This window comes from Catharus ustulatus, chromosome 8 (genome assembly GCF_009819885.2).
Source record: "Catharus ustulatus isolate bCatUst1 chromosome 8, bCatUst1.pri.v2, whole genome shotgun sequence".
NCBI classification, from domain to species: Eukaryota; Metazoa; Chordata; class Aves; order Passeriformes; family Turdidae; genus Catharus; species Catharus ustulatus.
The window spans coordinates 5,015,158-5,087,246 of record NC_046228.1 but is presented as its reverse complement, the minus strand read 5'-3'; the positions used below and the strand labels follow the sequence as shown (position 1 = coordinate 5,087,246).

At 40.3% G+C, this 72,089-nt stretch overlaps 1 protein-coding gene across 1 annotated transcript; it reads left to right on the top strand.

Moving 5' to 3' along the window:
- The first annotated feature begins 18,407 nt into the window (after positions 1-18,407).
- WDR11 (WD repeat domain 11) lies at positions 18,408-53,081 on the top strand. The gene is given in 30 exon segments (XM_042779527.1): positions 18,408-18,544; positions 19,413-19,524; positions 22,733-22,886; positions 23,743-23,916; positions 24,962-25,148; positions 25,616-25,781; positions 26,833-26,947; positions 27,872-28,067; positions 29,088-29,191; positions 29,656-29,832; positions 31,099-31,183; positions 35,510-35,616; positions 37,661-37,736; positions 39,161-39,269; positions 39,570-39,694; positions 40,125-40,272; positions 40,587-40,693; positions 41,154-41,268; positions 42,458-42,629; positions 44,296-44,404; positions 45,193-45,255; positions 46,266-46,331; positions 47,038-47,206; positions 47,444-47,539; positions 47,872-48,037; positions 48,883-48,980; positions 49,913-50,058; positions 50,426-50,505; positions 51,032-51,158; positions 51,160-53,081. Coding segments are annotated over 30 exon segments (3,663 nt in total). The 5' UTR covers positions 18,408-18,458; the 3' UTR covers positions 51,188-53,081.
- Positions 53,082-72,089: the final 19,008 nt, after the last annotated feature.

The window sequence follows — 72,089 nt, the reverse complement described above, 5'->3', positions numbered from 1 at the left end:
TCAGTGCAGCATCTTCAGAAGGAACAGACTGCAAAAAAAAACTTCAACCAAGCAGTTTAATAAAGAACTGTGTGCTGCTTGGGGATGTACAACTGTTCTTTTCATGGAGGTTATGAAGCATTTCTAGGGAATGTACAAATCTGCTTGGACATCGTTGCTCATCCCATACAGAACAAAATTTGAGGTTTTGGAGCTGTCAGTTGAGAGAGCTGCTCCTTGAGCTGTTTGCAGGAGAGGAAATGGAGATGAGGGCTTCATATACCACCCCTGTGCAGAGTGTACATTATCATCCATGAATAATTCATCAGCATCATCTCTCTCTTCTGTTCCCTGTTTGCACAGGGACTGTCTGCAGTCACTGTTCCCTGGACCTTTCCAGTGCCTCCTGCCCTCAGTGCAGGAGACAAATCATGTCCTGAGACTTTTAGCAGCTCATCTCAGAAACAAAAAGAGAGGATGTTTATTGACAGTATTATTATGAGTAAATAAATTTTATTCCTAGTGTTCTTCCTAATTTAAGTTGTTGGATTTTATTACTTTGTTGAGATGCTTGCCACACAGCCAGGACTACTGAATCTCCAGACTGGCAGATGTTTCTCCTCATTAACCCAGCTTTCAGCAAGGAAGGAAGCCAATGTTTTTCAGGCTTGTATATTGAAGATCTATAAATGGCCAGTGTGTGTATTTAGACAGGACAGTCTTTCCCAAAGACATTAAGCAAATCAGCATCTTCTAGTTGGTGGGAAAAACCAGGTCATTTGAACTGGGCAATCAGGTGTGGATTCCAGCACTTAGCTGCTCTGAATTGGTAGCAAAAGGTGGAGGAAAAGATAACAGAGAAACAAACTCACCTGGGTGCACCCTCTGCCAGCACAAGCACCAGGGGATCCTGGTCAGCCTCACCTGCAAGGTTTGCTTGGGCTGAAATCCCTGCCTGGGCTGACAGCTCTGAGTTGGACAAAGTCATGGTCCTGCAGGTTCCTGTGTTGCAATGAAAAGCAGCAGTTCTGAATAGTTCCATCCTCCCCTTTTTAAGTTCAGAAAATTACATGGACTAGAAATTAATATGCTGTTAACAAACTTTATGCCTGAATTTGCTTGAAAATCACAACAAGAGCATTGTGCACCAGCTGAATTTCTATTAGCATATTAAAGCAACCTCAGTGAGCTGTACAGCAATGTACTGAAATTAAGGTCAACTTAGCTGCTTAACCAAAATTTTGTATTCTACCAACAATGTGTCTGACTGGATTTCTATTGAGGGCAACTTGGGAGCAACTACTCCTCAGGTATAGTAATAAATGTAAATGCAGTGCAAAACTTCTCTTGGAATCTTGAAACTGAGTCAGTTTTCCAAGAAGTTTAAAAATCTGCAGTGAGAATTCTAGTTTTATTTATTGTTTTAAGACCATCAGTAAGAGTCTTGAAAGATTTTGGTACTGTCTGTTGGTAGTTCTTAGCACCTTCTGTAATTTATTCCTCAGTGTAATCCAGTGTCATCATTCTGAGGAGAGAAGCAGGCTTTTGGAAGAAAACTGGGATGTTTCAACTAAATTTGCCAGCTCTGTAGTGAAATTAAAAACCTTTTACACAACGTGAGGGAAGGCAAGGGCAGTGTTTGCACTGGTGAGCACACCTATATCCCTAAAAAAGCCAGTAAGGAAGGAAAATTCAGCAAACTAATCTGTAATTTAGAGAAAACATCAGGGTTTAAGCGAGGCTCATCTAAAAAGATAATCCTGTGCTCACTGCAGGTGCTTAAGAAATGACAAGACAAGCCTGAGTGCTCAGGGGATTCTTCTAGGGAAATAAGGATTTTGAGAACACTTGGAAAACAAAAGGAGAGTTTTTATTCTGGTCCAGTCAAGGACTGAATGGCACTGTGCCTCACAACAGTGGAAATTCAGGTTTTTATTTAAAGGAGGTTGGAGGATTGGCTGTAATCTTCAGTGGCACCTTGAGCTCTGCCCGCAGGGAGAAAATGTCTCATTGAGCAAATGCCCTTGAAAAGGGTTTGCTTTCCAGGTAAAAAAGATTTGTGTTTTTAAAGATAGACAAGCTTAGGAAGCTCAGGATTTCTTGCAGTTCTCCAGTGGTGTAACTGGAGTAAGAGAGAAGGCTAAAAACACTCCTTAAAGTCTGTCTCCATCCCAAAAGGATGCCTGGCAAAGTGAGGCATTTGCAGCCCTTCCTAAACGAAAATGTGCTGGGGAAATCCATTTTAAAGGATATTGGAGTCTGGGGGTTCTCTGCTTCCTGCTCCAGGAAATGTTTAATGGGGTTTGCCAAGTGTGGCAGACATCACTCAAGCCCACAAGGGGCTGTGGTTGGGAAAGGCTGGGTTTCACTTTTTGCCCATTCTGGAATCTTAAAGCTGGCATCCCCAAAACCTGAGCAGATTCTGCCTGCTGAAATGCCACCATGGTTTCTCCTCTCCACTTTCACAACAATTTATCCCTCACATACCAGCAGAGCTGCTTTCCTTTCAGTAGAGGAGCATCATTTCCCACTATGGAAGTATCATTTCATCAAATGCTGTCTGGCTGAAAACAGCCATGATGTGCATTATTATTACAGGAGTAATATTAATAAAGATTTTCAGGGTACTGTTACAGGGAGCTGCTGTTTTCTTCCTCTGCCTGACCATTTTGGTGAGAGGACATGCCTTTCTTTCTGCAATTTTATTTCTTGCACACTTCAGGGTCTGCAGAATTAGGTGCTTGGGACAATATTAGAATGAGACTGCCTGAGATAATTCATGCCCTGAAGCCTTTGCTGGATATTTTTCCATCATTTCCAAGAAAACTCTCTTCTGATTTGCTGAGAGATGTTTATTTTGCATTCAGAATGAAATCTGGAGTCTCTGTTTTTCTGATTTGAGCCTATTTGATCTCCAGCCTGAGGGAGCTGAGTCCCTGTGACTTGGGAAGGAGACAGAGCAGATCCCACCATCCCTCTTGGACTTCAAACCTGTGGGAGGAACAGGAGCAATTCCATGAAACTGCTGCTTGCCTTTTAAAAAAGCAGCTATTTTAAAACCTAAGTTGAAAGGCTTAACAAAAGTTAAAGGCTTAACAAAAAAAAAGTTACCTATGCAACAGAGAAAATGAATTAAAACTCATTAATATAAAATTAATATGTGAAGCATGTGCTGTGACATATGGCAGAACATGGATTGAAACTCAACAAAAGGAAGAGACTTCTAGTAAGCAGAAGTTTCAAATCTAAGATATAAGAAAAATAGAGCAGGGAAAAACAGGAGACATATTCACCCTAGGTTTTTCGAAATCTTTGATTTATCACTTCTAGATGGGGCTGAAATTCCATTCTCTAGTCCTTTCTTCTTTTTCTTTCCATTTCTGCTTTGCTCCTAGTTTCTGATATTTTTTTCATTATTCTTTGACTTTTAGAAGACCTACCATAAAAACCCAAGAGCAATAAAACACAGCAAAACCCAAGTCAAGCTAATTTTGAAATACTTTTTTTCTCAACCATGAAATTGTGGGAATACATTTTTAATATACTCAGAGCTGTTTGTTAATTATGAGATGTCATTGCCTCTGAGGACTGCAGGAAGTACAATCCAAAGTCTTTGTGTGCTTTGAGGCAGCTTTGAAAACACATCCCTACAGTGACCAAATGGATCAAAATATGTAAAAATAGAAAAGCTACAAGGGGGCTCAATTGTTTAATCAAAGAGATGGAGAGGAATAACAAATGTGTGAGAAACTGCCTCTGGGAAAGGCTTCAGTAAATATGGCAGAGCACTGCATGCAAATATGCTGAGAAAATCCCCTTCTCTGTCAGAGACAGGTCAGCTCACTGGTGCCATCTGCAATCTTTGTAAGGGCTCTGGAGCTGATTTTTATTTATTTTGTTCTTTCCCAAAATTAAATCTACATTTTAAATCTTAACTCATGTCATCTTAGTAATTAGTTTTAGCATCTATCTGTGCCAATCATTGCCACTGTAATTTTTGTTAATTAAAATCAGTCATGGCAAGGGGAAATTAAAAATGCAAATGCCTCAAGTATTACACCAGTGGCTGTTGTGAAAATTTGGAAGCTTTGTTTGAAAAGGCAACAATTTTTCACTGGAATAATTGATCTGCTGCTGTTCTACTTTTGTAGCAGAGTATTGATGTTAATTAACATGATAAATATTAACATGTAAGCTGTGTTTTGGTTAGCCAGGAGCAAATAAATCAAATTCTGCTCCCAGGAACCATCCTTTTCACTGAGAAAGGGATGGCCAGAGCATCCACATCCCAGTCTGACCAGAGCACCAGATGTGCAAACACCAGCAGACCTGGAACAGCTGCTCTGCTCTCACAGCTTTGCCACTATTTCTTCTCACTGCACCTGTTTTTTTCACTGCTGTTAAGAGAGAAAAGGCAGGACCAAATTCCTCCATGCAGTAACTGCACTGATGTGAGCCCATGTTACAAATCTTCATTCTTCTCAAAGGCAAAATTATCATGAGCAGAGAGAAGGGTTTGGTGCCACATTAAGGCTTTGTAGGAGAGCCAGAATTCTCATCCTTTATTAACGAGGATTTTCTTTTGACAGATGTGCTTTGTATCCCACAGCTGTGGGTGGTTTCAGTGTTACAAGCACTTTTATGGGAAACACTGGTTACTCACAGCTAAACACGGATTTTCAAACAAGGGCTGATGTGAGATCCACAATGTCTCAGTTAATGAGGAGGTTTTGCTATGAAGCCTGCTGCTGTTTGTGAATCCTTTTATTTGAGGATCACAGGCCAGCAGACTGGGACATAACAAACTCATATTTTTCCTAGCTGTGCCACCAGTTTCTTGGGTGACCTGGATGAGCTTCTTCATCTTCCTGTGAGAGAGATTTTCCTACAGCAAAATAAGCATGTGGTCATTTTATCTTTGAGAAGTTGCATGGCAAGGAATGTTCAGTGTTACAACACATAAGCATTGTTATTTCAGTTATAACAAGATAAACTTTCCCTTTTCAAAGCAGCTGTCCATGGTGGATCCCTTGCTGTGAAAGCCTTTGCCAGGGTATCAGCAGCAACACTCAATCAGATTAATTACCACTGCAGACACATCTTGTGAGGAACCTTCATTAATCAGAGGAAAAACTTCTTGTTATTGAAGGTACCACTGAGTTTGGACCAGTCAAGGCTTTCTTTATACAACTGAAAAGCAAAATGTTTGGGTAGCACAGTTCAGCTATTCCTAATTCAGGACTACTTGTGACCAAACCCATCATTTCCCAGCTCTACAGACTCACCAGGATTTTGTGATCTGTCAGTGCTGCCCAGTGCTGAGCACGAAGGGGTCTCACACAGTGACTCACTGGGCTGAACAGAGATGGAAACATCACAAATCAGATTGTTTTCAACCTAATCAAAGATGCAGGAACTCATTTTGCCCCAAAACCCTTCTGAGGACTGAGGAGATAAAAATGGAAATTGGAATTAAAAAAAAAAAAAAAGGTTGCTTACTGAAAAATAATGCAGTTATACTTCTCATTGAATTTTGTAATGAATTGAGGAATGCAGTTAATTATACAATCCCAATGGTAATACCTGAAGTAATCAGGTTTATATTTGAGTCTCTTCTTTTTCCTCTCTGCCACTTTCCTTGTGTAATTTCTAATCTTGCTACAATATTTTATAAATTACAGTCCAACAATCACTGCATAAATAAGAATACAAGGAGGCAAGAACAGTGCAAGTATTCACAGTGCCAACACTGTCTTACCTGTTGCAAAAATACTTTCCTGAAAGTCACATAACTAGTCCTTCAAAAGTTTTAAAACATGGAAAATAAAACAAAAACTGAAGAAAGGTGATCTCTTTTAAAGTGGAAAAAGTACTAATTGTTTTTGGTGTGTTTTGGTGTTGTTGTTTTGGGTTTGTTTTTTCTTTAATCTCTGCAAAGGAGCACTCATCCCTCAGTAAATTGTGGCACAATGAATAGTCATGTTTGAAACAAGCCCTTAAGATTATTTGTATTTAAATTACTTTACAAAGGACTACAACATATTATGAACTACAAGTTTACACTTTTTTTCCTTAAAAGTATCCAAGAAATAATGACTGTTGGTCAGGTAAATCACCTGCACCTATCACATTTGTTGACTTTTACAGGCCAAACAGCATTTCTAATCCCTGGAAATTTAGGGGACTTAAAATCCTCTGGAAAACAATTTTGCCAAAGAGAAAACCTTATGGATTTATGTCTAATTCCTACAGCTCACTTTGTGCACCAAACAATTTTACATTTGTGCACAAGGTTCTTGTATTCAGGCCAGGTAAGAGGAGGATTAATTGAGGTCCCTCATCCTCTGTTTCTCCTCCTTTCCTGCAGAGAGAAGGAAATTGCTGGGGACAGAAGGACTGGGGCTCCCACTAAAAAAAACCAGCCCTGCAAGGGCTGTCACATGTTTTACTTGGTTTAAAAAAAGCTTTATTTAAAAATACCAGTCAGAAGTTTTCAGTAGTATGTGTTAATATTTTAAAGCTACATTTACAAAAAGTTGGGAATTTAGGTCCAGGAACTTGTGGTTTTATTTGAGGAATGCTTTTGTTAATAGGTTAAACATTTTTCTTGTGTCAAAATCAAGAATGCTTTGTAAATATCATTCCTCTGACTCTGAGTCTCCTTTGCTTTTAATATTGTATAACTCATGCTAAATATTTAATTCTTTTTTAATGTTTTCTGCTCTGAAGCTTTCATGTCTGGGATCTGATTCGGATTGATCATTCTGTCTTCAAATCGAGGATATTTTATTTAGAATTCTGTGGAGAATAGCAGGCTTGAGAACTGTTTTATTATGGAAAACTCATCTACAATAATCCACTATATGAAAAGCTTCTCTGTTCCCCACTATGAGCAAAATGCAGCAAAGAGAGACAAAGAGAAGGAACACGAAAATATAAGGGTGAAGATGGAACAGAATGGATAAGCAGGGGAAAGGTGCTTTTGGCTCAGCATTTTAGATCTGCTGCCCTTGTCAGTCAAAAAGTGGCTGTTTAATTTGTGTTAAAAGTGAATATCAGCTCCTTCTCATAGCAAAACTTCCAGACTTGCTGAGGAAACAGTCTGCAGGGGAATGGGAAATAAAAGGAAGGAAGCCTTTAAAGAATAGCTGAACACTTAGCCTGTGAGAATTGTGTTTATCACAGATAATCTGCCCTGGTTGGCAGCAGCTGAGCCCTGAGCTGTGCTCATCATGGGGATCTTCATTGTTGGCTTGAGCTCCTTCACCTCCAGTTTCTCTCCATTGTTACCAGAAGCAGCCACTGCTTTCACCTGCTGGAGTTCTGGAGATGGGAGCTTTGGTGACAGCAGATCCTGTGCTTTTAACACTGATATATAACCCTGAAAACCACTCTTCTTTTCCCAAAGACACTCCAAGAAATATTCTTCTCCCAGCGTCCATCAAAAGCACTGACAGGCTTAGAAAAGTGTTTTCTCCAATTCTGAAGGCCTTAAGTATGCTGCAACCACATGGTCATCAATACAGACACTCATGGAATTATATCCATTGAGAATTAATGAATAAATAGTCCTTAAATCATGCAAATTTTAAAGTAGAAATTTTTTTCCAATTAATTCATTGTCAAGGGAAGATGTCCCCAGTAAGAAAATATTCTTGCTCCCCATTACAGGAGATATTGTGGAAATCCTGTCATCAGGGATCTGGGAGCTTTTAGCACAATGAAGAACAGAAATATCATATCTGAACTTGCCAGGTCTGGTAAAGTTTGCAGACAAATGCATCACAAAGGGAACTTTGCATTGGTTGAAGCAGAGAATTTGTCCCCTTGCTCCACAGAGGAAGATAAGCAGATTTGGTTTTTATTCAGCCCACGGTCAGCATGGTGATAATTCAGGAAAACAACCTGGAAGCTTGGCAGGATTCAGAGCAAGGGAGCTCAGCCCAAGTGTGCAGCACAAAAAGCATTTCCTCTGGGATGGAGGTACAGAAATCACCAACTCAGAGGCAAAAGTTCAGATGTAGTTTGATGAAAATAAGGATTTTTATCAGAATTTAAGATCTGGCTTAGGGTGAAATTTGTTTTATTGTTTTATAAGAAAAGGGACATGGTTAGACATGACAATGGAAATATTCTCACAATTTATGTCCCATTAGGAATGCCAGTCATGAGTATATTACTTTAAATACATCCTGAGTGAGCTGGCTTCCAACTGAATGTATTTCATCCTTCCTGCTCTCCCAGGAGTCCTGTTCTGGAGAGCAGAAAAAATGAAATACTGAAACCATCCCCAGATTTTGCAGCACAGGAATACAGCCACTCCCTTAGGGCTGAGCTTCAAGGCAACAACCTCAAAATGTTCTCCAAAAAAGAGACAGAGGTAACATTTCCTTATGTAAGAAAATCTAACAGAGATTTTAAATTCCCCAGCCAAATTGCACTCTGGAAAAATCTGATTTCTTAGATTACCTCATACAGTGGTGCTTTTAAAGGTTATTTCCATGTAAATTTGTTGTGACAAAGCTGATGCTTCCAAATACTATTTGTGTGAAAAAACCAGCACACATTTGTGCATTCCTGTACAAACTGCCCTGTTGTAAATTTAAGTTCACAGATGCATTTCTTACAGCTCTGCTTTATAACCCCACAATGAGTGAAGTTATAAAAATACAAATTCTTTATTGTTTTTTATTTTTTTTTCAGCAGTGATTGCTCATTTCAGGCAATCTTAATGAGGTTTGGAAGAATGCTGTAGAAGAATCATGGATTTCAGGGATGTTTCAGTTTGCTGCATTTCATCATAATTCCCACTTGAACTCCCACCTCTCAGGCATGAGATGTCTGGCACTGCTCAAATTCCTAAAAACATTTTCATGCCAACTCCTGAAGGCCCCTTTGGGTTTTGGTGAGATTTGTACACGTGTCTCTGAGTGGGTTTTGGTGATTTTTTTTAATTGCCTTTGCTTTTCTTGTGCTGAAGAAAGAAAAGTTAGAACTGGAAAGGTAAATAAAAATAACATTGCCACAGTGTGGAGGGCCTTAAAGTCAACTTATCACGACTGGAGCCAGTCAAAATCTCTCTTGCACATATGAGAATGGACTAAACCAGCAGATATGATTTTTCTGGCATTCACTGCATGCTGGAAGAACAATTTCACATTTTAAGGAATTATCTTTAAAGAAGAGGATGTGAACATTGCAGAAAATCAGCAGTAAAGCAGAGCCATAACCTCTCTGTTCACTGCTCTCACTAAAGGGAAAAACAGATGGATACTGCTAATGCCACAGAACATAAAGCAACATTTACAGCTCAAAGAGTGCTGTAAAGAAATTCATTTTATTCATGGCTGGTGAGGCAGGGCTCTGATTTTTACTAGAAAATCTTTTTTTTTGACTGACTCTTCTGAGGATGATTTTCATATACATGGGTACATTGTATTTGTCTCTTAATAGATTCAGTATTTCAGCCAAGTCATTTCCTACCCTGCAGACACTTTTAAGGACAGGACACTTAATATGTCAAAAGTGATGGGTCTTATGAGGATTTTTACCTCTACACTGCCTTTATCAGTGATCATAAAACTTGCTTTTTCAGCACTATTTCAAAGTCAGATCAAATATTTATTGTACTTATGGGAAATATTTACATAAGCTCTTTAAAACCTGAAATCTGAAAAAGCATTAGGACCCATTTGATTCCTTTCTATGACTCAATGGCCCCTGAGAAAAGTTTAAAGTGTAGAAAGCAGCACTGGCAGGAAGCAGCCTGGAAGAAGCAGCTCCTGAGTTCTACCTTCATTGCACTGACCACAGATTTTTCTCTTTCCTGTGGTTCCCAGACTTTAATTGCTGTCAGCAAGAGCCACAACCTTTGAAACATCATCAGTGAACCAGCTCCAGAAGCTGATTTTTAAAATATTTTTATTTAATGCTTTGATTCCAACAGCAGTGAAATTGCCCTCTGACACAAATCTGTGAATTTTTTTCTGCTGCCACCACACAGTTTGCAATAGATGATAATTTTGTTCTGCCAGACTGATGCATGATATTTTGCTTCTTAAAGACTGATTCCTCAGTGACCACTTTTTATTTTATTTAAGCTGGAAAAGTGGAAAATCCCAAATCAGATTGTCTGGGAATTGTGAAGCACTTAAACCTTGTGCATCTTTTCCTCCTGCCTGTGATCAATTTATAATAACTCCAGAGGGAAAAGAAACCATGCACAGCTAGAGGGAAGTCACAGGTCACCAGTGTGCTGAGATGGAAAGCAAGATTTGTGCACCATAATTATGGAATTTTCCTGGAACTTCTATTTCTTGCTCCTGCTAGACTCAGACCCTCCTAATATATGTAAATATATCAAAGAGATCAGAGCATTTTCAGGATACTTCACCAAAAAGAGCAGCAAAATCCACCAAAGAACCCAAATCCTACAGCAAAAACATTGCATAACGCTCCTAAAATGTATTTTATTAGGGAAAAGGAGGATTATAAAGCTTCTTTAAACAGTGAATATGTGATGTCTTCTCAGAAACAAGCACCTGCAGGGACTGTGGGAATGCATTCATCATCTGGGCAGCCACAGGAATGACGGCCAGCCCAAGAAAAGTGGTGAACAAAACCTTGCTCTAATGTCACTGTCAGCCTGCTAATGCCCCTTGTGTTTACAGGGGGATTTTGTCTTTCACAGGTCATCCCAGCATTTGATTTGATACTTTATATTGTTTTATCAAACAGGATTTAAGTATCCTCAGTGTCCCTTGAGCTCATAAGAGACTCAGAGTTCCACTGCATCATAAACCAGAAGAGCACAGAATTCCCAGTCCTTTCTGTGGAGGAATTGGTGTGGTCCAAGTGGCTGATGAGGTTTTTTACTTCCCACATGCAGACTATACTGCTAAACACTGAATTTTACACATTTATTTTCCATGTGTGTCTTCCTTCCAGAGCCCTGAAGCCACACTTTGACTCCCAAACTCCATTGGACATTGGACACAAACAAGTCCTAACATGGATTTTCCCCAAGAATGTGAAAACCATGTAATGAAAATATTACACATCATGAAATAATTAAGGTTTATTGCATCCAGCCTTAAATATTAATATGTAGATTATATAATGTGCAGAAATTAATAACACTTTCCTGGATATATATGGTTACCATGGTTTCTGGACATTTGAATTTTTAAATTTAGTTTATAAAACCCTGCAGAGCCCAAAACATTAATAACATGGATTAAATTTTTTCCATCCATTTAATATGCATTTAATACATTAGGACATTTCTATTTCTCAGTAAGTACTTTATCAAACTCAGTAAATTACTGTGTTCACATTTTCATTAGCTGTAGCCATGGAGCTGCTGATGGCTCTTAAAATCAGTTTTTGCTTCATTTGCCATTATTTTTTCAGAAAGCCTGCCTTCATAGAGACTTCTTCCTCTTTAAAAATTTATGTCATGGAGCCCCATGTTGTCAGGAACACTGATTGATTCATCAGTGTTGAGCATCCTGCATTGTTTCACACAGATTTCAGATCCCAGCTTCACACCACTGTTGCTCTCACCCTGTATCTCACAGCGTAATGCACTGATGCTGATAAATTACTTATTAGCTACCAAAGAAAAAAAAAATATTTTATTGGTACCTAGTAAAATAATAATCAAATGCTCTTGCAGGTTGCTAGGATGTTTCCAAAACCCTGAAAATAATTCAAGCTTCTCCCCTTTAACCCATTTGTTGGATCACAGTGCCTGGCACCCCTCCATGCTTTCCTAAAGCAAAGTCTGAACTCCAGGAATACTCAGCACTAAGAAAACCTCAGGGTTCTGCTAGTGGAAATTCTGATTTCTCCTCTTAGGCAAACCTGCAGTTTTTGAGGTCCAAATCAATCAAATTGGTCCTGGATGCTGATATCTGGGATTGGCATTCTCGTTCCCTCCTTGTTGTGAGGGATCACACACCTTTCAGCCCTCTTTTTTTTTTTTTTTTTTTTTCTGTTATTTCTCCAGAGACTTTTCACTAATTTATTGTATTTTAGAGAGTTATGGATAATTGTGGCTAGGATGAAATTAGAAAGAAATGGCACAAAACTGGCACCATTATTTAATTCACACATTTCATCATCTTTTTGGACCCTTAGAAAAAGAGAAATATATATGGGGAAGGAAAATATTTTCAGAAAAAAAACCCCCAACAGCACTTGAGAAATTTTTCCTTTGGTGAAATTTGGTCAAAACAAAATAAGGCTGCAAGCAGTCATTAGAGTCTCTTCATAGGTCACTCCAGAACCTCTGGGAATTTACATTTACAAGTCCAGCAGGTTCAGTGGAACTGGATTAGACCATGCTCACTTGGAGGGAAGTTTCTGGATAATTTTAAACTTTTCAGTTGAAAGCATTTGGAAAGGGAGCCAAGTGTTTGAGTCTTTGATTAAAGCCATCTGGTTTTGCATCAGTCTGACAGAGTTCTAGAAGCTAAATATTTCACACTCTGAAATTCATATATTGGTTTTATTTTTGTGTTAAATTTAGCGGAACTCTGGAGCCCCAGAAATAGAATCTCCTTCATCAATACTTTTTATTTAATCTTTTTCTGAAAATACAACATGAAATAAAAAGATCCCTACTGGGATTATGAAGTTAGACTGTGATGAAATGAATCTTGACTTTTGATATATTCCTTTTGCAAAAAAACTGAGGCAGAACTCAACTGTGCAAGCCTCTTGCTCTGTGCAAAACCTCTAAGAGAGGATGGCAGCAGTTTTCAGTCAGCTCTCTTTCAACCAGGGACAATTAACCAGCAGAAAACTCAAGGAGGAGAAATGACACCACCAAGGTAATTTGTAATGCAAATAGAACCTGCCCCATAGCATGTGTGGGTTGGTCCCACACCCCCATCTCAAACTGGGGTTTCTATAAAGGAATGCAAAGTGGATCTAAAGTTCATCAGTGGACCCCTGGAGCTCTAACTTAAGGCCATGGAAATCAAAGAGGTCCCAGAAGCTTTCACAGGAATATTCCTGCAATAATTACTAAGGAAAGGAGAAACCTAAAAGGGAGACTGCACACATCTCTACTTCAGTCCCACTTTCTCTTGTTCAAACTCACAGAAAAATCATGTACAGTCATGAGCTAAAAGCTGTGTAGAATCATACTTCTCATTATTTATGTAGCCATTAATTTATTAAACTGGTTTTTATGATCACCAAGAACTTTATTCTCCATATGTCCTTAGTGAGGACTATTGGAGCTGTCTGGAATGAAGTCTCTTGCACTGGGTATCACATCTTGGATACTTGAGAAGTTTTGGTGGGTTTAATGGCATTACTGACCATGCACTAGAACAGCTGAAAGCTTGGTACAGTAGTTTCACGAATACAAGCTGCACGGATTATAAGCCGCACCCCCGGTGCCTCGACAATGTTGCTGTCTTTGTCAATAGATAAGCCGCACCCCGAATATTAGCCGCACTTTCGTTCGTCGCGAGAATCCGTGCGCAGCTTTCACAAATTGGCCAATTAGTAAGAGGATCGCGGCATAGCGGGCTTTACTGGCTCGGGGCGGGGCCAGGCAGGCTCGGCCCGCTCATGGTTGCCGACGGGGCCGGGTGGCCCAGCTCAGCGCCACGGCTCGGCGGGGCTGGTCGGGTGCTGCTGCCGCCGCCGCCGGGCTCGCTGGCCCCCCTCTCCCGTCAGCACCGCCCCGCTGCCGCGTTCGCTCGCCCGGCTGGCAGGGCTGCCGCCGCCGGGCTCGCCGTCCGCCCCGCTGCCGCTTTCGCTCGCCCCGCTGCCGCTTTCGCTCGCCCCGCGCCGCGCCTCGCGAGCGCCGCGCCCGCCCCGCGCTGCGCCCGCCCCGCGGTGGCGCTTTCGCGGCTCGCGGCTCGCGGCTCGCGGCGGCGCTCTCGCGGCTCGCAGCTCGCGGCTCGCGGCTCGCGGCTCGCGGCTCGCGGCGGCGCTCTCGCGGCTCGCGGCTCGCGGCGGCGCTCTCGCGGCTCGCGGCTCGCGGCTCGCGGCTCGCGGCGGCGCTTTCGCGAGCGGCGGCGCTTTCGCTCGCCGGGCGGCAGGGCTGCCGCCGCCGCCACCAGGCTCGCCGGCCGCCCCCTCCCGTCTGCACCGCCGCCGCGTTTCCTCGCCCTGGCCGGCACTGCAGGCCCCCGCACCGCCGGGCTCCCCCACGCTGCTGGCCCCGATTCTGCTGGGCTTCCCCCGCTGCCAGGCAGCCCCACCCGCCGGCCTTCCTGCTTCTGCCATGCTCCCCTGCACTGCTAGCCCCAGTTCTCCCGGGCTCCCCCGCCCTGCTGGCTCAGGCTCTGCCGCCCTCCCTGCCCCACCCTGCTGGCTCAGGCTCTGCCGCCCGCCCCCACACTGCTGGCCCCGCCTCTGCCAGGCTTTCCCACCTCTGCCGGGGCCGGCCGGGCTCCAGCTTGGCTTGGGGCTGCCGCGGGCTCTCACTTCCGTGTTGGCAGCTTTTAGAATTTTGTTAATAGATTAGCCGCCCCGGAATATTAGCCGCACTTCCGGGTTTCCACCAAAATTTTGGTCAAATTGGTGCGGCTTGTATTCGTGAAATTACTGTAATTGCTTTTTCTATAGCAGCCCAAAGTGTATCATTTTATTTACAGAACAGTGAGAGAACAAAGTGCCTTGATGCATTTTGCATTCTTGCTTGGCAGTGGTTTAAATTCACACTAAGATGTGAAAGAGGACATGCAGTTAACCACCCAAAAAGAGAAGCTAACATCTCTGAACATCTTTAGTTCACATCCATTTGCTGTGCACCAGTCCTGAGCACTCAGTGCTGGTGAGCAGCTGTGGATCAGAAGTGGAACCAGTTCACCCAGTGCACACTCTGCTTTTCCTCTGATAACTCACAGTTCTATTCCTTTCAGCTCTTCCAAAGATCCTTATCATTCTTCAAAAGCCTTTTCCTCATCTCCTCCCCATCCCTCTGATGAATCTTCAGAATGTATTCACCTGGCTCATGCACCCTGATTTTCAACCTATCCGACCCTGAAGAACACTCAGATTTTTTTCTTTTTTTCAACCAACTGGTGGCACAGCCCTCATTTCCTCCTTTGCTACTCTTTTTCTGGTATCTGTCCTTATCTTCAATTACCTTAAAGTATCTATTTCCTTTAGGCATTTCATTTATTGCTTGGTTTTCTGATGTCAAGAGAACGGATGGAAAACTGTCAAGAAGAGCTCCTGTTTCTACTGTGCAATAAAAGTTCCAAAAGACCCTTCTCACAAAGCCCAAATCCAACAAAGCAAGAAAATAACCAAATTCCTCCAAGAAACATGAGCAGCAGCAGGTTGCCCAAGGACACAGAGTGAAAACCCACCATTAGCAAAAATAACTAAAATTAATGAAGCTGGTAGCTGCTCAGGCTATTAAAAATTGATCTCCAGAGGTTCAGATCCTGTAGTCCTCAAACAACGACAAAGAAAAGGGAACAAAAAATCTCTTTACTTCTCCAAACAGGTATTTTTCAGTTTTAAGAGCAGAGAGAGATCTTTTGGGACAAGACAGTTTCAAGAAATAAGTTCCAATGTTACGGTGACCTGGAAGTGGCAGTGAGTGACGTACAGCGCTTCAAGAGCAGATTTCTTCAGAAGAAAGTTGGAAAAGGCATCAGCTACAGGTTGTTTCTTGAGTTCCCACTTGCACAAATTCAATTGTGATTAGAATGAAAAGAGGGGAAAAGAGGATCAGCATTATTGCACCTTCTGTGGCAAAGTGACACTGCAGCAATGCAAGAGCACAAAGCTGGCATTACATTCTGGCCATCCCTGGCCATCTAGTGGCATCTTTCCCTCCACAAAATATAACAAATAAACAATTACTATTATTATTTCAAAGAGAAGCAAACACCCCCAAAGCCCTTATGTGGTAAATAACAAGCTTGCAAGCATATAATTCTTGTCATCTTCTTAATGCTGTGGCACAGAAAATCGGTTTAGAAGCTTCACAGAATCACACAGCAAGGTTGGAAAATTGAGGTTATTGAGTCCAACCTCAATGCTCTGCAGCCTGGTGTGCTCCAGTGCAAACATCCAGTGCTCCTGCACAGGGATGTCATTCCAGGTGGCTTTGTCTAGTGTGAGTGACAGCTTGGGGACAGTGGGAGGATGGCTTGTGGTGCAACATGTGCCACTGCTGCTATTAAGCGTACCAAAGAGTGGCTAATTCTTATTTTTTTGGTTTTGTTTATATTTAGAATTTGGATTGAAAGTATGAGAGAGGAATTTGTGTTTGGACTTAGTTGTTTATTAATTTTTATCTGTAGTACAGTGAGTTTTATAGTATTTTTAGTTAACAAGTTAAAAGTAAGAAAATGTTGCTGTATTTTGTTAACTACAAGGTTTTTTAAGGCTTAACTATTTAATTAAAAATTAACATTTATATTATTTATATTTTTTACTTAATGACCAAACACTCATGGCTTATAGAGTGGTACCTTTTATTCAACTAAAAATTATTCATTAAAACTAAGAAGAAGGAACAAGAAGGAAGAAAAATGCAACATTTTAGAGTGTTTTGTTTCATACTTATTGTTATATTTTAAAACTTTAAATTTCAAATTCTTTACTAGGTGAAAATACATACTTTTATTTAAACTACACACTAGTGATTTTAATTTTATTATTTAATTTTGGAAGATTTTTCTAAGGCCTCAAGTCAAAAGCAGCATTCTTTTGAGGGTCAGTGTTAGAAAGCACAAGAAAGTTTAAAACTCCTTGGCTTTTGGGTTCTAACAGTCTGGCACTGTTTTGGCACTGAAGAGATACTTTGGAGCAGAAATCACTACGGTGAAAAAAAATGTTCTGGGGGTCCCTTCTGGGGCAACTCCTGGGCTCCTCAGTGCAAGCCACTGTTATAAATGAGAAACAAAAAATCTCGATATTCAGCAAAATTTAGATTGCTTTATTTTACATAGACAGAGCAAAGCAGTGCTGGGGAAGGTGAGGGGTCACTGTTCACTCCATGCTCTGTTAAACCTTGATTTTCAGCTTCTTCTGAGAGTGTGGTCCCTCGTTGTAATCAATAATTTTGGTTTTTTGCTGTCATAATTTTGCCAGGCAAGCAATGGTGGCCAAAATAAACATCCATGTGAAGTCTCTGGGAGTCAGTCCCGTAGCAAAGAGCAATGGCATAAAAGCAATGGCATAAAGCACCAATTCTCCCTAACCCATAATCTTATATAGGATTTTTCTAACAAGCTAACACGTAAACTCAAACCACTCATTCTCAACCTATGCGAATTCTAATTCCTTAACACGTTAGGATACGCACAAACTACGTGTACGATCGATCTTGTTCTATCTGAAAAATGTAAGCAATATTCTCACTGGAGTTCTATCTTGTCTAAGCATGGTCCTGCAACGAGCTTCTGGGGCCTCTACTGAAAACATTACTGTGTTTGTTAACCTTCACTAGAACTTGTTCTTCTACTCTGGCATCTTAAACCTTTTACTCACTAAAAGCACTGCAGCTCACACTGAAACTTACTGACTTATGCTAAAACTCAAAGTTACACTTCTACTTCATGTGTGAGTAACTTAACATACTTCAATCCATCCAAAAACTTTAATTCAACCCCTGCACTCTGATTTCTCTCTGAAGGATTCAGACACCTGGCTCACTGAGTGCAGCACACACGGAAGGTGGCAGAGCTGACAGCCGGACAGGGCGGCCGCGCAGTCTCCCTCTGTGGGGGCATTCCAAACCCGCCCGGGCGCGTTCCTGCCCCGGCTGCTGTGGGGGATCACCCTGCTGGGGGGAATCACCCTGCTGTGGGGGATCACCCTGCTGTGGGGGATCAGCTGTGGGGGATCACCCTGCTGTGGGGGGATCACCGTGCTGTGGGGGATCTGCTGTGGGGGATCACCCTGCTGTGGGGAATCACCCTGCTGTGGGGGATCTGCTATGGGTGATCACCCTGCTGTGCGGGATCTGCTGTGGGGGATCATCCTGCTGAGGGTGACCACCCTGCTGTGGGGGATCATCCTGCTGTGGGGAATCTGCTGTGGGTGATCACCCTGCTGTGCGGGATCACCCTGCTGTGGGGGATCCGCTGTGGGGGATCACCCTGCTGTGGAGGATCCGCTGTGGGGAATCACCCTGCTGTGGGGGATCTGCTATGGGTGATCACCCTGCTGTGCGGGATCTGCTGTGGGGGATCATCCTGCTGAGGGTGACCACCCTGCTGTGGGTGATCACCCTGCTGTGGGGGATCCCCAGAGCTCTCCAACCCTCGGACGGCTCTGAGACCCGCCTGAGCCCCGCACACCGGGGCAGGGCCGGAACCGCCGTTCCCGGGCCGCGGGGCCCCGGCCGAGCCGCGAGCGGCGGCGGCGCCGAGGCGGCGCTTCCTGCGGGGCGGTGCCGGCAGGGCCGCGGGCTCGGCTGCGGTGCCGGGGCTGGAGCGGCCCCGCCGGGCTCCGCTCCCCGCCGGGCTCCGCTCCCCGCCGGCCTCGCCATGCAGCGCTTCACCGTCAACATCAAGCTGCCGGCGCGGACCCTGACGGGCGCCCTGAGCGCGCCCAACCGCGGCGCGGCGGATTGGTGAGGGCCGGGCCGCGGGCGGGGGTCCCGGCTCCCGCAGCTCGGGCTTGGCTCTGCCCCCGGAGCCCCTGGAGAGGCTGGCAGAGCACAGACAGGAGCCTGGAGCTGCTGCTGAACGGGGCAGGGACGGAGCCGTGCCCAGGGAGCCCCGGGGCCCAGCCCCTCCGGCAGTGACATGCGGGGTGCCCGTGGGAGCAGGCTGAGATTCGATGTCGGGAGGAAATTGGAAGCTGTGAGGGTGGTGAGGCCATGGCACGGGGTGCCAGAGAAGCTGTGGCTGTCCCTGGATCCCTGGAGGTGTCCAAGGCCAGGCTGGACATTGGAGCTTGGAGCAGCCTGGGACAGTGGAAGTTGTCCCTGCCATGGCAGGGGTGGCACTGGATGGCTCTGAGCTCCCTTCCAACCCAAACCATTCCTAAATTCTGTGGTTAACTTCTCTTCAAGTCAGACCGGCCTCAGCAGATTGTCGCTGTTACTCTAATAAATGCTACTTTTTTGTCTATAAATAAGTAAACTAATAAATAAGAAGAGATGCAATTCATTATATGATTGCAAGTATATTTCTTACCTGTGTTCTTACATGTAAAATTTGGGAACAGTCTTCATAAATTCCTATGTGATCTTTTAAATTTAAAGAAGAGGATTCTGAGATGGACACAAAGATCTGCTTTGTGTTGGCTTAGGGTTCCAGCAGACAGTGCAATATTATTTTATAATGCTTTTATGTTACTGAATAGCATTTACCATCTGATAAACATCAAATACAGTGTCTAGTAGCATGCATTCAACTTACCAAAGAACCCCTCATTCCTGATGTGAAGAGCTTTTGTTCTGTTTTACTTGGTGATGATGCTCTGTGCTCTTGCAGGGGCTGGCAAGGTTTGATTGCCTATGGATGCCATTCCCTCGTGCTCGTGGTGGATGCCAACTCTGCTCAGACCTTGCAGGTTTTGGAAAGACACAAAGCCAGTGTTGTCAAGGTGAGATGTTCCTGGTTTATGGTATGTTGTTTGGTTCAGGGGTTTATGTTATCCTTCTAAATCACTGCACATACTTGACAGGATGTTCCACGTGATTTTCACTTGAAATCTGACGTAAAATACATGTGTTTTACATGATCTCTTTTGCAGCTAAGTCACATCATGCATGCTGAAATTTGAGTTGAGGTTGATGGTTTATCTTTCTAGAAAACATAGAATATAAAAGATAGAATATCTGGAAACATTTGTTAGTGTTACAGAACACAGATGCTGTTAACATAAGAGGATTACAAATGAACATGACAAAATATCAAATGAAGCTCTTTGCTGCTGCCCTTTCTGATCCTCCCTGGTGTGAGAAGTGCACCATTTGTATAGGAAGTTACTTTTAAGCTTTTCCTTCTTTTCCTACCTATAGAAAAGGAACAATAGCAGACAAAACTGAACATCTATTTTGTGATATAAAATGGCTAAAATTTTAGTTTAAGTGGTGGGTACCTGTAGTTTCCTTTGAAGGTTCTTGTCTTGAAATTGCAGAGTTTGACTTTGGGTGGAGGGTGGAACAGGATGTATTTCTTTGATTCATTATTTCTTTGATTGTGGACTGTGACAGATTCACTTAGGGTTTGAGGGTTTTTTGGCTGGCAGATGTGTTTGATGGTCCTTGGCACAAGTGCTGTATTTATTAGAAGGCAGTCAGTAATTTTTGAAGAGTAATGGGGTCTTAGGTAGGAGGGTTTTAGTGGGATCCTTTTGTATAAGAAAAGGTTCAATGTGCCTTCTTCACTTAGCTTAAGTAACAAGTTGTAGCAAAAGTAACTTTTTTATCTATGCAGTGATAGCATTTTAATAAGTTTTGGTTACATTCAATAGGAAACCAAGCGCTGAAGTCCAGTAATTTAGAACATAATTTTTCCAAAGCCACTGAAGCTTTATGAACAGAAGTAGACTGCAAGAAAAATGGCTAATTTATGAGGTGGAAGAATGACCAAAAAAAAATCCCTTGTATGTTAAGAAATAGGCAGTATACAAGAAATTATTCAGAGGCCACGATCATTGCAGATAACTTTACCTCTCTTAAGAAATTTTCTTCAATTCTCAGATGAGTTTTTTAGAGGGTTTGCAAATGCTAAGAGCATAATAAGGTGGAGTGGCTGTGTAAGTCTGACTTAAACTCCTTGTAGTAGGGGCTCACACCAGCAAACTCAGTCCACTGGGGATCCTCTCCCCAAAAACCTGTGCCTCACTTCTGAAAATTTCCAAAACATCTGTTGTGAAGAAAATAAACAAAAAAACAATTGTTCCATAATACTTTTGCAGTTTTTCTTTAAATGCATCCTCCCCTTTGGCTGTTGTAACTGTGTCTGGAATAAGTAATAACTTCCCTTCTTAGTTGTCCGTCTGTCCAAAAGGTGGGGGGCTGATGACTTTGTATGGAGCAGATTATATCTGATTTTACCTTTACAGAGAGTATTGAAAGCATGCTTTTATGGGAGAACATCTAATGAACTGAGAAGTTTTTTGATCCATCACAAGAATGAGAGGATTGAAATGACCTTTGTGTCATTTTTGATGCATTGATAAACAGTGATAATAAAGCTTTAGCAATGAGATGGTATGGATTGTGAAAATTAAAAAAAGTCACTTCTGGTTCCTGTTTCTGACTGATGTTGTATTTTGAAGTCAAGTGTGTAGTACTGTTAGAAAATAATCTTTTAGTTTAGCAGAAGATCAGGTCCTGTGTGGGGACTTGTTGGATCAGTGGGACTGCAGAGACGAAAGAGGTTCACGGTGTGGGAGCACCACATGGGGTCTGGTTAGGGCTGGTCATGTAAAGATCTCCTTTTTTGTTGTTTTGAACTTGGTGACAGCTCCTCCCTTGAGAAAAGATGTTTTTCTGACTTGGAATTTGCTTTGGAGTAGTATGCATTTAACTGAGGAATAAATAGCTTTGTAGATTTTTACAATTGCAGTTACACAGCCACCTGCAGATTTCCTCAGGGGCAGTTCTTTCTTGAACAGCAGGGAAGCAGGAATTGCAAAAATCAAATTTGTAGGTAGAGTCTCTCAAGAATTCCTTGTGATTCTGGTAGAAACATGCTTTGAGTTTATAGCTAGAGCTAGAGATTGTGTGGCTGTGCATGTGTCACATTTGTTTAATTTATTCAGCTGGTTTGTGAGACACATCCTGCTCAGAGCTCTGAGAGGGGCAGCACAAATGTGCCAGCAGGGCTCTGAATGCTGCTGTAAATGTGGTTCATGGTGCAAAGTTAATGATAATCCTGTCTCAGTTTTTAAATGTCACGTTTTCAGTATCTGCACTGTGTTTACCTCACCCTTTCTGTGACAGGCAGTGACAGCAAACAGAGTGGAATTTTTGTAGCAGGTGAATTCCCATTAGCTTAGCAATAGAGTTTCTTTATTCTGCCAGTTTCTGCAGTCTCTCCTGGGGCAGAAGTTCACCTTAAAAGCAGATAGCAAAAAACAGCTGCATGTAGGATAGATAAGGAAGAAGTCAGTGTTATCCATCCCCTTGTAATCTGGGAGTTGGAGACAGAGTGTTTCAGATTTCAAGATACAGATTTCTCATAACTATTGCCAATTTACAAGCCTGTGCAGCTTGAAATCCCAAACTGGAAAGTGGCACCTGGAAATCAGTGTGGCAATGTGTTGAAAATAACCAAAAAGGTAGGAAATGTCAGCAATAACTTGTTTTTATTTTATTATGAGACAATGCATAAATTAAAGACTAACCTTCCTTCCTCACCAGTACCACAGTATATTTGTCAGATTAGGAAAATTGCATGCTTTAGGATGTGTATAAAAATGGAATGATAATTTTTCAGCTTTCATTTGTTTGAAAGTCAGTGGGTTTAGGTTTGTGGGTGCCCACAGAATCTTAAACATTGCCATTTGTTTTCCTCTAAATACTCGAGTGAATTCTCTATATACATGGTGTATATTCTTGTAGTTACCTTCAGGAACAAGGGTTGGTTTATATAATTGGGATATCAGCCATGCAGTCATGCAGCACAGTGCTGACCTGCCTTACATTTACACAATGAGGGTGGCTCAGAGGTATGTCAAGGTGCTGTTGGCATTAACTATTACCATGCTTTTTTATTGAGTTCATTATCTGAAAAATACGAACTCTAGTTCATGTGCCATGTAGTTATCTCCTTTAACCAATTCCCATCTGTATTTTCAGGTGAAGTGGGCTAAGGAAAATTACCACCACAATGTTGGCTCTCCATATTCCTTACGTTTGGCTTCTGCTGATGCCACAGGGAAAATCATTGTGTGGGATGTGGCAACAGGAGCAGCTCGCTGTGAAATCCAGGAGCACTCAAAGCCCATCCAGGGTAATGATAGTGCCTGATGTTTATCTGGGATTATTTTATGGAGCATTGTGTGCAAATCCATCACCTACCTTTTATAAACTGTGCTCAGTTCTGACAGGGAATTTTCCTGTTGGGATTTCCAGCCCTCTCTATGTTTCATTTTATGAGTAAATGTGAGATTTATGTCCCCCAGAGGAATGCTGTTAGATTTAATTCATTATGGTGATGCTTTCCAGGACCCTGTGACAAAAAGGTAGAATGTGTATTTATGAATGTTATTGATTGAAATAATAACATTTACTATGTCAAGTACATCTTCCTGCTCTTCAGCTGGGGTTGGGGTCTTTTGGGGCATTTCAGATATTTTAAAAACTTGTGATGGTGCTTATGTTATACCTGGTGGGCTTTTAAAATATATTATATAAAAGTCCTCTTACGAAATTAGGTTGTTTAGTTTTTGTTATTATTCTGTTTTATAAGTCCTCTGAAAGAAAATGCAACATTTAAAATCTAGTACTGCACCATTGAAAATTTGTTTATTGACTACAGCTCATTTTAGTTTTACTACTTTTTTATGTGTGCATTATAAATTCGATTTTATTTACTCCTGATATCGATTCACTGAAGGTTTAGAGAACTTCTGACCCTGTCATTTAAAGATTTTTACAGTTTTTCAGACCAAATGAAGCCTTTTATTTTCTGTCAAACCAGGTAAAGCTTTTACAGCTCTGAAAAAGCTGAGTGTTATATTCAGTTTCATTTTACTCTTGAGCTTAAGGCTGATGATGAAAAGGTTTTAGAGTGGAGAAGACATTTGTGTCCAGTCCAAATGGATACTATCCCAAATATTCATTTTCTTCCCTATTTCTTTTGACAGACATGCAATGGCTGTGGAATCAAGATGCTTCCAGAGATTTACTGCTTGCAATTCACCCACCAAATTATATTGTACTGTGGAATGCTGACACAGGCACCAAACTTTGGAAGAAAAGTTATGCTGAAAATATCCTGTCTTTTTCATTTGACCCCTTTGATCCCTCACATTTAGCATGTAAGTTTATATGTATAAAACAGCGGGGCCTGGGTATGTGTGACCAGGAAAATTGTTAAACCGGAGTGGAAATGTTGAAATTAAAAATAATGGATTGGAGAGAATAATGTCAGAAACGCCAGTAAGAAATCAGAAAGCAAAGACAAGGAGCCTTTGGCCAGTGTGGAATCTTATTTCAGAAGGTGCTGTTGGGTGGGAAGGGGGAAAGCAGGCACGAGTGGAGAAGTTAGAGATGTAGAGATCTGAAAAGAAATGTTTGAGGCTTTACAAAATGTGTAGAGGGAGCTGGAGAAAGCCAAGGATACAGAGCCCTGTGAAATGTAAAAGGCTGTAAAGGGATGGGTGCTGAGGGAGAAGAAACCAGTGAGATAAGACCAAGAATAAATGTTATTTTCAACAGAAAGTATATTGGAGGACTCAGTGTGAGATCAGTACCAGAAGCAATTCAGAACTCAAGAGGGATGTAGTGCAGATTTATTGATTTTAGCAGAAAGAAACTGAGAAAAATAGGAGAGTCACCATTTTATTCTTGAATTTAGCTTCATCACTCCTGGTCTGTAATGAGACAGTGCAGTTGCCAGCCTTTGTCGTTTGGGAATTTTTTTATCTGCCATATAATTCAACCTTCTGTGAACACTTCAGCTGTACAACTGAGCTTTGTGCTGCAACATAAATAAGTGAATTAATGATTATTTGAGCAGTTCTCTGCATGAGAACAAAAAATGGTGATACAGACAGTGTGTATTCTGTCTTCTGTTTGCATTGTGAATCTTAAAGAAAACAGTTGGTGAGAGAGAATAACTGAGCTGCTGCCAGTAAAACAGTAATTTTTAATAGAAACTTAATTTTGAAAAGTTGAGATTTTTGGATATTAATTGATTTTAATGGACCATCTGCTGCTCTTTGTGTTGTCTAGAATTAGGATTTTCTATCTGATACAGTACTATCAAAGTTATTAGCATTTCTCCTCACCAAAATGTCATGAAAATGAAATGCCACAATCAAATTGCAGACTGAATTGTGCTATTTCTCTTTCTTGGTCCAGTGCTCACCAGTGAAGGAATAGTGTTCATCTCTGACTTCTCCCCTTCCAAAGCTCCTGCCAGCTCAGGGAAGAAAGTTTACATCTCCAGTCCCCATTCCAGTCCTTCTCACAACAAGCTGGCTGCTGCTACAGGGGCCAAAAAGGCCCTTGATAAAGTAAAAATCCTAATCAGTAATGAAAAACCAAGGTAGGTTGCAAATATTTCTTCTCAGATAGTGCTTTATATACCTGATTTTATCAAAGTACTGAGGTTAAAGCCTGTAAGGTGTATACACAGCAGTATAAAAATTGAAGTAAGCTGTGTGTCTAAGGGTAATTTCCCATGAATGCCAGTAAATATCAGGGCAGCCAGCACTGTTCCTATGAGAATTGCTTTGGATTTGAGATGTGCAAGAATTGCACTTGTTCCATTTGAATGAAATGCAATTTTAAAAATTACTCTGTAATCTTATTTAGACAAAATTCAACAGAATGTGTTTTTGGAAGTCAGTGATGCTTTGCACTGCTCTGACAGATAAATGGAAATACGCAGCTGCCTTGTGATCAAAATAGAGGTTACTTTAAAAATGCAGTTGCAGGAAAAATGAAACTGTTAATTTTATTTAGATCTGTTTGTTGACACAACCTGATAAAAGTTCATGTCTAATTTCACAGTGCTGAATCTGTAACACTCAACGACTGTCTTCAGTTGTCTTATTTGCCTTCCAAAAGAAACTACATGCTCTTACTGTATCCCAGGGAAATTCTGATTCTTGACTTGGAAGTGAATCAGACAGTGGGTGTGATTGCCATTGAAAGGACAGGGGTGCCTTTCATACAGGTGAGGAAGATTTCAGTTATTTTTACAAATTACAGTAATTTGACGATTATAAGCTGCACCATTTTGACTAAAATTTTGGTCTGAATCCAAAGTGCGGCTTGTAATCAGGCTTATATATGGACAAAGAATGAAAAGTTGCTGTTTTAGTTTGGAGGACAGGTGTCTGCTGAGAAAGGCAGGAGCTTCTCTTTGAAATGGAGAATGTAAACCCCCTCCCTCCAAATTATTATAATTTTGAAATCAAGGGGCTCTCAGGCAAAGATATGGGAATTAGGAATAACAGTTCTTTTCTAGGGAAATTAAAATAGAAATACAGCACTACAAAGAAACAAACCCCAAACCCTGACACAGTCAGAGTACAACCTGACACCCGTCAGGCAGGGTGTTGGCAGCAGTCCCATTCCATGGTGGCTGCATCCTCCTGCAGTGACAGATGTGGCTCAGTTGGAGCAGTGCTCCTGTACAAGGTGCAGTTTCCCTCCGGAGCTCCAGTGGTGATGTGGAGAAATCCGGTTTTCCTCTGGAATCCAGTGGAGAAAGGGGCTCCCTTAGTGTCCCAAACCCTCTGTTTTTATCTTGGTAAGAAATGTTGGGCTCTTCCCCCTGGCTGGAGCAACTCCCAATGGGATGCAGTAATTTTATCAGTCCCACAGTGGGACTCAATGGCCATTAGGAGAAAATGACTGGCTGGAGGAAGGATGGGTTGTGAAAAGATAAAGAACAATGCCCTGCCTGGTTTCAGTGGATGGCCCATTAGCAGAATATCTCCCATGGAGATAAGGATCACTGCCCCCACCCTCAACAGATGGTGATAGAACAGATACCTTTTATCACACTCTGTATTGTAACGTGCGGCTTATAATCATGAAATTACTGTAACTGACTTCCTTAGTCACAAATCCTGTAGCTGTAGAAGTTCATGGAAGTGTTGCCTTAATAGTAACATTTTTAATGATTATTTAAACATCAGGAGTTGTAGGCTCCTTTGCAAGTGTCCTTTACAAAGGGGAGGATTTTGAATGTGCAATCTAACAGCCGTCTCTTTGCCCAGGTAATCCCTTGTTTTCAGAGGGATGGGTTGTTTTGCCTACATGAAAATGGTTGTATCACATTAAGGGTTCGTAGATCCAACTGCGGCATCACTGCAACTCCAAATGAGGAGCCAGGTGAGTTTTGTATCAAAAATGTCCAGAAGTGAGCTTTGATGCATTTTAATTAATAATTTAACCCCAATAATGACCCCATGCCTTATACAGGACAGTGAATCTAGTGCTCTTCTGGTGTTTTGTCTCTCGGATGTTGAATTTAAATTTAAATTTATGCTGTGCTTTCCCAAAATAAAGTCAAAAAGGTTTTGAATTCCCTGATATTAAGTGTGAAAGAGATTGTATTAATATCCTGAATATCCTTTTATTGCTAAATAATACTTAAATTAGCAGGTGGATTAACAGTCAAATATACAATAATGTTTTAAATAAAATATGAGTGTGTTCTTTTTATCTTTAAGAAAAAAACGTTTATTAGGCAAACACAGGATTTTGGAGGTAATTTGTTCAATTGGAAAAATTGATTTTAGACCTAAGATATGGGCTTAAATTTACATTATAATCTGAATTATTAAACTTTTGTCTCATGAAATGTTACTAAGAATGGTCTTTTAAATCTAATGGTGGAGACTGAAAAAAAGGGGAAACATCATGAGTTTTGTTTGGTCATTTTGGTTTGGACAGCTTGCTGATTTCTAGTGAGCTACATTACTGGCTTCCAAGTTACCAATAAACCTGGAGTTTTGGATTGTGGAGAGCAGATTCAGGTTCTGCCCAGCTATGAAGAGTTACTGTTTTAGGTTTTACGAGATTCATATGGAATAATATATTACAAAGGCAAAGTTTCATTTTGGAGAACATTCCAGAGCTTTGTTGTGTACAGCAAGATCAAGAGTGAGTTGTATTTGATTGCTTTTCCTAATTGCTGCACAGGAAGCACATGGATTTCCATCAAAGTGCTCAGCCATGCTTCACATTTCCCTCTGCTGGTTGCTCACATTCCACGTTTTTCACTCTGTTTCTTCTCTGGGCTCTTGGTTCCAGATCCAGAGCCAGTTCAGGAGCTGGTTTATGATTTAAGAAGTCAGTGTGATGCCATCAGGGTGACCAAAACAGTTCGACCCTTCAGCATGGTGTGCTGCCCAGTGAATGAGAATGCTGCAGCTCTGATAGTCAGTGATGGCAGGGTGATGATCTGGGAGTTAAAATCCAGCATTTCTGGCAGGAATGTGCGCAACAGGTAACAGCATTTACTATTCTTACCAAAGTTCCTTTTTTTCCAAGTGGTTTCAATATTTTATTGTATTTTAAGGCAGCAGTGATCCCTCTGTGTATGGAAGTGTTCCATGTGCTCTACACGTGTGTGGGTGAAGGAAGAGGAACAAACTGTGCCATCCAGATAGATCAGTTCCCTTTTTTTGGGGAAGTGCAGGAAATGTATTCACTCTTTTTTTTTTAAAGGCAGTTCCATCCTGACTGTCTGCACTAAGAAAATAAAAGATAGAATGACTATTCACTTTATTTTGGGGGAGCATTTTCCTCTCATTTGGCTTTCTTCAGACCATATAATTTTCTTTAAGGATAGATCCCTCACTTACAGCTGTATGTAAGGACCAAGTGAGTCTGTAAAGAATTACACTTTCAGTAGGAGAATGGCTTTCTGCTGGATTTGTGTGAATTTGACACTGAGCAATAGGAGTTGCACAGCAGGTGAATGGAATATGGTGGTATAAACAATGTTTTTATATACAGAGCCTATGGAATTTTAGATTCACTGTGTGAAGTGATACAGTGCTTTGAACAGTCAATGGATTAAGGTTGTTCTGCTGCAATAACCCTTTAAAGTACTATGGAATAAAATAACATACTGCAATAAAAGAAATAAAATTCTTTTAAATGTCAGTAGTACCAGATTTTCAGCACAGATCCTCTTGTTGCTCATCAGAGATTTAGTATTTTTATTTTTAGTCTTCCCAAAAATAGTGCTGGATGGATTCCTTGTGCTGCATATCAAGGAAAGCTGTTCAGAATCCAAATGTTCTTGGTTTTTACTTCTTGTGTTCTTAAGAGGTATTTCTAAACCACTGATCTTTGTCAGGAAAGATGTAATATTGTAAGAGCCAGGTAGGTGTCTGCTCTTTTCTGATGCCACAGAGCTGCCCCAGGCAGCAGGACACAGCTGCCAGGGCTGCAGGGGCTGTTGGAGTCCCCTGGGGTGGAGATTGTCCTTACATGAGCATTGTTCCCATTTCCTTTGCAGCAGTTCAAGTGCATCACCTCTGTATTCTCCAGTCTCCTTCTGTGGAATCCCTGTAGGAGCATTCCAGAATAAACTTCCAGACCTCTCATTAGACAACATGATTGGTAAGAATTTCATTAACTGGTACTGCTGCTAGTAATTCCTCATGCTTTTGAATCATTGTACATCTTACCTTACTTAAGAACTTAAGGTATTTGTTAAAATTATTTTCTAATAGGAACTCTGAAAAGGAATTCCTGTTTGCTAAAGAAATTGTCAAATGAATCCTGTTGAGGACCAATGTTCCAACTTCATTTTCTTTGAGGAAAAAATTATTTTAAAATGGAATTTGGGCAAAACACTTTGATTTGTTGTTGCCAATCTTAGAAGCCAATTTATTTGACACATCCCCTCTTGGTGAAATCTAGACAGCAACCAGTCTTCAAAAAAGTTTCATCATACAAAGCTGAAGAGGAAGAGATGTGTTTTATGCATTGTTTGTAATTTTTATTATATCAGTTTCTGTCTGAAAACTTTCTGGAACATCTCCAATTAAAATTTCATGCTAACAAGAGCTTTCATTTTTAAGCAGGGCAAGGTGCAAGTGCTGGAGAAGAGTTCAGGAACTCATTTCTGCAGGAAGTGCACCTGAAGTTCCTGCTGACAGGACTCCTGTCCGGGCTGCCTCTGCCTCCCTTCGCCATCCGCATGTGCCCGCCCCTCACCACCAAAAACATCAAACAGTATGAGCCCATCCTTGCTGTTGGTGGGTGCCTTGAGCAGGTTATTCATTGCTCTGAAAACAACAGATCCTCTGTTAAATACAAGTAGAGTTGCTGGTACACACACAAAAAAAATCAATCTGTGGATCCTGTGTAATTTATTGCAGATAGTGACTCTTGTATTGATTTGGTTCTGAGTCTTTGGGTTCTTCCTTCCTGCCTTGGGTTTAAGCAATGCTACCTGAAAAATGCAATATAATAGCAAGTTTTTATTTATCTTATTATTTACTGTGATGTTGGTCTGCTGATACACTCAGCATTTTGCATTCAGAATGTCAGGAAATAGAGACTTCTGCAGCCCTGCATTTCTAAACCAAATGAACTTTACAGAAACTTTATTTTTGCTCTGATATGAATTTCTAAAGTTACTCTTGCAGCACGGTATTTTTTCTGGATTCATCTATTTTGTCTTACCACAAATGTAGTTAAACTCATCTAGCTATTAGAATAGTTGCCAGTGAGCACCTGATGTATTTATTAACTTGAGATTTTCCCTATTTAAAGCTGATTATTGTGGCATCCTCTTCCAGAGCTGTGCTCTAAACCATAGGCAGTCCATCATGACATGATGTGATGCTTCTAAAATGGAACTTGTGGTTTTCCGTGAGCTTCAACTGTTAAAAAAGGTGAAATATAAAAATTAGAAAACAAATAGGTGTAGGTCTTTTTAAACTTAATATATCTGAATGGCACACTGTTGGATTTCATAAAGCTTATATGAATATAAAAAAGGGACTAATGGAAAATTACAAGTTTCAGTATTTCAGAAGGTTTTTGATGTAATTGAGGCTCAAAGCTACTAAGTTACTGATTTCTCATTTGAAAGAAGTCATTATTTCAGGATGAGAAAGCAGAATTGCTTTAATGATTCCATAAAATCTACCCAGGATTCTCCCCTGGCATTACTGGGGGATAACAGTTCAAATATTTCCTTGCGGCATTTACTCATCTCCAGTAATCAAAGCAGAAAGGAACATTCCTTTCTTCTTCAGCTGGGTGGGTGTGCTGTGGAAATGCAAGAAGAATAATCAGGTTTTTTACAGCCTCTACAAAAAGGTTTGGGAAAATGTCTTGATTCAAATGGGTGTCAATGGCTGCAGAGGGTTTAATATTTAGGATTTAAGTGCTAGAAATTAACATAGTTTTTGTAAAATTGTAAGATATAATTGTTGCAGGTATCTAAAAATAGGAGAGAGAGAGAGAAATAGCTATAATTCCTGCATTTTCACTAAATTAATCAATTTTTTTAGGTACAAGCAATGGCTCTGTCCTGGTGTTTCATCTCACAAATGGACTCCTCCACAAAGAGTTAAGCATCCATTCCTGTGAAGTCAAGTAAGATTTTCCTTTTCATTCCTGCTATAATCCTTCTAGGAAACAAATGCTGAAACACCTGAGTGATGTTAGCCAGCAGTGTGGGTGTCTTGCCTTGCTGGTAATGAAATCAGGAAAATTGCCTGTTGAGTGCTCTACTGTGCCTTTGCTGTGTAAGAGCTGTAACACCCTGACAAAACTGTAATGAGAATTACATGGAAAGAAATATTGGAATTGCTTCTGTGCCAGCTCATCTGGGATGCATATCAACTAATTCCAGTCTCTTCAGAGCACTGCAGGACAAAGGAGTCTTTTAAGGACAAGAAACTTTATTTATTTTATAATTATTGGGATTGAGTCCTTTGAAATAATGCTGGTTGGTATGGCAGGGTTTATTTACTTTATCCCTTTGGGGCTGAAATTGCTGTTGAGACAGTTCTAGTCCTAAGGAAAGTAAAGATCATTTTTTAAAGACTGAATATAGAAATCAATATTCATCCTAAGAAGGAGCAGAGTAAGTTTCAAAGCTTTTGTGCTGTGTTTGTGTGCACACAGTGGCAGAACTTTTTGGAAAACTGATGGCACAGATATTTCCAGGGAAATTTGAGCATGAAAATAAAATACTGATTTCTGGTACAAATATTAGTAAAAGTTTGTATCAGAATTGTGAGAGGTTTTTTTATTACAGTGATTATAGGACTCAAAATAAAAACCCCCACTCGCATTTCACATGTCAAAAAAAAAAAGTAAGATGGAGAGGGAGGAGGAAATAAACACAATTTTGAAAAAAAACTTTGTGCATTGTTGGAAGTATTGTTAGTTTGGGTTTTTCAGTTTTGTAAAGGGTTTGCAACTTTTGAGAAACTTTAAGAATATATTGTCTTTCTAGCAAATGCCCTCAACAAATCTTTTTAATTCATATAAAATGTTTGTGGATTCTATTTAGCCATAAGTTATTATCTGGGTAAATCTTTTAAATATTTGTTCCAGTCTTCTCAATTGCCTGAGTGATTTTCTATATGAGTTTTACAAGTTCAAGGGAATGCCTCAAGCAATTTAGATTAAGGCATGGAGATTCTTTTCTTTTTTTTAATTGATTTTCATGGAGTGCAAAAGCTTTTCTTTCACTGGGAATTCTTACTTTACTTCTAAAATGCAGATGGATTGAATAATGCCTCTGTTTCCATTTTATCTGAAAGAAATCCTTCAGGGACCATCATTATTTTAGTATGTAATTGAGAATTCCCTGAAATTATAACTCAAGGCCAGCAGAGTTCTCAGTGCTCTGTATTTAGGAAGAGAATGTAATAAAAATATGGCAATTTTTCTTTACAAATCAAGTGTTCTAAATTAATGGCCCTGAGTTTGAATGTTAACAATTACGATTTTTTTAAAGTATTCTACATATGTAGTCACATGATGATTTTTTTGTTTGTTTCTATTTAAACTTTGAATCTGTGTTGTGACTAGAAGGGAGAATTGCCTTTCTGTCCTTCATTTTAAGAGAATTTGTGCTTGTGGGTAACCTTGAATATTCTTTTTATTTATGATTATTACTTTCACTATTTGTTTAGAGTTAAGAAAGTAAATATTCTTCTGTTGAGTTTAATTTTATTTTATAAGGAGATTGAGGCAAGAAGCAGCAGAAATGCTTAAAGCACACAAAGAAGGAAAATCAATCAGGCACTGCCAGGAGTGAAATGAGGGAAAAAATCAATAAGGGGATTTTGGCCTGGCAGAAACTGGGAGCAGGAGGTCAGGATTCCTTCAGGACAGAGAGAAGCACAAATCATTCCTAAGAGAAACTGCAAGAACCATGAAATAACCAAATCTGATACCTGTGGACACTAGGCAATAAACCATAATAATAAATCATCCTCAGTGCAGAGAAGAATATATCTGAGACATGCAAATAAAATGCCTGCAGTGCAGCTTTCAGTTCAGTGGCACATTTGCATCTCAGTGCTGCTTTTGCTTATTCTGGTAGCAAAATAGCTGTGACTGGAGCAGTGCTGCTCATTCTTTTTCACTGAAGCTCAGCAAGTTCAAGGCTGCAACAGCTTTTATTTTTAAAATTAAAATCTCACTGACTGTAACAAGAGTGTCTGTGGCCTGCAGGCATGACTTGACAATTACTACATTGCATCCAGATTTTAGCAGTTGAATTGAAGCTGTTTTAGCATTTGAATTTCAGCTGAGTGCTCTTTGGGAAACTGCTTTGCAAACATTCATCACCTCTTTAAAAAAACTTTCCTCGAATAGAGAAATTAGAAAGAAAACTATCTACCAGCACTTTGGGTGCACATATGGTTTCATTTCCCATTTTGCCTTTCTCTTTTTCTTAAAATCCTTAAATTTAAGTAGCAGCTGCCATGTCACAAAGTCACAACAATCTATTCCCAACCAGAAATGTAATTTGTGGTTTTATCCACTTCAGTGCACTTTGTGATTTGTTTGCATTGGAAACATTAATCAAAACAAGGGAGTCTCACTCCTGAAGTAACTGAGACCAGTTGAATGTATAGAATCTCTAAATGTTACATTTTGAAGGAGTGGATTCAGTCTGAGAAGTGGCTGGCAGCTGAATGTAACCCTTAATTCTGGTAGCAAAGATGATTTTTATGAGGAAACTTTTGCTATTTCAATAAAAAGGTATTACTTGTTTTCATCATTAAAATGTGAACCACTGTCTTCAGATTCTCAACTTTTATGTATGACAGTGACAAAAATTATGTTGTTTCAGGTGCAAGCAGTTAGCTGAGCTAAGGTTTCCTTTTCATTTTGAGTGTCTTGGGTTTCTGTAGAATTTTATTGGTATTGACAGATGGCCAGGCAGCAGCACAGAAAAAAGCCCTGGTAAATGTGAGCTGATGAAAGAAGTGTAGAAAACGCTTCAGGAGAATGCAGGAGAATGGTGAATAACTACCAGCAATAACAATGCATTAGGAGTGGACTTATTCCAAACAACATAGCTGAGTAGCAGATAAATGGAAAGGTGTCAGAATCCACATTTCTTCCATTTCAGAAAGCTCTCTGGATTTATGACCCTTTGGAGACTTGCAGTGTCACCCATTACTGCAGCTGTAGATTTCTATTCACTCATGCCTGTGATGTTTCAAGTAATTATTGAATGCTTCTCATTTTGATTGAAATTAATGCTTGAACTTCCATAGGTCCTGTTGGTAAAAGGACTGAGCCCTGAATTTTTAACTTTTCTTGAGGGTTTAAAAAGAAAGCTTCCCATGTTTTAAAAGCTTGAACTAAAATAATATAAATATGGCTGTAAATTGCATGTGCAGAATATTATGGGAGTGCTTTCTGCTTTCACATGTACACTGTATTTAGGAAATTTCTACTTCATGCAGTGTCAGTTGGATTTACTGACAGTAAATCATGATTACTGTTATTTATCTTTCTCATACTGCACATGCAGTTGATATAACAGAATACTTGTCCTGGGAGCAGTTGTTAAGTAATCTGTGTTTGAAGGCTTTGAGGAAACCTTAAATCCTTCTATATGTGTTAAAATGAAGTTGAGCACATTTGTGCATTAGAGCTCAATTTTCTTTAGAAGAGCTCCTTGATTTATTTCCCAGGCAGTTTTTGCAGGCACCAGGTGTGTGTGGGAGATGGGGCTGCAGAAGCATCTTGTTCAGGAGCAGTCCCAGCCAGTGCCACTTTCTGTCCCTTTTGCCCTGTGCTATGTTTCAGGAATTGAAATCCCTGAAATTCAGGCTGAGAATCCATCTGTTCTGCCAGTATGTTCTGAGCACTGGAACTTGACATCCTTGCAGCACTGCCACGTGATTTGCTTGGGAACTGCTTTGGTGTGATCTAAAATTACAAAAACAAACAAAAGACCAGGCTTTTGGTTCTTTTGTGAAATCTTTTTGTATCATCTTTATTTCTCCTCTCTCTGGACTGAAAGAATGAAGTCTACCCACACTGTCACCCACACAAGTATTTTCCTGTGTGCTGGAAATTGGAGTTGTTTGATAATAACCACTGATTGGATCAGAGCAGGGCTTTTAATCCACTCTAGTGCTAAGTATCTCCAAGGGCTTTTTCCAAAAATTAATTGTGTTTCTACCTGAACGTTTTATTTTAACCAAAGCAGAGCCAATGCAGTCTGAAAATAAAGCTGCTCTTAAATGTAATTCAGTAACTTTATATTCACACCATAGTTGTTTATGTGTAGCTTCTTTTTATGCTTAAATATGATATTTCCAGAAAGTGTAGAAAATTACATCTGTGCTGGGTTTTCAAGAACATACATGAAAAAAATACTTCAGACTTCCAGCAATTCAAATATTTTGGCTGATATGCTCCATGTCCTTCTGATCCCAGGGGAATTGAGTGGATAAGCTTGACTGGCTTCATTTCCTTTGCCACATCAACACCCAACAATCTGGGACTGGTCAGGAATGAGCTGCAGCTGGTGGACCTTCCAACAGGTTTGTGTTTCCTGAGAAATCTGCTCCAGGAGCTGAAAGATTTGCTGGGGAGTGACAAGTTCTGACTATTATTATTATTATTTTATTCCTTCTGTTGTCATGACAAAATAAAATAATAAACAGGAGCTTTAACTGTCTTGGTGAAGCCACAGGATGTGTTTTGTCTGGTGCTCTGCAGACAGACTTGACCCAACACCTTTGCAAAAACATCTTGGACTTACTCAATGAATAAATATCAGCAGAGGGTTTAGAAGCAGCCACACAGGGTATTAATGGTGGATTTTGTTCACCAACTGCACATATTTCCATATTTCTAAGTGTGTTTTGTCATAATCTGCACCCACTGTTTCATGTGCTCCTGAAATACTTGAACCATTTATTGGGATTTGTTTCAGCAGCCTGCCAGGCACATGGCCAGAATTGAAGTGTGAATGAGTGTAAAATGGATTTTAAACTATAAAAACTGGTACTTTTTTAAAGAATTGGGAAGGTTAAAAAATACATAACTGTTAAAAGATGCTGTTGATAGCAAAATTAACAAGTTACGTGTGTTTTTTCAACTATTTTGGCCTCATTATGGATGATAATATATTTGTAATGAACTCAATATTTGCACAATAGAAGGAGATATAACTGGGGAGATTAGCCCAGAACATGAAGCACTTCAATAATCTTCAATTCTTTTTGAATGTGAAAACCTGGAGCCATTTAAGTTCTAATTGAAGAGCCTAAATCTTGTAGCACATGGCTAGTTCTGAATTGTTTTATGTAAAGTGATTTTTAATTTTTTTTTAAAGATTATGGAAAAACATCAGTTGTTGTATTTCCAGGGTTCTGCACAGAGAGGTTATTTTAGCATAATATTATTTTAAAGTTTTTCCATGTAATGTCCTTTGTTCATCTAAGATCAAAACAGAAAAGATACATGCACTGGGAAGTTAATCTCATGTAAAATGGGAATCTGATTTTTCACTCAGCTTGTGAATCAGTGTAGAACATTTGTGGATAGAAGTCATAAAAGGTTCAGAATTTCTGCAGGCAACCAAGGAGTAAATGTGAATATTGAAACCTTAACATTTGGTTTGCTTAAAAAATGGTACATTTCCTCTTTTAAGGCTTTCAAGAAAGGCACAGCAATTTAATTGTTTGAGTTTTGCTTCTTCCCTCACTTAGGAGCCCAAATTTCTATTTTAGGCTTAGGAAAACTCTGCTAATTCAGATTTACTTTGACAAAATTCACATGTACGTTTCTGAGCAAAAATATGAAAGAAAATTGCTAAGATACTGAAAATAGAGGAGAGAGAATTCCAGTAGCCTCTGACAGGAGAGCTCTAACTCATGTTCTTGATAACTATTTATTCATTATACATTTACTCATGTAGCTTGCTTAAGTAATTTAGCAGTGAGCTACAAGAGGAGGTAAAGTTTATAGCTTGAATTTTCCTTAAGAGCTGAGGAGAATGAAACTTGCACAAAAGATGCTGTTTGTAGCTCACTATTTATTTTACTGATACCTCTAACACCTATAATTCTGCAACACTTCCTACAAGTGGATGAAAATTTTGTTGGGGATGAGATTATAAACTCTCAAAATTTACTATTTTAGCTGGAAAGGAAGTGAGAAATGAAATACTGTCACTGTTCATGGCAGAGTTAATTTCTCTTATCAAACTTGAAATCCTTTAATGAATTTCCTCCTTGGGGAAAGGAGAGAATTTCTCATTGGCTTTGAGTGGAAAATAATAACTCTGAATTCTGGCTCTATGTAATCCTGATGCATCCATTTGAGTTGCTGTGCTCTGGAAGTGAGTCAGGAGTTCGATTTGACAGAGTTTACAATATATTTAATGTAAACTTTGGGATTTTAATGATTGCAATAAAATGAAATGCAGCAAAGTTTGACAATGGCACCAGTAGCGTTAGAGATGCCAGGTGATTTGGAGTGTTTGTAAACTGGTTCTGTTTACACACAGAGCAGTTTGTCAGCTCTTTCTCTGTCTCTGGTTTGTTTTATTGACTTTGTGCTCTCTGCTTTGTGCTCCAGGCAGGAGCATTGCGTTCCGTGGGGAGCGAGGCAACGACGAGCCGGCCATCGAAATGATCAAGGTGTCTCATTTGAAGTGAGTGCATCAGCCTTGGCAACTTTATCAATTTCACTGTACTGCATGAAAATCCTCATGGCATCATAGGCATTCCAAGAAAGAAAAGGTCTTCAGAGTGTATAGAAAAATATTCCACAGCATCAAGAGGAAAATGCCTCAGAATATTAATTCCAAGTGAAAAAGCTGTGAATGTTTCTGTGGTTGACTTTGTCACTTCAGGATCCAATCACATTGCAAAATCAATAATTAATATTTTATTTCTTACAGGAATTGTGTCTACTGAATAGGCTTTTTGATAATATTAAAGAGAATAAAAGTGCTGAACTGTTTTTTTTCAGCTTTGATTCTGTTACGAATCTAGGAAGTTTGGCATTAAAGATTAAATGATTATTCATATTTATTTAGCTTTAGTAAGTATTTCACACCTTTATAATACTTGCCTTCTGGAAAACCAATGTGAGATATAGTTGTTTGAAAAGTCAGCTGATAAATTACCAAATTGTTTCTTTTCAAGTTCTCATTATTTTGAGCTCAGGTCTGTGACAGGAGGCCCTGATCTTCATTGTATCAAAAATAATAATTGTAGTGCTCCGGAAAATTATTTCACTTTCTTGTATAAATGAAATTAAGGTAGTATTGAATTTAATAGGGCATTGTTTCTAAATCTTAAAAGTTTCTTTTTTACAGTGGAGGAAAAAAACTGATGTCCCTAGCTTGCACAGAAATATTTTTGTATGTAGGAGTTCCAGAGAGTTGGGAAGAGTTCAGCCATATAATGTTCTTAATAATGCATTAAAATTAAGAACAGCCATGGGCTTAGATGAAGAGTTTGGAGAGTGTTGAGTGAGAAAAGAAAGGAGGTTCACGTGCAGTGAGATGAATGCAGTGCCTGAGAGGACAAATTACTGCATGGCTTCTCTGTTTTCAAGTTAAATGTGAAAAGTGGCAGATTAAAGGTGTTGACACTCACCAGTTCTGCAGATAAACAGTCTGAAGACATGACTGACAAGTGTTTTAGTGTGAGGTGATTTTATGCTCATTTATCTCAGCATTAGGAAGTACCATGCATCTGCAGGAGGGAAAATACTCTGTGCAGCCTGCAGTCTTGTGTTTTTCTGGTATTTTGTGCCATCAACTCAGGCTGAACGTGGTGAGATCAGAGGTGCTGCTGCTCTCTCTGAATTATTCCCCTTGTCTCCTCCACAGTAATTGTGCAGAACCACCTGTCAGAAATTTGTAATTCTGTAAGCTTTGAAGAGAACTGTTTTTCAGACATTCTTTTGCTCCTCAGTAACTCCAGGGAATCACGAGCATCAGAGGGGGATTTGATTTGCTCTCCTAACTCGTGGTTTTTGAGGCCCTCCAGAGTGCTGCTGTGAACAGCACATGTGAAGTAAAATGCTCAAAGGACTCTTGCTGGAGTAAATTCTCATTTGTTTCAGGCAGTATCTAGCTGTGGTATTTAAAGACAAACCACTGGAGATCTGGGATGTCAGAACTTGTACTCTGCTCAGAGAAATGTCTAAAAACTTCCCTGCAGCCACTGCTTTGGTAAGGAATAAATTCTGTTACCTTTTAATAAACGTGATACACTGAAATAATATAAAATCTTAGAACAATTTTGCAGCATTACTGCAGCTGTAGCATATACAGATAAGTGCTTTAACATTTCATCTGTCCCCAAATGGAGGCAGGTAAAAAGGAGGTTGTGGTGAAGAAATCTGCTCTGCCCCTTGGGTGATGGAGGGAGGTACTACAGAAGGCAATCTCCTTGGAAATCATTATAAAGCCCCAATAAATTCAGGGAATAAACCTTTGTCTTTTCCATTTTCCCTGGGCCATTTTCCACAGGAGTGGTCACCTTCCCATAACTTAAAAAGCCTGAGGAAGAAGCAGCTGGCAGCCAGGGAGGCCATGGCCAGGCAGACTGTGGCATCAGACACTGAAGTCAGCAGTGTGGAATCCTCTGTGATCAGGTATCTGCTCCTGATGGAATCCTGGGCTACAGAAATTGTTGTTTTTCCCCCATGTGCCATTTTCCAAATGAAAAGAATATTTTGGAACTGATTCATGAGTACACAGCAAGCAAAACAACTTTGTGGGGCTCCCTTTAGTTTTTGTGTGTGGGACTTTGATGTACTTTGGTGCACCTGTTTCTCTCAGGTGTGTCTGTGGCAGTCCATTGGTTACCTGGTTCTTGAAGTAAAATTGTTACTTGCCCTTGGACATTTCACAAGAGTGGGAGTAATAAACAGTTAACTGTTAACTGAAGTGTTTAGAAGGATACTTGTTATATTAGAAGGATGTTTTTTCTTTTTGTGCTGTTTCTGTGCATTAGGTAGAATTTGTCTTGCAATTCTGATCTCAAGAAAGAAATAATTATGTCTCATTATGTTCTTTTTAAAGCTTGTTGCAGGAAGCTGAAAGTAAATCAGAGCTGAGCCAGAACATCTCTGCCAGAGAGCACTTTGTGTTCACAGGTGCTGATGGGCAGGTTTATCATCTCACAGTAGAGGGAAACTCAGTAAAAGACAGTGCAAGAATTCCTCCAGATGTGAGTTCCAATTTTTTATATCATTGATGCTTTAATTTTTTGCTTAGTTTTGATTGCAAGAAAGAAATCAGGGATGAGCTTTGTAGCAGCAAGTGGTCAGTAATGTAGTATCTGAAATCTGAATTCCAGCTTAAAAACTGAGAGCAATTCTGTTTTCACAGTCTTATATATAATTTCTCCTGCTTTAACTGAGTAGAGTTTGGTGTATCATGTTGTATAGTATTTTTTAAAATGAATACTAATGTTGAAATATTTATTCATGTGTTTGAGTCTATTAATCACAAGATATTTTTCTGCTTCTTAAATATTTTCAGGGAAGTATGGGTAGCATTACTTGTATTGCCTGGAAAGGGGATATCCTTGTTCTTGGAGATGTTGATGGAAACCTAAACTTCTGGGATTTGAGAGCTAGAGTATCCAGGTATGAATGCAAATTAAATCTGTCAGACATGAGATGATGAGTATTAGAATGTGGGATGTTTTCATCCTTCCTCATTTTTGTTCTTCACTGTAGGGAAAAATGCAAGTATTTTGGAATAAAAATTCAGAAAATGTCTACTGTGTCTCAGTTCTCTACATTTAATCTCTTGTGTTTTCAGAAGAATTAACATTTAATCAGGGTTTTAAAACCAGCTAGATACCTTTTTTTACATTAAATCTGCAATGGCTTCTGGTTAAACATTCAACATTGTCATGTTTATTCCAAGCATTTCATCATTTTAGTTGAATAAATTCATAACCTGGGCATAATTTGTGTGTGGGTATATAGAGATTGTTCTCCTCAGTCTGTGCAATACCAGGATCTGCAAAGTTCCTGTAAGGATTCAATTTCTTACAATATTGAGTGTAGAATGGTGGATCCTAATCTTGTTTTTCCTTAGGGGGATTCCTACACACCGGAGCTGGGTGAAAAAAATACGGTTTGCCCCAGGGAAAGGAAATCAAAAACTTCTGGCAATGTACAACGATGGGGCAGAAATCTGGGATTCAAAAGAGGTGAGTGGCTGTGGGTTTGATAGGCACTTCTCTTCAAAGCCCACACCTCACCTCTGGAAGTCAGGATGAGTGAGGGATTGGGTTTTACTGGGTCAGGATTTCTTGCTGACAGTTGTATGATAAAGTCATTTGACTTTTCTCAGCAGACTTTTACTCCTTACAAAGCATCTTTGAGCTGTCATCAGTGAGAAGTATCTTCCACTCTTAAAGCTGACAATGTCTGAGATCCTCTTTGTCATCCTCTTGGAATGGTTTTGAGGCAGACCCTGAAAATTTAAGGGGGAGTCCCCAGTTTGAGACTTTGATCTGTGGACAGGAGATTGCTTTCACTGCAGGTTTCTTCTGTGTATGGTCAATAGATTTAATTTGTTAGGGAATACCAGCAATCCAGCCACTTGTTCATTAGCATTGTCTAGCTTCTCTCTTTGCTCAGAAACTCTGTAGTTGTGTTCACAAACCTTCTGGGGCTTGCTTTGTTGGTCTTTCAGGGGATTAGAGTACCATGGGGAAGGAAATGTAATTGTACTGTTTTAACTTAGCCCCCAGAATAAGTTCAGGGTATCAGGGTATGAAACAGGAATTTTAATTTTTTTCCTGTTCACTTGTAATGAGCACCAGCTCCAAACTCAGACACTTAATTAGTGCAATATGAAACTCCACTGATGATAAGAATTGGACAGCAGATATGAACAACTACTGTGAATTACATAAGCAGAGTAGGATATTACCCAATGAGCCTCTCCTTGAGGCACATTTGAATAGTTTTGATGCCACAAGATACTCCTGTAGCTGTTCATGCTTTTTTTTTCTAGGAGTTTCCTACATGAAAGCATTTAAAATTAAATTCACATTTTCAGTTGGAAGTCTTTCAGAATATCTACAGTAAAACTTTATAGCCTCAGTTCTATTATACATCTGATCCTGTCCTGTTAGAAAAGAAACAAAAAGGCAGCTCAAAATGGTTAAAAGGATTTTTTCTCAGCTCTAAATTGGGAAATAGTGACCTACTCCAAGGTTTCTAAATTCTCTTCTCTCCAGAAAAGATGTTATTGAAATGATTTATGGCTAACTTCACCTTTCATCGTGAATTTTGTGCTGTGCCTCCTGGGCCTGCGTGACACAGCCTCACACTGGCTGATGGAGAGGCTGCTAAAAATAAAAATAAAAAAAAAAACTTGAACTTTTCCAGATACAAATGGTGAGCAGTTTAAGAAGTGGGAGAAACGTGAATTTCCGGATCTTGGATGTGGACTGGTGCACGTCAGACAAAGTGTTGCTGGCATCAGATGATGGATGCATCCGAGTGCTGGACTTGTCCATGAAAGCCTCGTGCTTCAGGATGGATGAGCAGGAATTAATAGGTATGCTCTTGTCTGTTTTGCTCTCCTCTGCTTGATACTTCTGAACTCCTGTTTGCAAAGTGGAGCTCAACACTTCTGTTAGGAGTTGTCACATGTGGAGATTTTGATGCCTTTCTGCTGCTTTTCATTGATACAGGTAATTTTTTATGCTTGGGTCATATAGATGGGTTTATTAATACAAGTTTAATCTCTTAAATAATATATATTTCTTAATATTTTAATTGAAGTACACATGAACAGAACAAGAGTTTTTTGTATAGGTATTTAGCAAATTGACTTAAAAAGCATTGGCTCATCATTTAGATATCAGTACCTGCATCACTGATACTCATTGCATGATTTAGAAACATTTATTTATGTGTGGAAATGTATTTTCAGATTTTTTTGAGGGGTCTGTAGACTGATTCATTTGTTCAAACTGACTTTTAAAATAGTAATACTAGGGCTGTTTGCCTTTTTAGCCATATGTCTAAGAAGAGAATTTAAATATTTAAGTAGTTAACTAAGCTACATTTTTTTTGTATTTATTATTGCTGGTGTTCCAAATAACTCTTCTTGTTGTTGCCTTTTGAGTCAATCCTACCTTTACTCAAACAATTTCCTAAGTCATTTCCTTAAAACCCAGTAGATTCTAAGACATATGTAATAAACTGGGATGTGGGGAGCTGTGGTGTGGGCTTGTTTGTGGGAACATGTAATTTATCCCAGCCATTTTTGCTATCAAATGAATGTTCTGCAATATTAAATTATAAAGATGAATGTTTTAAAGCCAGGCACAGTGAAGTGAGGCTGTGCCAGCTGTAAGGCTGCCTGTGGTTGAGCTGTCCTGCCCCTGCTCTGTGGTAAAGTTTTAATTACCAAATCACAGTTCCAGGAGTCCTGCATCACTCAGTGCAGAGGAATTGTGAATATTTCATGATGGAGCTGGTTTTGTTTTACTCCTCAGTCACTGGGTAGCATTTACTGCCTGTCACCCACACCTTGTGCTCAGTACTGACTTAGTGACTTTTCCATTTATGTGACAACACCATGTATAATTTTTATCTTATTAAACTCCCACCATCCTTTCCAGATGATGGGCTTTAATTTTAATTTGTATTATACTGTAGGAATTAGGGGGACAAAGCAAAACTAAACATGCTTTATGATATATTTGGTCTAGCTTTACTTACTTTGCACCATGGCCATGTAGCAGCAATAATCATTATACACAGCTCTGCCTAATGCCTGTGTAATGCATTCCAGGAGTGTATGGCTGAATTCATTATGGAATGTCCTGAAATTCTCATTTCAGCGTGGTTGATAACCCTGTACCTGCTATGAAATGGTTTTGCTTGAGTCTAGAGATAAGCTTTTATGTCTAGCAGCCTGTGCTGGGTATGTGAAAAGACATTTATTTGTGATTTTCCTGGTGCTTGCAAACAAGCTGGGACATTTTCTGTGGTGCATTTTCTGTGGTGAATTTTCTGGAGGTGCATTTTCTGGTGTACATTTTCTGGTGTACATTTTCTGTGGTACATTTTCTGGAGGTGTATTTTCTGGTAGGATATTTTCTGTGGTGCATTTTCTGGAAGTACATTTTCTGATCAATAAACACAGAAAATGTACTTCCAGAAAATTATTGCACATGACCCTGTGGACAATGAATCTTTTCCTTTTGTTTCAGAACCTGTCTGGTGTCCATACCTGCTTGCTCCAAAGGCCTCATTAGCTTTAAAAGCATTCCTGCTGCATCAGCCTTGGGATGAGAAATACTCTCTAGATATTATGGACATGTAAGAACAAATATATATATATACAATTTATATATATAAATATATAATATAGAGCTATATATAACATACTATTATTTTTTAAAGCCTACATCTTTTATTAGTCTTTCTGTGCAAATAACTGTTGGATGTATAAGTTTCCTCACTCTTGGGGACAGTCAAAAATGTAATTAGTTCATTGTTTATTACTAAAAGTAATAAGCAGATAAGGCTCTAAGGTCAGGTATTTCTTCTGGCCTTCAGTAGCACTTGGCTATTAAAAACTGCAGTCTGCTTTAAGTCCTGGCAATATTTTTATGGCATTATATTACTTCTGAGAAAAACTGTGTTCTCTCTGTTCTAGAAGTTAAAACAGCAGTCAGAGCTGTTCCTAAAGTGTACTGCAGGTGATACTCTGATGTCTTGCTAGACCTGTCTGTGCTCTTGGACAGCCACACTCACATCACCAGAGGAGCACATTTCTGTGTCCTGGACTGGCTCATGCTCACATATTAATGCTCTAGGCATTGCCATTTTTATTAATTTTAAGGTTAATGAAAACAAGAAAAATGGGAAAAGAAAGATTGGCACTGTCTGTGAGGTTGAGTGGATCAAACCCAATCTTTCAGTGTTGTTTTGGAACTGGTAACTGGATAAAGAAACCTGCAAGAATGGCTTACCAAAAGAATGTGAAAGATTGTTTTCATGTATGTGCTTGTGTTTTTCTCCTACAAGTAGTGCTCTACCATTTCAGATCATTCTGTCCTTTTTGTAACACAGAAAACCTTTATTGGTTTTTTTTTCTAATCCAGTGATTATCCAGAGAATGAAAATATTAAAAACCTTCTTCAAGAGCAGTTGAATTCGTTGTCCAAGTAAGAATTCTTCCTATTATCACTTGTGTAAGCTATGAAATTCTGGGATGGCAAAAAATCTGAAGTTTGTGGCAGTTCAGCTAATGAAGAAAGAACACTTTTTGCCTCTCTAAATATATGCTTAAATAATGACAGTTTTTATTTTTAAAAAAAGTTCATTTTTATGTAATTTTATATAATTTTATATTTTATATAATTTTTATGAAAATTTAAAATTGATGCTTTAAAGGTACTGATAGGGTCAGTTTATGATTTGCAATGACCTGTGAGCATTTGGAATGTTTTAAGCAATCCTTCTCAGGGGTTTTAAGGGTTCTTTATGCTGATCCAGACTGCATTGGACATTACTACTTAAATACTCCAGGCTTTGTTAGGATATTTGAGCTCAGAGGAAAAGAAATTATTCCAAAAATCCTTTGTTCCAGAGTAATGTTGGTGCACATTGCTCTATTTACACAGAAAGCAGATTTTGACATTTTCAATTTAAACCTTGAAAATTATAGTTTAAACTAGTAAATAGACAATTTTTTTCATTTTCCTTTTGTCCTTTCATTTAGTAGGATAGAAAAGGTAACAGCCTATTTTTATCCAGTCTGAAACATCTGTGAAAAAGCAAAATTCATGCATGTGCATCCCTTTTGCTATGACACTACATAGCTGCAAGATGATTTGTAGCTGAATTAATATTGTAATTGTAATTAGTAGAATTACTGCAGACTAATTGGCAGCTTTGCATACACCCTGCTGGTGATTCCCTATATTGCAAGGATAGAGTTCCTGATGGACTCCCTGCATTTGCTCCTGGAGACCAGTTATATTTCAAATTCTATATAATTCTTGTTGTAATTGCTTTCACAGATGAATTTCTTTCATTTCAGAAAAGAAACTGTGCATTTTGGGGATTGATCTTTTCAGTTTGTATGTGATGTATCCTATTTGTGTTCAAAACCAACCAACCAAAAAAACCTGCCCAGCATTTTACAGATTCTTTAACACTTTCTCTTTTGCAGTGACATAAAGAAACTTCTGCTTGATCCAGATTTTACACTCCTGCAGAGATGTCTCCTGGTTGCCAGGTAGTGGAGATTCAGATAAATTTAAGAAATGTTTCCTAGGAAAATCTTGATGCTGTTAATGCACAGGAATGAGCTGAAGTTTAGGAACTCACCCAGTTAGTTCCAGTCCCTGAACTGCTTTGTTACCCATATAGTAGGGTGGTTTTAGGATCAAAATGCAAATGTTACCTCACTGAAACAGTTTTATTTCCTTGCTGGATACAAGGAACTTCCCTCAGTCTTGGTGGCACTGCAGTTCTGGCAGCCACATGGCATTTAGTTGTTCAAGCCCCAAAATGTCATTCAGAACTTGACAATAGTTCTGTACAAACAGGGCAGGGCCTGGGGTTTATTTCAAGTGTCTTTGTTCTGTGTGGTTCCTCTGCCTGAACTGAGCTAATTTTAGTCTGACTGTATTCAGAGATGGTTTTCAAACTTAGTAACTTGTGGTTGAAAGAGAATACCAGTGACTAAATGTAAAATAATTATAAATATCAATTTCCACATATTTCTATGCTGAACTTTCCTGGAGTTCAATTGCTGTTGTAACTTACCTTGCTGAATGTACATTCCATCATCTTCTCTTGTGGTTTGTCCCACTGATAATGCAAAGTACTTGTGTTGTCCACAGGAATGCACAGTCCTTGAGAAAATGAAATAAATCACATTTTGTGTGGTGTGTGACAAAATACAAACCTGTTTCACATCCTGCTTTGTGTCTTCTCAGACTGTATGGGGATGAATCTGAACTGCATTTCTGGACTATTGCTGCCCACTATTTGCACAGCTTATGCCAGGAAAAACCTGCAAAATCAGACACAGTTGTCCTTCAAGAGCAGCTGGTTAATCCTCTGGATATATGCTATGATGTATTGTGTGAAAATTCTTACTTCCAGGTATGTCAAAGAGTTCCAAACCAAATGTCATAGGAATGTCATCAGCACAATAAACACTCACTTCCCTGTACATATTTCACTTTTATTAGTAACATACCAGTCTGGATTAAAACATTCCTGGTACTTAAAAATAGAGGCTGTTCCAAAAACTGGCAAGATATTTACATATCTTTTGAATGCCTGGTTTTATTTCTTATGGTAGGCTTACATTTAAAATATTTATCTTTCTTTGTCCAGAAATTCCAGCTGGAAAGGGTAAATCTCCAGGAAGTGAAGAGATCAACATATGATCATACCAGGAAATGTGCTGATCAACTTCTTCTCTTGGGCCAGGTTTGTGGGTAATATTTGAATTTTTTATTCTTCTTCTCTGTCTATTTTGTGTATTCAAGAAAAGCTTTTTCTAATTCTGTTTGTTATTTCTTACTTGTATGAGCCCACTGCAGAGTTTTTGCATTCTTATGTTAAATTCATGGTGGGTTTTCAGTGCAAATGTCCTGTTGAAATGAATCTTAGTCATTACTAAATGGGGAGATATTTTTGTAGCCTGTTTTAGAATAACTTTCATTGTTATTTGTTCCATGTCTTAAAAAGGGTAAAAATAGAAAGGCTTTCAAACAAAATTAATATGTTGTGGTCAAAGTTGCATTTTTTTCTCTTGCCAGACTGACAGAGCAGTGCAACTGCTGCTAGAAACCAGTTCAGAGAATGCACATTATTACTGTGATTCACTCAAAGCTTGCCTGGTCACAACTGTCACCTCCTCAGGGCCATCTCAAAGCACCATTAAACTGGTAGCAACCAACATGATAGCCAATGGAAAGCTTGCAGGTAAAAGAACTCCTTTCTTTGCTTGTAAACTGATAATTCCCATCATTTTTAAGGATGCCAGTGGAAATAGGAGGGAATCCTGCTGTGACAGATCTTACATGTGCTGTAGTAGGCACTATGCAGAGTAGTTGACACAAAAATGATCAGTAACTGAGTAATAAATTCCAGCTTGTCATGATTTATTTTCACTGGAAAACTTACTTCTGGAGTAAATCTTTTAGTAGTTGTTTGCACAAAAAGAAGCTGAGCACATAATTTGTATTTTCCACTTTTCTAATTAAAGAATTAACTAAAATTTGGTGCCTGTTGCAAAACATGAAATACAGATTTCGTCTCCTTGTCAGTTCAGAACTTTTTTCATAACGTTTTTCTGTACCAGTACAAGGTTAATTTTGCTTAATGCAAGAGCTGAAACATCACTGAAATATTTCAGTTGGAACCATATAACTGAAATACTCAGACATGCTGAGAAAGTTAAAATTTCCACTTTATAGACTGTTAATAATTGCATTGTGGACAACATTAGATTAAAATAAAGAACTACTTATTTTAATACTTTTAATACTTATTTTACTTATGAAATCTATTTATTGAATTTACAAAGATCATCATGTCTCTATGATGAGGAGTCCTGTGAACCCCTAAATTTGATTTCAGAACAAAAATAAAGGAGAGCTTTGTGTGGCCTCTGTAACCCAGAGCAATAATGCAGTAACTGCACCCAGGTTACATTGAGAGCAGTCTCAGCATCTTCATGTGCTGAGGATATGGAGATCCTTTCCCACACTTGGATAGCAGCTCTTTTCCCCTGGATTTCCTGAGTGGAGTGCATTTTTGTGTTGCAGAGGGGGTGCAGCTGCTGTGTCTGATTGACAAGGCTGCGGACGCCTGTCGCTACCTGCAGACCTACGGCGAGTGGAACCGAGCAGCCTGGCTGGCCAAGGTGTGCAGTTCCTCACTTCCCAGGCTGCTAACACCCAGCAGCTGTTAGCATCTGTGCTTAGGGAGGCTGAGGAGGGTGCTCAAGTTCCCTAAGTAACTGAAACATCAATTAGAAATGCCATTCAGATCTGAGAAGCCAGTCCACTCAATCAGCGCTGGCAGATTCTTCTGCTTTCTGACCACACAGGTCTGCCCATGTTGCCACATTACAGAGCTGGGGGCTAAAAAGGCTTGGGATACTCAATTTTCTAATTTTTCAGCACTTTGGGAAGGTCCATATAGCTGCAGCAGTATAAAGTTGGTAATAAACTCCAACAGCTCACTGCTGGATGTGGGTGAGTAACTGGGCAGTGACTTTGTGCTGAACTGTATGGAGTGAGTGAGCTGATTCCAAAATTACCACACCCACATAGATTGGCATCACCTTCTGGTTTTGTGTGCAGCCATAATTACAGCAAAACTAGCCAGACACAGCATTAATTCTCCACATTATAAATGGGCAGGGGTCAGTAAGGGTTTTTCAGTGCCTCTTAAATAAAGTTTCTGTTGTGTTTCCTGAAGAAAGAATGGCAGAATTTGTACTTAGGTTTTCTAAATGAGAGAATAATGCTTTTCAGAAAAGATTTTTTGTCCTCAAGTCTTCAGTAAAGGATGAAGAGTAACTTCATGATTTAGAGAAGTTAGGAGATCTTGGGGTAAAAATGATGTAATCCCATGTGAAAACAGAGTGACCCAAGTGAAGTATTTTTATACCCAGACACCTCTGATACTCCTTAATGCCGTATTAATTCAAGGAATATGCATACTTTTTATGTCAAAATGATGGTTTCAGATGCTCTTGCATGTGCCCAGAGTGCTGCTGAGGAGGAAGAGCAGCAGCAGAGTGCTGTGTGTGTGTGTGGGGAATGGCTCAGGCTGTGCTGTCCCCCACAGGTCCGCCTGAGCTCGGAGGAGTGCGCGGACGTGCTGCGCCGCTGGGTCGATCACCTCTGCTCCCCGCAGGTCAACCAGAAATCCAAGGCCATTCTTGTCCTCCTGTCCCTTGGCTGCTTCACTAAAGTTGCAGAGATGTTGCACAGGTAAAGGTGAAACAGCACAACCTGTGTTTCCTCTTGTCCACACTTATTTCTATTTTAGCGTGTTTTTCTTTAATTCATTTTAATTTGTGAGCTACTAGTGGCATTTCACTTACTACAGGCTTTAAGATTGTCAGCACCCATGGACCAAGCAGTAATGATTCATTGTATTTGTGATTTTTTCTGAGTAACTTCAGCCCTGATCTTTCTGAAAAATTTACAAGTGTCAGTTCCTGAGTGCAAGGAGGAAAGGGAGATATCAGAAAGTTTTAGAAAGCCTCTCTGCAAGTGTCTTGGTGTGATGTCCTGGAATACTTTTCTGTTTTGTATCCTAACAAATTATTCTCTTTTTTTTTCCCCCATTTAACAGCATGAGGTACTTTGATAGAGCAGCTTTATTTGTAGAAGCTTGTCTGAAGTATGGAGCAATTGAAGTAAATGATGATACAAATATCCTTTTTCTGAAATGCTCTTTGCTCACTAAACCTTCACATCTGACCTGGTGTTCTGGAAAACTGAGCAGTTGCACAAACTTTTGTATTATATACTATAAATAATAATGGTAAATAATACCTGATCCTGTTCTATGGAGTCATCACCAAATAAAAAATGCCACTAATAAGTCATGTAGATAACTTCAGATCTAACAAATGAAAAACCCTTTGTGACATCACAATTTCTGTTGCAATTTATGTCATTCTATCATGGTAGGTACTTAAGTATATCTGAAATGTGTCTGGTTTAGTTTACAGCACTCTGCATGTTGCTTTATAAATACTAAAATGAGTTCAAAAGGAGGATTTAAAGCAACTTTTTTTCCTTATTTGTGCTGGACAATCATGGATTAGCACAATTGGTAGCAATGGTCAGCATTTTCACCTTGGGAGAGCCAAGGAGTAAGAATGGGGGAAAAAAGGATTCTGAATTTTTTTTTTGTTTTGCTGTTAATTTGTGTTTTCCTTAATGCTTCATTTACATAAATTGATCCATGCTGTGTATGCAGATTATGCCAGAAGCTTGAAGCTCCTGGGCTTTAAGGAGGGAGCTGCTCTCTTTGCCTCAAAAGCAGGAGAAAGTGGGAAGGAGCTTCTGACTGAGCTCAAAGGCGAAGGAGGAGGTGACCCAGGAGTGAAAATTCCGTGTTTCTGAGGTTTTCTGGCAGGCTGGGATCCCACTGGTGAAGATACATTTTCCTCTTGATTCACTGTAGTAGCTGATTTGTGTGATTTGAACAAATACTGTTAAATATGTTCGAGGTCAGGATTAAGAACTGTGGTGTTGCTTTTTTGTTAAATTTGTCTGCACTTTCACAAGAGGGGAAAGAAGCTTATGATAAAGTTATACAATAATATTTCCACTTTTTCAACTGCAGCAGGAATCAAATTTAAAAATGTGCTGAAAGGCTTCCATACCTGTGTAAAAGTCTGGTCCATTTGCTTCTAAAAATCAAATCTTAATAGGACTTCAACACTGTTGTATTTATATGTAAAAATGATTGAGTCTGTACTGTAAAAATATAAATATATTTTAAAATAAATAGAGATCACAAAGCACACAGTTCTTTCCTGGAACATCATGTTTTTTTCAGTCCAATTTCTTGTTTAAAATTACTGTTATTTTAAATCAATTCCCTGTATTGTCATTTCCATAACTGCCTGGGATGGAATCCTTAACAGGTTCACTTACAAATGTTGCTCTCCTAACATTCCAGAAATCCATGAACCATCACTTTTGTTCAGTTAAGGGATTGTTATATTCCATTTTATTTTCAAGTGTGCCCTCCCTGCACACCCTGGGGACTGAATTGTGCTTGTCAAAGGATGGCAGAAGGTTTTACCTCCAGAGCAGCAAGGTCAGGACACTGCTGGTGCTGCCCCCAGTCACAGTTTTGTTATTGAATGTTTGATTAACAAAAGGTGAAAAAAGCATTGTGCAAAGGCAAACCAATGGCTTTTTCATGAGCTACTTCTGCTAACCTATCTTATGGTCCACATACACAAGGATGCCAGCAAAAACCTCTTTGCTGATTTTTTTGCCAGTATTTTGGTGTTGCAGTACTTGTTTGTGTTCTTTCTAATGTCAGATGTCTCTGTGTGTTACTGATGAGAAATTTTACAGCTGAGGAGTGGCTGCTCAAGGGACACTGCCCTTGCACACTGAAAACTGTGGCATTTAGGCTAAAAACCTCAATTCTTCTTTCTCCCAGCTTGTTGGAGCTCCTGAAGTTGAGTTTGTTGTTGTGAAAAGAATCCTATAGAAGTCTCTCATTTAATTGTAATTTTGTGTTGTCTACTTAGAGTAACAGTGGATATGTACTGAGAACTCCCATCAGCTCTGGGACATCTCTAGCTCCAGAAAACTTCTGGTTCAAATCTTAAATAACATTTCTGATAAAATTAGACTGTTCAAGTCCTTTTGAATACAAACTGAAAAAGGGAGTTAGTTAGGAGGAGTTATAACTGCAATGTGTTGTATTTGTTCTTGCCACATCTTACATAAATAACCATAAAATACCTTTTGTTCAGTGTGTTGTGAACTGTGCTTATGTTGTTGCTTTGGCTTGGGAAAATGAGTATACAAGGAAATTTGCCTTAAGTATTAGGTGAGCAACAGAATTAATCAAAATGAACTGTAATTAGCAGTGGCCTGAATTCTGGCTCACACTGACTCCTACAGCTCTGCTCAATCCCTGCTCTTGCTTTTGCAGCAGCCCTTGTGGAAAGGCTCCCAGAGCTGTTGTGAGCACACCCAGACTTGTTCTTTGACAGGCCATGAAGCTGTTTGGCAGGGGGTCTCTGAAATAAATCTACTTCAGTATACACTTGGATTTATAACTCTGATTTTTTTTTTTTAAACATATTGCAAAGGCCTTTTAATACTGAATGTTTCTAGAACCTTTTAAGTGTGTGAGTTGCAGGAGACTTTGTAGCATTCCCAACTGGAACCTTCATGAGGAAAATAGAGTGTAATAGTTTATTTAGATAATATTGCAGTCTCATTACAATAATAAAAATATTTTGAAAATCTCTGTGTGTCTTGATTTAGTACAAACCCATCATCTGTTGCCCTGGAATTGAGTGTTGTTGTCATTTTGCCTTCTGGACAGGAACAATGCTCAGGGCTGGGTTTAATAGAGGAAGTGATTACCCTTTGTACATCTGAGTCACATTTTCCATATTAGTTCTAATAAAACATTGTGTTTGGCCAATATTAATTCCCAGGCTTTAGCAGCAAAATTTGTGTGGGTTAAATTAGAGCAGGACACGGTCTGCACATCCTGAGTTTTGAAAAGCACAGAAATAAAGTAATGAAAGAAACTCCTCCCTTTCTGTTCTCACAATCTAGAAAGTGAACTGAATGAATTTTTAAAATAAATATGATTTTAACTCCTTTAAACCCCTTTAGAATTCCTTCCTCAAAGCACTGTGAATACTGCAAGTTGCCCAGAGGTTCATAATCTGTATTTTCTCAGTTTTACATTTTGAAGCTTTTGTCAGCAGTGAAGCCATAAATGGAACCTGTGTTTGGCAATGAGAAAATGGTAAAATTGTGTTTGCAGGTCAATATACAGAGATTCTTTGTGTATTTGAACACCAGCACTGGGATGTTTAATTAACAGAGTAGAGTATTCATTACCTGTTTAAAGATTCATTTGCAAAAAGCCAGGAAACCTTTGGAAATAAGGAAGTTTTTGGACATTTAGGTTGTCTAGATGAGGAACTTCTAGTTGGAGAAAATCTTGCAACACAACTAATGCTGGTTTCCCCTCTCATTGCTTTATATGAATAATTTTGGCCTTCCATGATGAACAACAAAAAACAAAACAAAAAAAAAAAGCATAAGATTGAGTCTGCAGGGATGCATAAATTGTGTTCAGCTCAGTGAAGCATCTGAGATCTGTCCATCTCTGGAGCTCAGTCAGTCCCTGGGCAGTTCCTCTCCATCCCACTGCTGCTTGTACAACCTGGGGGAAGCTCACAGTGAATATTGTCATGGCACTCTTGGCAGAGCTGAATTTTAAAAATGGGCTTGTTTCTTTTCAGTTCCTAATGGGATTCTTCTAAAAAGTCCAAATTATTTGAGTTCTATGATAATTGATTTAGTTATTCTGTGAGTGAAAAGGCTAGAAAATGATCTTTCAGCTGAGCTTCAGTAAAAGCAGGCCCTAATTAGAGTTTTAATTGGATCACAATGTGTTTCACAATAAAGGCAGCCTGCAAATTAAACATTTTGACCAACAGTGTCTCAAATTTCCTAACTTGGGTCACTTCCTGAAATACTTCTCAAAAAAAATCAGTTTAATAGTGTGTGGTTGTGTTTATATACACACATACACATAGAATTGATTCAGGGGGAATAATTAGTGAAAATGACAACACTCAATTCTTGATTGCAGTGTAAAAATGATTAGTACTATATTGCAAATTACTTGCTTTCATTAAAATGCAGTCTGCCACTTTAGAGACACTGCAGCCAGAGAGGCATTTATTATACATCAAGAAACCTGGCCCAGGGTGTTGATGTTGAGTGTCTGAGCAAATAATCTGAGATCATTTTTGGTACAGCTGATTGGAGACAGAAAATGAGGACAATTCTTCAATGGGGAAAGGATTTGGTTTGGATGATCACTTGCTGCCCAAAATTGTATTCAACTAAAAATTTAATTGCTGGTGAGTAGGGTATGGAAGGGTTTTTTAAGAATTATTTCTTTCTCTCAATAATTCATCCCAACTTTGATATTTATGTGAACCATTCATTAATGAGTTCAGAGTAAAAAACTTGCACCTGAAACTTATACATAGATCCAAGCAGTGGCATAAAATTCTTTAATGAAACTGATGCTGACCCACAGATATTTTTGAATTGGGAATTCAAAAACCAGGAGGTGGGTGCTGCTGAGGTACTCAAGGCAAAAATATTTTATTTAAAAGGTTTAATACAGGAGGGGTTCAGCAGAGCTGTGTTCTCACTGAAAGATTAAATTGCAAAGTCAGTATCTGTTCATTTCCCAAGCTGATTCAAATTCTTCTGCAACTTCACACCCACTTGTCATTGCTCTGTGTAGCTGGGACCTCAAAGTGCATTTTGTCCACTCCTGTTGATTCCAGGGGAAAAGAAACACCTTAAAAACATGAAATTAATTTTTTTAGAAGCAGACTGGTGGATTTGGACTCGTTGAAGTTCTTTTCTGTGGAAGGACATTACAAACTTCCTTGGCAGATCTGAATCCTTCCCTGAGGATGGGCAGAGCTTGGCAGAATATGCAATCAAAATTTGCTCTCCTTTAATCAAAAGACAACACCCACCTCTTCAAACATGTTTCTGATGAGCATTTATGATGTGAGGTGAATTAAATCCTCCTACCAAAGTGCATCCTCACAACTTAACTGACAATTCAAGTGATTTCCAGCAAATTTTAATAGCAATAAATGGGGTGGAGTTGCATAAATGCAGCCTGTTCTAAAGGATTGGTTATCAGAAGTCTCCTCCTGTAACATTCTCCTGCCTCCCCAGCCCATCTGAACAAATTAAGTTATAATAAGTTTAGTGTGGAATGACCAGTTTGAAGGGGAAATACTGGAAAAAGCACACTTTGAGGGGTTACAGCTGGCACCTCCTCCATCACATTCACCCAATAAAACAAAACATGCAAACGTAGCTGATATAGAGCATCTAAATTTTAGTTGTTACAGTTTGGAGATTTTTTTTTATAAATTCTAGAATTTCTTTGTGTTTAACTTGCTGTTAGTGTGAGGGGGGTTTTTTGTTTTGTTTTGAGATTTAAAATGGCTTTCTGTCTTGGTTGTAACAGTTTGGAAGAAAAGTGTGGATCCCCAAAGGAGGGAAGCAGCACATTTAAAATGCAGTCACAGAAGGTCAGTTTATTTCAGTCCTGAAAATCTTAGAGAAGCAATTGCAATTAGGTGATGTTAAGTTTATTTCCATGCTGTTCATTGAAATTGTTGGTCCTTTTTCATAGGTTAGACTTTCCCCTCCACCTTGCTGTTTCCTCCCTGCACAAGCAGCACCAAAAGGAGGAATTGTGGGTGCTGGGGAGGGAGCAGCTCATGAGCAGATGCTGCAGGGAAAGCAAAGCTCCTGTCAGACCAAACTCAGCAGGAGGAGAAGGCAAAGCTCTTAAAGACTTCTTTTTGGCCCAGCTTAAAGGTTTTCTTTCTGGAAATCAGATCCCCAGGTTGAAAATAATTTTTTTCTCCCTCCCCATGTCATTGTCACAGCTACTTCATTTAGCCAGGAGTGGCTGCAGGTCAGGAAGGTTCCCCCTGGCAAACTGTGTTCCTGTGGCTGCTTTGCAGAGGTTTATGGAGTGACAGTGTTACACATCAGGCAAAACAGATGCCAACAGGTGGTTTTTAAAAAATGCAGTGTTATTGCTTTTCACCCTGCTGTAGCAGGAGATAATAGAGTTATATCAGACTTCCCTGGCTTTTATTTCACTTGCTCTAACTAATAAAAAGCTACAGGCAACAAATTTCAGTTGCAAAAAAAGGTCATCTTTCTGCTTTTTTTTTTTTTTCTTTTTTTGTGTGCGTGGTCATTTTTTTCAAGCTGGTTTCATATTTATGGCCCTACTGAGTAAATCTTTTTTTTTTCCTGCTTTTGGAATCCAACCAGAGGCTTGTGAATAATGGTGTCATTTGGTGGCCCTTTGGAAATACTTTTTTGCAGCATTGTTTGTGAACTTTTATACCCACACCTCTTTTTACCTTTTTGGTTTGTTCCTAGTAATGCTTTATAAAAGAGGCAAATTCATCTGGTGTTTTATGTAACCTGCAGGACCAACTATTTCAGAAAGTTTTGAGCTTCTCCCAAGCTCTGTATCCCTTGTCTGGATTTACTGTGTAATTCTTTTGAGTTGCTTCAGCTCCAGAATTTGCTTGAGCTAGGTAAAGCCAGCAAGGTTGCTGCTGCAGGTGTCATTTCCTTGGGACCAGCTTTTGGTCTTATCTTCCTGGCTCCTAAATGAACTTTTTCCTCGGTGGTTTGGTATCCAACCACTTTTCTTTTGAAGAAGAAAATTGCCTTGGGAACATGAGGACATTTATTAAAGCAATGCACCTAATGTTTGAAAGGCAGCTGAGGATCTCAACAACAAATCCCAAAACAAAACAAAATCAAAACAAAAAAACCCCCAAACAAATAAACAAAAAAACCTAAAAACAAACCACACCAAAAAACACCCTGCCCCAAAAAAAAAAAAAAACAGAACACCAAAAAACCAACCAACCAAAAAATCCAACACAAACTCCTCCCTCCCTCCCTCCTCTCAAATATCCAAGTCTTTTCTTTCCTACTGTGTTCTAGTTCAGTAACTTCTTGCATCTGGAATTTTTACTGGTACAGTGATGGCAACACTGGATCTCAGTCTCTGGTTGTTGTGTACAATCCCTCCCTAGAGCAGCTGATGGATGTGGAGTCCTTGTTGGCTTGTTTGGGGTTCTTGTTTGCTTATTTATTAATTGCTGGCAGCACAAAAATTTCATTTCCACAATCTGAAGATTGATTTTCAAATTGTCAGCATTGATTTTTTTGCTTTTTCTATGTTGTAAAACTGAATAGGAGCTGGCACATGCAAAATGCTGTACAAACCAGCCCATGCTTCTGCATTTGGGAAAAGAAGGCAAGCATAGCCATTTTTCCAAGCTGGAAATAAATTGAGCATTTTCTTTCCCCCTTCTCCCTAGAAAAACAGTTCTTAAATCCTTATCAAGCCAAGCAGCCTTTTCTTTCTGACTGATTCTCCCAGTTCCCTCTCTCTGTGGTTTACCTCAGCATCTGCTTTCTTTCCACTGCAAAGTTAAGGCTGGCTTTGATTAAAAGGCAGCTGAAAGGCAGATTAATGCAAGGAAAAGCAGCCTGGCTAATATGGAAAGAGAGCAGGGAGAGAATTTGCCAGAGATCACCTGGATGTGATGTTTTCTGGTAGCAGCTTTTCCTCCCAGTAGGACTAAGCCAGTGTGGAGGGAGTTTATTTTTATTTTATGCCACAACCCTCTCATCAGAAAGCCAAGGCACATTCTTTGAACTGAACTGAAATCATCTGTTTATCCTTTCTGACTGCTCTGCAGGCAAATTCCTCAGCCACAAGATTACTTGCAAAGCACATTCTTCTCTTTCCCATTCCTCCACATTTTCATGTTTGATGAACTTTTAAAATGTTTGTGTTTCTGGGAAACTCCAGCGCTTTGAGATAACATCTTAAATGAATTCAGGGATGTAAGTCCCCATGAGGAGCAGCTGAGGGAGCTGGGAAGGGGCTCAGCCTGGAGAAAAGGAGGCTCAGGGGGAATTTCTGTCTCTGCACAAGTCCCTGCCAGGAGGGGACACCGGGGGGATTTGGGATCTGGGAACAGGGACAGGAGGAGAGGAACAGCCTCAAGTTACACCAGGGACATTCAGGTCAGGTATTAGGAGAGATTTCTTCAGTGCAAGAGTGGTTAAGCACTGGAACAGGCTCCTCAGTGAAGTGGTGGAGTCACCACCCCTGAAAGTGCTCAAAAAACAAGTGGATGTGGCACCTGGGGACAAATCTGGATTAGTGGGCGGGGTGGAATTAAGTCAAAAGCTGGACTTGTTCATCTTGGATGTATTTTCCGACTTTAATTATTATATTTTTTAAATTTATTACCATTGTTCCTATTTTAAAAATTATAATTATTTTTATACTATCAGCATTATCATTATTATCATATTAATATTATTTTAATTGTCATCATTTTCCCCCTTGCTGTGCTCGATATGCTGTCATGAGCACTTTCCCTTTTCAGCTGAATTTTTCCTTACTCCTAAAACTCCTGCCCTAACCCCTCTTAATTCAAACCCCTCACTTAGCAGCTTTAACATGGAGTTATTTCACTGAAATCCTGGGAGTTTGCAGCTGCTGCAGGAGAGGGCAGCAGAGATCAGCGAATGGAGAGGGCTGGGAGCAGCCTCTGCACAGAGGAATCAACTCTGCCACAGGGTTCTGCTTCCCCTGGCAGGAATGATCTCAGATATGGATTTTAGCATCAGCTATAAATAGCTACAGAAAGAAGGGCATTGAGAGTGTCCAGTTTTCTTATAAAAGTTCAGGTTGTCATTAAACACGAGCTCACACCTCACCTGACATTCTGTTCTGATTTGGCCAAAAGGAAATGCTTGAAAATGCATTAATAAGTGTGATTTCAAGCTTTATTTTGCATCTAATGCTGGAAAGGTGGGGTCTGCTTCAGGAATTGGTTGTGGTCAAGTCTGGTTCAGTTTATTTCTGTGCTCAAGAATTACCTCTTAATTATTGAGAGTAAAGGGAAGATTTGCTCCCTAGAGAGTGCTGGGTGCAGATCTGATGTGCACACAGAACCTGCAAAGTGTTCCCATGTTGGAGCAGCAGAAGGAAAACTGTTCCTGCATGAACCTGGGGATCAGAGGGTGCTTGTGCCAAAAATCCCCAGGGAATTGCTGGCAGCATTCCTGGGCACCAGCAGAGATCACAGCACCTTATCCTTTGTGTCTGTGGGTAGGAGGAAGAAAGAATCAGTGAGAAGTTATGACAGGAAAAATTCTTTCTGGTGGGTTTCAAAGGTATAACCCTCAGCACCTGCTGGGGTGGGTGTCTCTGGTCAGCAGCAAGTTGTTGTCTGTGAATTTTATATGATTTCAGTATATTTAGGTAAATTTAAAAGAAATGGGAACACAAATGGGCAGAGGCACCAGTGTAGCTGGAATAATCTGTTATTATTGTTATTGAAATTTTAACTCCTGCATGAGGAACTAAACTCTCCCTTCAGCTCCACAGCATCCCCCCTGAGGGATACCAGACCCAGGGATTTCTCTTTCCATGTGCATTTGCCATGGTGCTTAAATTTCTACTCGAGGTAATTCTGGGCACAACAGGCAGGACTGATGGACACCACTTTTGGGGGGCTTGGAACAATATTCCTGGAGAGAAAAAGAGACTTTGGAATCTTTGCAGGAGTATTTATCTGTCAGTCTAAAGTTCTTAGCCAGCACAGAGTGTGACTGAAGGTATCAGCCAGCCTTGTCTCTATTAAAAGCAGGTGACATTTCCCAGGAATCCAAACCAAACCCAGCAATTGTGGAGCAGGACTGAGCACTGCTGTGCTCCAAGGGTCGCTGTCATCCTTTGGGGAAGTGCCAAAACGAGCAGGGCTGGAGCAAAGGACAGTGACAACCTTAATTTTGTGCATCTCAGGAAGGTTTGTAATTGGGAAGAGCAGAGCAGCCCCAGCAGGAGATTTTGCAGCACTTCATGCACCATGAGTAGGAATTGTGTGATTTCAGTTTTAACCACTCTGTACTGCTGACATTTGTCCCAAATGCCTCTTAAGGTCCAGTTCGTTGCTACTAATTTTATTTTTTTTTTTTTTTTTACCCACTGGTTTCTTATTTACAGGAGGAACTGAATTTCTGCTGGCAAATCTTCCCCATCCTTTTCCTATTTGAGTCTCTTACAGATGAAAACATGTTTTCACAGAGGAATGACAACACTGGAAGGCTCAGTTCCCTCCCAAATCTTCCCTCCTTTTCTCCTCTCTGCAGGATTCCATCCTTGCCAGCTCCTCTCTGAGTTCCAAGCTGCTTACGTAGGTAACGTTTGAAGACAGCTCTTGTCAGAGTCAGAGGGTTTTATGGCAGTAATTATCTCAGGATGAATACTTTGGTGGGATTAAAGGTTTCAATTAATGTCCTTTAGGGTTTTGTTTTGTTTCGTTGGGTTTTTTCCTGAAGTTTCTGTGTGCAAATCATAGGCTGCTGTTAAATTTCATCTTCCAAACTTTTAATTATTGGAAGTTTTGCCCTTTTTCCTCTGACTAACACGTTACAGGTTCCCTGTGGGAGTCCAGTTCAGGATTCAGTAATAAAACCAAGTGAAGAGTTAATTGCCTGGGCTCTGTCCCATCCTATTGTCTGCCCTCTGACTTAACAGCTAAAATCCTTAAAATGACATAGCTGGTGGCAACAGTGGCATTCACAGGAGGTGAATAATCTCCAAGAGAGCTTTTCAAATTCACTGTGAGGCATCTTCAGGATGTAACTGAGCAGGGTTTTTCTGAAGCCAATTGTGCACCAGCTGAGCATCTGCCCAAAGATTCCTCATGTAGCACGCCTTCCCTAAACTCAGTCAAGTCATTCAAAGAGAATCAAATGACAGTGGATGTTAAAAAAAAAAAATCGGCAAAGTGAAGTCATATTTGTTTTGAAAGTTTGTAGAAAAGGGTTGGATTCTTTTCTGCAACGTTGGCAGGCTCTGATTCAGCTCTGGCAGTAATTATTCAGAGGGAAGATGGATTCTGTATGAGAGAGAAAGAGAGAAAATACACATAATTCCCAGGGAGTCTTGACAGTCTGTGCAATTATCCTGATTTCTGACATCTCTGGACAGTGGGAGAGGATAAAAATGAAGTTCCTGTTTGATATACATGAATCCCTGAGGTGGAAAAGCCAGCCTGTCTCCCAAGGTGCCATGAGCCCATGTCTGCCCCTCTGCTTCTGGCCAGGCAGGAGCTCAGCCCATAGACACCCTCCCCAGATTCAGAATCTCATTTTAAATCACAGCTTCTGCTAAAACCTCCAGGATTTAGAATCTGGAGAGGTGTGCTGCCAGGTGGATCTGGATTCAGCTTGCAGCCCTCCATCCTGAGGGTGTTTTTGGCCAAACCAGGTGGAGCAGCTCTGGCCCCTGGGCAGGGGGATCCCAGCACCCTCCTGCACTGCCAGGGGCACCCAGCTCCCAAATTTCTGCTTCCCTGTGCTGTGGGCACTGTGGATGCACCCCTGCCCCTTTCCCTGCCACTGCTCACACATTTAATCACTGCCCCCTGTGCCCCTCATCCTTCCAGTGCTGCCTGGCTCAACTTTGGCTAAAAAATAAACAAAAATTCACCAAAATTGTGTGGCATGTAAGCAGCAGAATGATTTTCTGGGTCAGTAGGTCCTTGGGAGTTTTTTGGTGTGTATGATTTTGAATCAGGATCAGATTTGCTGTTCAGGGATTAAAAATGCCTTTCAAGCCTTTGAGACTTCTTTTTAAATGCAGGCAGTTAAATTCTGTTCATCTTCAGTAATTCAGACATGCACAAATATACAACAGGCCAGTGACAGTTATTTTAATATTGATTAAATGCAAAGACTGCACTCAGTAAAACACCTTGCTCTAAACCAGACCTGGTTTTCTCTATTAAGTTCCATTTTTCTCTGTTTGTGGAATTGTATTAATACAAAAAAACATAGTGAGTAAAACATCCTATAGTTGGATGATCTATATAGAACTGAGTTTATTGGGGATTGTTGCTCCTTATCTTTTTCCTCTGGTACCATTTTGAGCCCAAATTTAAAGTCTAGGTTGTTCCAAGCCTGATCCAGCCTGGCCTTGGGCACTTCCAGGGATCCAGGAGCAGCCACAGCTTCTCTGGGCATCCTGTGCCAGGGCCTCTCCACCCTCACAGGGAAGAAATTTTCTCCTAATATCTACAATTTACAATTTAAAGCCATTTCCCCTTATTGTCACTACACCCTCTTGTAAAAAAATCCCTCTCCATCTTTCCTGTAGGTTTCCTTTAGCATCTGATTCCAAAAACAGATCCTGCAGTTAAAACTGTTATCTCTGATGGAGCTCAGTGGGTGAGAATGTCAGAGCCAAGCCAGCAGCCTGCAGGTCCCTGTGAGCCCCTGGCCACCAGCTCCTAAATCCCTCAACAATATTTGCTTTGCCATTGCATCCACCACCTTTTGTTCCTCCAATTCTTGCAGGATGAATTCCTGCTGTGTCCAGAACCCCTCCTGACTCCCAGAGCCTCTCTGGAGCTGGGCTGTGACTCAGGTTGGAGCTCTGCTGTGTCTCTGCTGACTCAAACCTCACAGGAGACCTTTGCAGTGCCAGGCTGTGCTCCTGCAAGAGGGCAACCAGATCCCAGCATGGGCCAGCACTGGGCATTGGCCAATTCCTCTCTCACCATCCCCAGAAAAGCTTCCTCTGAAGTGGTTTATTCCCACTCCAAGTGGGATGGAGCCAGAAAGGTGCACCCTCAATAAAAAGCAGCTTTCAAGAGAGGAATGTGTGAGCTCATGCATCCCAGGGCAGCAGCAGCTCGTGCTGGGACAGGTTCTGTGCCTGTCTCTGTCTGAGCCCCAGCACCTGCCCCTGCTTGTCCCTGCTGATTGTCCCTGCCAAAGGAATGCTCAGCTCAGTGGTCAGGGGTTCAGCACTCAGGGCACAGCTCCCAGGCTGGCAGGGAACAGCTCTCCCAGGTGTGTTGGAATCACATCCATTCAGCACAAGGTCAGCTGCTGCCCAAGCTCCCAGAGTGCACAGGCAAAAAATAGAAAATAGAACAAAAAAAGACACATTTCAAATAACATCAACAGCCAAAACCATCAGAGCATGTTATAATGCCCTTGCCTCTTGAGTTAAAAAAGTCTAAGGGAGATTTTGGAATCTATACCACAGAAGTTTTATTTTTAAAGAAACCAAGGTACACACTTAGTGGGAGCAGCAGATTGATTGTCCAAGGGCAGGAGGTTGAGTGACTGGCATCTCATGGTCTCTTACACTCTAGTTCTATGTCTGAAAGATATATTTTCACTGCCTGTATAAATGAAATTCTCCAGTTTATCTGAAGAGACATTGCCTTTCAGATGGCACCCAGGTATCCCAACGTGCTCGGCCATAAACTCCACACACATCACACATCTGAGCTATTAGAAACTTTTGTTAAGAGGGAAAAAGTGTGCTCCTGAGCTATTGGAAAGTTCAGGGGTGTAAAATATTTCCTGCTTCAATGAACATTTGAAAATCAAGTGTTTCATTACAATGGTCATTTGGAAGCTGGAGCTGGCAGCTCTCACTGGGGGAAAAAGGGTTGTGACAGTAATGAAATAACAGTGAAAGTGTGAGATAGCTGACAGTGTTCATAAAGATGTAATTCCCTCTCAAACTGAACTTTTAATTCAGTGTCAGCAGACTTCCTGAAGAAAATGTTAAGGCACAAATGAAAATACTCCTAGAGAAGGTTTGATTTTGGGGACAGAAGGAGTACAGGGGAGAGAGAGAGAATGATTTCTCAGCACTGCAGGGCAATTCAGGCTGGAAGGGACCCAGGAGAGCTCTTCTGCTCTGAGAGGGTCAGCTCTGGATCACCCTGGGCTGTGCAGGCTTCCTGTGCTCTTGGAATCCTCAAAGGATGGAGGCTGGCAGCCTGCTCCCCTGACCAGCAGGGACAGATTCCCACCAGTGAATTTCTGTCTGCTTGGCTCTAGATACTGAAATCAGGAGCAAATGTGACCAGTGGTGGCCTTTGAGACAATTCTCTTGCTGTGAAGGGGCAGGAATGAACAGCTTTGGGTTTTGAGGGGACAGAACTTTGTCACTTGCCTGCTCTGCTTTGGGAGAGTGTTTATCAGCCTGTCCCAATGGAGCTGCTCCAGCTGATGGAAAATATCTCTGGGAAGAGTCTGTTGGCTGCACACCTTTAGGAAGACAGCAAACAGGAATTCTGGCTGGTGTGGCCCCCACTGCCTGCTCTGCATGGGGGAACACAGGACAGGTTTTCTATTTGTTTCCTATTTATTTGTTTCCTATTCATTGCAAAGATGCAGAAAACGCGCTCAGGTCTCAACTTCAATCACTGAAAATTGCTGAAGAGCAGCAGAGTGATGGTCTGGAGGAGCAGCCTGAGGAGCTCAGTGCTTGGCACACTCAGGATGTCCCAGCACAAATTCCAGTTTCTGTTGAAGCATGGCTGACCAAAGCCAAGAATTCTGAATATTGTATAATTATAATCCCATCTCAAGTTGATACCTGTTAAAGCAGGTGGGGATTATTAATGCTGGATGGCTGGAAGCAGTTCCAGCTCTGTTGATAAGTCCTCAGGGTTTTCTTTTTTCTTTCTTAGGCTTCTCTTAGAATGTGCTTAACTGATTGTATACAAATATCAATGTTTGTTTGCCTGTGGGAATGTAGGAGGTAGGAATTCTGGGTTTATTTACTTGTTGATGCTGACCACTTTGGGGAATTTAAAAGTAATATGCAGGTATCCAACATATTATTAACTTTTCAGTACCTACCAGTCATTAGGTTAGACTTTATGGCTATTTAATAAATTCCCTGAGAGAAGGTATTTTTAATATAAATTGTCACAATGTGATTATTTATTTTAATGTTTTTTTTTCTATGCACAGAACATACTGATGTTAATTGTTGTTTACACAAAATTTCATATACTTTAACCAGTCTGCTGAAATATCTAAATATTTACCAGGGTAATAGCTGCATTTATGACTGATTTTTGTCTGTAAATTTTGTCCAGCTTGGAATGGAGACTGGTGTTTTAAAACCTGTTTCTCATATCCAGTGCTATTGTAAATGGAAATTTTTAATTTTAAAGCATTTAAGGGAATAAGAGCAGGCTTTAAAACTGTGTATTTAACTGAGTGGTCTTTACCTTGAAAACCCAGTTATTATGGATGAGACTCTCATATGACTGCAGGTTGCAAAACTGGATCCAGAGTAAATACTTGATTTAGTGGGAGTATTCTGAGTTCTTTAAAATGTTATTCAAGACATCCTAAAGTATATTTATAATTTACTGGAAACATTTGCTGTTCCCAACTTTTTTTTCTTTCTCTATTGATAGTATTGGATGTATACTTAAGGTCTCCCCCAAAACTCTTGGTGCTTGGTTTCCTAAAAAACTGCTTGAGAAACTCATTCCCTACAAAACCACTTTGGGACACAGTGCTGAACTTCTTTGATATTTCAATTTCTGTCTAAATATTGAGAGTTCTTGGGAGAGCTAAGAACCAACTCTGCAGGGCTGGGCCCATCCATGGGTGCAAACACACGAGCCCAGGCAGCATTTTTGTGTCTGTGCCTGTGATTAATGGACTTGGGGTATTTCTGCTCTAGACTGGGCTGAACCATATTTCAAGCAGATTTATCAAAGCAAAGAGCAGCCTGGTGTGGGGGAGAAGGCACAGAATGAGACCCTTTACCTTCATCTACCTCACAGCAGACTCCAGAGATTTATTTTATTTTGACTGTGATGGTGGAAACAAACTCACTGCTCATGCAGGTTGAGATTTTATCAGGCAAAGCTTAGTGAAAAGCACATTTTACATCAAGCTATGAATGCTTGAAAACAGAGGCTTATAAGGACATTGCTGACAAGGTTTGGCATTGCAGCAGGGTAGATGCCAGCAGGGCTGGTTAAACTGATCTTGTTTTTAAGGTAAGGATTTGTATTTGGTTTTACACAGTAATGCCTCGAAAAAAAAGGGGGAAAACATTACTTAGGATGAGTCATAAAAATGCTTTAAAAATGCTATTAAGATTTAAGGCATAATTCAGCTCCTATAAATCTGCTCTGCATTCTTTCACTAAGAATGACTGACTTTTATGAAAGCTAGGGACTGTAAATCAAGAACCTAAATAAGGGGGGATTTTGACATGTAAATATAGATTATACATTAGCTGAGCCCAGACTTGACTGCCTCCTGGTTCCAGGGGGGCCACACAAAGCAGGCATTTATTCTCCAGAGCAACACTTTCACCTTGTAAAAGCTGCTAGGCAAAAATATAATTTATCATTCCTCTGGGGAGAAACTTTTTTTTTCCTAGTGATTTGGGAAGGGGATTTGCTTGTTCTTTTGCTCAGCCCTGGTTTTCTGCTCACTCATTTCTTGTTTAGGGCTGTGTGGGGGTGTTTTGAGGAGATGGCAGTGCTTCTGAAAGCAGTCCTGAGGCTCTCAGAATAGAATAGATAGGATAAACCCAACTGGAAGATAAACCCAGCTGGAAGAATAAACACAACTGGAAGGTTAAACTCAGCTAGAAGGATAAACTAACACGTGGGTACACACACACCCCCTTTTTCAGCCTGCACAGGTGGAGTTTGCTGTTTCTGAAGCAGCAGCTTCCACTCTAAACCATCTTTCAAATTTCCAGGAGCCTTCCACCACCTTATCACAAATGCACTCGACCATTTGCCTCTCTGGCCTGAGCTCCATCCTTTTCCACAGCTCAGCCATGGGATGGTGCACAGGGAACCTGCCCTGGCACAGCAGCCAGGCTGACTGAGCCTTATCTGCCTTGGGCTCCTGTGTTTAAACAAGGAGGGCTCTTTGTGGCTGGACTAATATCAAGCACAGCTTGACTGCAAGCCTGGCTTTTAAAGAAAGGGCATCTATCAATTTTATGTGGCATTTCAAAGCAGAAGGCATTTCATAATGATGAGAGACAAAGGAGGGATTCTGTCTTAATGCACAACCAGCCAGCTAATGATTAACTTCTCTTAATACTTATTAGGTTTTAGAAAAAATAAAACCCAGCAAGCCCAGTGCCATGGCATGGCTCAGAGTGGTGTGGAGGAGTTTGCTGCACTGTCTGAAGTGACCTGAAACCTGTGTGAGCAGGTGGGCAGGAGCCTATCATACACTTCAAAAAATGCATGCAAGCAATACTGAGCAGTCTTTAAAGCAGGAGGAGGAGGAGGAAGAGGAGGAGGTTTGGGGTTGGGCTTAGGGAGTGGGAGCCTCCACCCAGAGAGAGCAATGGGTGCAGACCCCTGTGGGCTGAAAGAGATTAAGTTTAAATTAGATATTAGGAATAAATCCTCCCTGGGAGGGTGTGAGGCCCTGCACAGGGTGCCCAGATTTGCTGTGGCTGCCCCTGGATCCCTGGCAGTGCCCAAGGCCAGGCTGGACATTGGGGTTGGACACTGGGGACAGTGGGAGGTGTCCCTGCCATGGCAGGGGTGGCACTGGATGGGATTTAAGGTCCCTTCCATCCCAAACTCAATCTGTGCTGTGAGAAGGACCTGCTGAATTTGTTGCCCCCTTCAGATTAAGAAAGAAACAAACTCCTCATCCTCACTTCTCCTCCAGTGGAAAAATGTCTTCATGTGTCCTGTTTCCTTTTATGAAAGTGCCATTCAAATGTGGCAGAAAAAGGCATTTTGACTTGCCAGTGCATTTCCAGAGAGAGGGAAGCCCCTAATCTAATTCCTCATGAGAGTGGTTGTTGCATGTATTCTCAAAAATTATTATTTATCAGTGAGTTAACTTTGTATGTGCAGAATGAGAATCTGAAGCTGAGTTCCCTGGATAGAGATCTGGGTGTTGATCTGCAGGGTGTTTCCCTGGGCACCTTCTGAGATCTGTTTGCACCTCAGGAGCACTGCCTGGGTCACTCCAAGGGCACTTTGGACTCACTTCCCATGGATTTCCTGGGAGGGAGTCCCAGCAAGGTGCAGCCCCTGAAGCTGCAACTTCTCCTCAGATTTTGGCTGGAGCTGTTCAGAGGTGTGTGAACTCCTGTGACCCCAGAGTGCACTGGGGACAGGGGGTTCAGATTATTAAACACTTCTCCAATGTCTGTAACAGCTTTCACCCAAGGACACTCGAATGCACTGGTCATTAACTGCTCACTCCACACTCTGTCCCTGGAGGGAACACCTGGGAAAGCCCTGAGCCCCCTTTCCCAACAGGAGAATGGGGTGGACAGGAACATGGTCTGAAATCTCATTTAAAGTGCCTCAGCAGCTCTGAATGGCCCTTGTCTGTGGCATGGTTTAAAACAAATACAGATGCCACATAAATACAACATAACAAATCTGCCTGGTGAGATGAAGGGCAGTCACAGGTTTGGGGTATTGATGTATGATTTGAAAACTTGCCTTCCAGCATTTCCTTCTCCATTACAGGATTTTGGGGGGGAAGATTAAACCAGTTCTGTCTCTCTGTTTCTTACATATTTTTATTGCTTTATTAGACTTACAGTGCTTGAAACAAAGAAGGTTTCTCGTGCAGAAACAAGCACTGAAGAGGGAGCTGTGCCCCAGTGTCAGGGTCACAGTGACCAGGTAGGTGTGGATAACTCATTTCAATGAACTCAGAGCCAGCAGTGGGTGCAGAGCCTGCCTGGCCTTGTTTTGAGGACCTTCTGCAACACAGAGAAATCTTTGCCAACCTTTTGTACACCTTTGTGTCAGCCTCTCCATACAGGTGGTGTTTAGAGGGAATTTGGTTTATTTTCCTTTTTCCTTTATTTATTTTTCCAGTTGCCTCTGTCCTACAGCCTCCAAACTCCAGGTGAGTTTGTTGTCTGTGTAACTGGATTTTGTCTTTGCATACATTTGAAAACAACTGTCAACACCAATCCTGAAGTCTTCTGCCTCCTTTCAGTCTTTCAGACACAGCTGAGCCTAAAACCACAGAGCTGGGGTTTTATAGCAGTATCACCCTAGGTGTGACTGACAATTCATAAAACCCTGGAAGCTGGGGGTGGGAAGGGCTGTTAGGTCAGCAGTTCCATTTCCCTGCCAGGGTGGGATGTGCCACAGGTGTTTCAGAAGTGCTGTGCCAGTGCTGGGTGTCATTCATCGCTGCATTTTGAGCCTGAGACTAAACCCTGCTGGTTCTGAGCCTCACCACAAGGGTCTTTCACCATGAGACATTTTGCAGAGGACATTTCAAGCTATTCATTAGTAGGCAGATATCATAACATTTTTCTTCAACTTGTAGAATTAGGGTTATTAGGGTATATTTTTGTCTTTTTTTTTTTTTTTCCCAAGCAAAAATGAAATTCTTTTACTATTTACTCTTAATATATCTGACACAAAGAAAACAGAATTAAAGCAAATAGTAACTCAACTTTTACCACAACATGAAGTCCTGTTTGCTCTCTGCACATCAGCTGTTGACATTAACTGGCAGATATGCCACTTCCATGCCAGGGTTTCATTCTTGGAACATGAGATCAGTCTGACTCTGTGAAAATAAACACTAAAGAAAACAGGCTCATTAAAGGGCTCAGCTCATAAAGACCCAGTGCTCAGAAATCTGGGCAGCTGCTGCCACCCCACCAAGGCTTGCTCAGCTCTCAGCTCCCCAAGCTGTGTTTTTGCAGCCTGGTCCCACTCCTGTTTAGAGTTACAGGACTCCAGTTTCCCCCAGCACTGTTTGGAATGACCTCTTTTCTCCATACTGCAAGTGTCAGTTCTTTTACTAATTTTTCAGCTGTTTCCATGTCATGATATCCTGGCTCTTCCTTGGCTTGTTTTGTTACAAAGCTGGAGATTTGTTTTTCTAGAGTTGTTTCCTTCTCCTTTTGAGCTTCCCCAAGCCCAGAAATGACCCCACAGCAAGGTCCAGCCTCCTCTGTGCCTTTTCTTCCTCCACAGAATCTTTTACAGGAGTTAAATACAGCATGGGCTGTCCTTGCCTGGGACATCAGAAGCATGGCACAAGGAATATTAAGAAAAAGGAGAAGGAAATCCTCTTCCCTAGAGTTGCAATTAAAGCTGAATAGGGAGTCCTGAGTTGAAAGGTGGAGAAATTAATTTTGTTTCAGGTGGAGCTCCTTTTGGAGGGAAGTGTTGAAATGAGAGAGCTTTGGCATTAAGGAAGTTTTTATGCTCAACTAAGTGGTGGCTGAAAAATTGCTTTACACAATTTCAGTAAAACTAGTGAGCAGGGAAATTAATTTCCTTTCAAAAAGATGTGGTGGAAAGGCAAAGCCTTGGGTTACAGCTCAGACAAAAAGAACAAGTAAGTGCTTTCCATTAAACTCCCTGTGCCTGTCATGCTTTGCAGGCATCTCTGAGATTTACAGTGCAGATGCAGAGGTTTGAAGTGCCAGCTCACCTTGCCTGACCTCCCCCATAACACAGGTCTGGCAGCCTGACCCTGGGATTTCTGCATCAGGCACCTCTCTCTGAGCTGCAGCAGGTCCCTGGGATATCCATCAGCTCCTGACTGGGAGGCTGCAAGCAGAGGAAATCCATCACATCCTTAGGTAGCTGAGTTTAAATCACTGAGATAAGCCTGGCTTATCATCTGAGGCTTTCCCTGAAGACAAGACAGCAGCAAGAATTTGCTGGGGAGGCCAGGGCTCGTGGGAGGGGACAGGCTGCAGATGCTGCCAGTATTTTCTGAAGATGGGAAATGGGGAAAATGCAAAGTGTTGCCCTAATTCCTGTGAAATATAAGTGCAACATCGCTCTGCAGAGGGCTTAGTGGGAAATGTATTCTTCAGGAAGTTAAAGGGCTTTGAAAGACCAGTGGGCTTGGGTTTATGAATTATTTGGTTTTCAATATGGCATTATTTGAGTGACCAGGCAGTAATGCTATAGAGAGAACAAATTAAAACCATCCTGGGAAAAGAGAAAGAATTTTACCTGTTAAAACAATTCTATTTCATTTTGTACCATCTGAGTACAGGTCATCTCTTTCTGTCCCAAAAAATCTTATTTTGAAAGTATTTCACTTATGGGTTTAGCATTTGAGAGCCAAATCTGGTGTCTATACCAAAGACTTCAATGAATTTAAGCCAAATTAAAAAAGAACAAAGTGTTCTGAGGTGACATTACATGGAATAAATTTATTTCAAACTAAAAACTTCCCAGTGTTGTTACTCTCTAATAGTGATAAACACAAACCCACATTGCAGTTTTATTGATCTTTATATAACCACAGTCAGAGTTTCTCAGACCTGGACACAAAGTTCATTACTGTTAGAGAATACAGTTTCTCTAATATTTAGGCAATGTAGTTTTTACCAAAAGTTAAACATAGGTGCCAACTTATATCAGAGCCATCCAATAGCTCTGAATGTTTTTTTAATATAAATTTTTTAATATATTTTAACACATTTAAGAAGTTTCTTGTATTTCCCCCCTCTTACCTACTGTATTTTTACTGCAGACCTCTAATGTTCCTACATTTTTGTTTCATTCCTTTTCCATCTCCCACTTTCTTCAATACAGATCTCCTGTTCCTAGCTCAACATTTCTCCCTTCCCCTCCAGAATTTCATTACCAGGGATGCAAAACAAAGTAGAATTTGCTGGGTTTGTTTAGGGGGAATTATTTCAAATGAAGTTGACCTGTGCTTTGTGGGTGAAAATACATTTTTTCAGACTTCCAAATAAGGGGCTAGGACAGTGTGTCTTATCATTAAAACAGCTATTATGCCTGAGGTAAAAAGAAATGAAAATAAGGAAGATGAAAGCTGAGTAC